This window comes from Melanostigma gelatinosum (assembly GCF_949748355.1).
Source record: "Melanostigma gelatinosum genome assembly, chromosome: 9".
NCBI lineage: Eukaryota > Metazoa > Chordata > Actinopteri > Perciformes > Zoarcidae > Melanostigma > Melanostigma gelatinosum.
The window spans coordinates 26,720,101-26,792,189 of NC_136642.1; the positions used below are offsets into that span (position 1 = coordinate 26,720,101).

The 72,089-nt window shown below is 43.0% G+C and overlaps 2 protein-coding genes across 3 annotated transcripts in view; both read right to left on the reverse strand.

The window, feature by feature from the left end:
- Positions 1–13,159: 13,159 nt before the first annotated feature.
- On the reverse strand, positions 13,160–40,079 carry sim1a (SIM bHLH transcription factor 1a; the record flags this gene model as incomplete). Its single annotated transcript, XM_079274757.1, has 11 exons — positions 13,160–13,740; positions 15,259–15,682; positions 16,551–16,713; positions 27,552–27,699; positions 28,372–28,478; positions 28,632–28,831; positions 29,917–30,002; positions 30,089–30,197; positions 32,008–32,097; positions 34,389–34,468; positions 39,905–40,079. The coding sequence occupies 11 exons, from the start codon at positions 40,077–40,079 to the stop codon at positions 13,160–13,162; spliced, it is 2,163 nt and encodes a 720-aa protein (XP_079130883.1).
- An 11,582-nt stretch (positions 40,080–51,661) lies between these two features.
- ascc3 (activating signal cointegrator 1 complex subunit 3) overlaps positions 51,662–72,089 on the reverse strand; it is a 246,923-nt gene continuing 226,495 nt past the window's right edge. Inside the window, exons 37-42 of one of the 2 annotated variants that reach the window (XM_079276288.1) lie at positions 64,240–64,464; positions 59,457–59,608; positions 58,093–58,243; positions 56,587–56,793; positions 53,596–53,771; positions 51,662–52,247 (exon numbers count right to left, since the gene is read on the reverse strand). In XM_079276288.1, the coding sequence (XP_079132414.1) occupies positions 52,100–52,247; positions 53,596–53,771; positions 56,587–56,793; positions 58,093–58,243; positions 59,457–59,608; positions 64,240–64,464 (1,059 nt within the window). In that variant the 3' untranslated portion in view covers positions 51,662–52,099. Of the gene's footprint in view, positions 52,248–53,595; positions 53,772–56,586; positions 56,794–58,092; positions 58,244–59,369; positions 59,609–64,239; positions 64,465–72,089 lie in introns of those variants that run through there. The other variant, XM_079276289.1, reaches the window with a different exon arrangement.

Sequence of the window (72,089 nt, forward strand, 5' to 3'; positions counted from 1 at the left end):
AGTCACTAATAGATCAGGGGTCACTAATAGATCAGGAGTCACGAATAGATCAGGAGTCACTAATAGATCAGGAGTCACTAATAGATCAGGGGTCACTAATAGATCAGGGGTCACGAATAGATCAGGAATCACTAATAGATCAGGAGTCACTAATAGATCAGGAGTCACGAATAGATCAGGAGTCACTAATAGATCAGGAGTCACTAATAGATCAGGGGTCACTAATAGATCAGGGGTCACGAATAGATCAGGAGTCACTAATAGATCAGGAGTCACTAATAGATCAGGGGTCACTAATAGATCAGGGGTCACGAATAGATCAGGAATCACTAATAGATCAGGAGTCACTAATAGATCAGGGGTCACTAATAGATCAGGGGTCACGAATAGATCAGGAGTCACTAATAGATCAGGGGTCACTAATAGATCAGGAGTCACGAATAGATCAGGAGTCACTAATAGATCAGGGGTCACGAATAGATCAGGAATCACTAATAGATCAGGAGTCACTAATAGATCAGGAGTCACGAATAGATCAGGAGTCACTAATAGATCAGGAGTCACTAATAGATCAGGGGTCACTAATAGATCAGGGGTCACTAATAGATCAGGGGTCACGAATAGATCAGGAATCACTAATAGATCAGGAGTCACTAATAGATCAGGAGTCACGAATAGATCAGGAGTCACTAATAGATCAGGAGTCACTAATAGATCAGGGGTCACTAATAGATCAGGGGTCACGAATAGATCAGGAGTCACTAATAGATCAGGAGTCACTAATAGATCAGGGGTCACTAATAGATCAGGGGTCACGAATAGATCAGGAATCACTAATAGATCAGGAGTCACTAATAGATCAGGAGTCACAAATAGATCAGGAGTCACTAATAGATCAGGAGTCACAAATAGATCAGGAGTCACTAATAGATCAGGAGTCACTAATAGATCAGGAGTCACTAATAGATCAGGGGGCACTAATAGATCAGGAGTCACTAATAGATCAGGGGGCACTAATAGATCAGGAGTCACTAATAGATCAGGAGTCACTAATATATCAGGGGTCACTAATATATCAGGGGTCACTAATAGATCAGGAGTCACTAATAGATCAGGAGTCACAAATAGATCAGGAGTCACTAATATATCAGGGGTCACGAATAGATCAGGGGTCACGAATAGATCAGGAGTCACGAATAGATCAGGAGTCACTAATAGATCAGGAGTCACTAATATATCAGGGCTCACGAATAGATCAGGAGTCACTAATAGATCAGGAGTCACTAATATATCAGGGGTCACTAATATATCAGGGGTCACTAATAGATCAGGAGTCACTAATAGATCAGGAGTCACAAATAGATCAGGAGTCACTAATAGATCAGGGGTCACGAATAGATCAGGGGTCACGAATAGATCAGGAGTCACGAATAGATCAGGAGTCACTAATAGATCAGGAGTCACTAATATATCAGGGGTCACAAATAGATCAGGAGTCACTAATAGATCAGGAGTCACTAATAGATCAGGAGTCACTAATATATCAGGGGTCACTAATATATCAGGGGTCACTAATAGATCAGGGGGCACTAATAGATCAGGAGTCACTAATAGATCAGGAGTCACTAATATATCAGGGGTCACTAATATATCAGGGGTCACTAATATATCAGGAGTCACTAATAGATCAGGAGTCACAAATAGATCAGGAGTCACTAATAGATCAGGGGTCACGAATAGATCAGGAGTCACGAATAGATCAGGAGTCACTAATAGATCAGGAGTCACTAATATATCAGGGGTCACGAATAGATCAGGAGTCACTAATAGATCAGGAGTCACTAATATATCAGGGGTCACGAATAGATCAGGAGTCACTAATAGATCAGGAGTCACTAATAGATCAGGGGTCACTAATAGATCAGGGGTCACGAATAGATCAGGAGTCACTAATAGATCAGGAGTCACTAATAGATCAGGGGTCACGAATAGATCAGGAGTCACTAATAGATCAGGGGTCACGAATAGATCAGGAGTCACGAATAGATCAGGAGTCACTAATAGATCAGGAGTCACTAATAGATCAGGGGTCACTAATAGATCAGGGGTCACGAATAGATCAGGAATCAATAATAGATCAGGAGTCACTAATAGATCAGGAGTCACGAATAGATCAGGAGTCACTAATAGATCAGGAGTCACTAATAGATCAGGGGTCACTAATAGATCAGGGGTCACGAATAGATCAGGAGTCACTAATAGATCAGGAGTCACTAATAGATCAGGGGTCACTAATAGATCAGGGGTCACGAATAGATCAGGAATCACTAATAGATCAGGAGTCACTAATAGATCAGGGGTCACTAATAGATCAGGGGTCACGAATAGATCAGGAGTCACTAATAGATCAGGGGTCACTAATAGATCAGGAGTCACGAATAGATCAGGAGTCACTAATAGATCAGGAGTCACTAATAGATCAGGGGTCACTAATAGATCAGGAGTCACGAATAGATCAGGAATCACTAATAGATCAGGAGTCACTAATAGATCAGGAGTCACGAATAGATCAGGAGTCACTAATAGATCAGGAGTCACTAATAGATCAGGGGTCACTAATAGATCAGGGGTCATGAATAGATCAGGAGTCACTAATAGATCAGGAGTCACTAATATATCAGGGGTCACTAATATATCAGGGGTCACTAATAGATCAGGAGTCACTAATAGATCAGGAGTCACAAATAGATCAGGAGTCACTAATAGATCAGGAGTCACTAATAGATCAGGAGTCACTAATAGATCAGGGGGCACTAATAGATCAGGAGTCACAAATAGATCAGGAGTCACTAATAGATCAGGGGTCACTAATAGATCAGGGGGCACTAATAGATCAGGAGTCACTAATAGATCAGTGGTCACTAATAGATCAGGGGTCACGAATAGATCAGGAATCACTAATAGATCAGGGGGCACTAATAGATCAGGAGTCACTAATAGATCAGGGGGCACTAATAGATCAGGAGTCACTAATATATCAGGGGTCACTAATAGATCAGGGGTCACGAATAGATTAGGAGTCACTAATAGATCAGGAGTCACTAATAGATCAGGGGGCACTAATAGATCAGGAGTCACTAATAGATCAGGAGTCACTAATATATCAGGGGTCACTAATATATCAGGGGTCACTAATAGATCAGGAGTCACTAATAGATCAGGAGTCACAAATAGATCAGGAGTCACTAATAGATCAGGGGTCACGAATAGATCAGGAGTCACGAATAGATCAGGAGTCACTAATAGATCAGGAGTCACTAATATACCAGGGGTCACGAATAGATCAGGGGTCACGAGTAGATCAGGAGTCACTAATAGATCAGGAGTCACTAATATATCAGGGGTCACGAATAGATCAGGAGTCACTAATAGATCAGGAGTCACTAATAGATCAGGAGTCACTAATAGATCAGGAGTCACTAATAGATCAGGAGTCACTAATAGATCAGGGGTCACTAATAGATCAGGGGTCACGAATAGATCAGGAATCACTAATAGATCAGGAGTCACTAATAGATCAGGAGTCACGAATAGATCAGGAGTCACTAATAGATCAGGAGTCACTAATAGATCAGGGGTCACTAATAGATCAGGGGTCACGAATAGATCAGGAGTCACTAATAGATCAGGAGTCACTAATAGATCAGGGGTCACTAATAGATCAGGGGTCACGAATAGATCAGGAGTCACTAATAGATCAGGAGTCACTAATAGATCAGGGGTCACTAATAGATCAGGGGTCACGAATAGATCAGGAGTCACTAATAGATCAGGGGTCACTAATAGATCAGGAGTCACGAATAGATCAGGAGTCACTAATAGATCAGGAGTCACTAATAGATCAGGGGTCACTAATAGATCAGGGGTCACGAATAGATCAGGAATCACTAATAGATCAGGAGTCACTAATAGATCAGGAGTCACGAATAGATCAGGAGTCACTAATAGATCAGGAGTCACTAATAGATCAGGGGTCACTAATAGATCAGGGGTCATGAATAGATCAGGAGTCACTAATAGATCAGGAGTCACTAATATATCAGGGGTCACTAATATATCAGGGGTCACTAATAGATCAGGAGTCACTAATAGATCAGGAGTCACAAATAGATCAGGAGTCACTAATAGATCAGGAGTCACTAATAGATCAGGAGTCACTAATAGATCAGGAGTCACTAATAGATCAGGGGGCACTAATAGATCAGGAGTCACAAATAGATCAGGAGTCACTAATAGATCAGGGGTCACTAATAGATCAGGGGGCACTAATAGATCAGGAGTCACTAATAGATCAGGAGTCACTAATAGATCAGGGGTCACTAATAGATCAGGGGTCACGAATAGATCAGGAGTCACTAATATATCAGGGGGCACTAATAGATCAGGGGGCACTAATAGATCAGGAGTCACTAATAGATCAGGAGTCACTAATAGATCAGGGGTCACTAATAGATCAAGAATCACTAATAGATCAGGAGTCACTAATAGATCAGGAGTCACTAATAGATCAGGAGTCACTAATAGATCAGGAGTCACTAATAGATCAGGGGTCACTAATATATCAGGGGTCATGAATAGATCAGGAGTCACTAATAGATCAGGAGTCACTAATAGATCAGGAGTCACTAATAGATCAGGGGTCACTAATATATCAGGGGTCACTAATAGATCAGGAGTCACTAATAGATCAGGAGTCACAAATAGATCAGGAGTCACTAATAGATCAGGAGTCACTAATAGATCAGGAGTCACTAATAGATCAGGGGTCACTAATAGATCAGGGGTCACTAATATATCAGGGGTCACTAATAGATCAGGGGGCACAAATAGATCAGGAGTCACTAATAGATCAGGGGGCACTAATAGGCGGACCGCGGTCCGGATCTAGACCCAGACGCTGTTGTATCTGGACCCTGGACCTACAACCGATAGATAGTTGAGAATTACTACATTTTGACGGAGAGCTTCTACTTCAACCTTCACGGCACTCGTTCAGCGATGCAGGAAACACAACGACCAATTACATGCGTTGTAAATCACGTCATTTGATGCTGCTCAGCCAATCAAATATGTGTATTCTGATAAACTTCCCAGAGAAGTTATTTCACATGAAGTTCTGCAAAAAGAGAAGAGGGGTCAGAGAGACCAGAGTCTTTCACCAAGAATGGACAGACTGCTATAGGTTCATTCTCCCCACTGGCAGTTTAAAACCAGGATGTCTCACATGTTCAGAGACCGTGATGATTATTAAAAGCAGTAATGTGAAGCGCCACTAAGAGACAAAGAACAACTCTTTAGAGCAAACGTACCCACTCATATCTGAAATGAAGTGACAGATAATAAACAACCTAAGAGTCCAATATGATCAGAATCCTAACACATGAATTCACTGACCAACAATGATGTTACCAGAGAGAATAGAGCTGAAACAAGTGGTTTAATAACCACAGACACACAAGATGAGGATGATATCATATCTAAAATGCAGTTCTTTATTTTAACTGTCACATTTTTCAAAGGTTTCTGTTTTGCAATTTATTCTTAAATGCAGCCCTTATTTTCTGGACCTTTGCATGAGGAAACTCTCTAAATGGAGCTCATTGAATTTAATTAAATACCCATGGCCTATATGATTGAGCTACTATGATTTAACAAAATTCTTATTCCATTTAATGGTATATTTTCTGTTGGATTGCTTATCTTTGAATTGTATTGCTTACCGTTTCATTTATGTTCATTGTATTATCTTTTAATCATATTCTATATGTAGATGTTCCTATTTTCACACTGAACTGCGACTGTACGCAATGTGCTCCAAAAAAAAAGTTTAAAAATGACGTCTGTAATTGTTTTATTCCATTGTGCCTCTGCTTTTGAAGGCTGCTTGAAAGCAGCGGGGATAAGGAGTTGGGATTCAGTTTGATTTTCTTTGTCCTGGTGATCGACACATCTGGGTGATGCCGTCAATTTGAATGTGTGTTAACATGTTGAATGTGTTTCCATTCACAGCCTCCACACCGACACACCATCTCCCAACTCTCTCTCCGCTGCTCTTGTAGCTGACCAGGTCTTCCAGCTCCACCATTATATTTGCATAGTGTGACTGGACTTGCATGCCAATCAGCTTGTTCTAACACCAGCAGTTGTTGCTAACGGCGTACGGCAAAAAGTTTCCGGTGCTTGAACACTGTGGTTCCGCATAACCCGTAAAATCTTCTTTTTGTGTTCGTGGTAAGAATCAATGAAGACAGTAACTCAGTTACCCAGTAAGCCAGTTACCCATTTACCCAGTAAGCCAGTTACCCAGTTACCCAGTAACCCAGTTACCCAGTTACCCAACTCTCCTGAGATGAGGTTAGACATTGACCTTGAATGGATCAACTAAAGATGAAATGAAAAATTATTTTTAACCCTTTTAAATCACATCGTCACTCATTTTGTGCAGATATTCTCTACTTCCTGGAAAACAATATATGGCATGTGCTCTTAAGCACCAATAACATCATGACCTCCATCCATCAATCAATCTGCAACCTTTAGCTACAAGGGAGGAGCGCGTGGAGCCCCAGTTCTACGGACGTTCTACGTCCACACACTTTATAGCAGACGAATAAAATACAAACTATTCGATTTATATCCCTTTTGTAACTGTACACCGCTCTAACATTCTGTTTCAATGAGGAACACTCAAAGCCAGTGGTGGGTCATCAGGGCCTGCAAGGCCTTGTCTGCTGGCCTAAACAGAATCACAAAGTTATATCTATTTTATAATTTAATCATTGTTCTTAAATACACATGTATTGTAATTTATACAAATATTTTTCCCATTATCTTATTTTCTCATTGCACAGCTCCTGTCTTCCTCAGTTTCTCTGCTTCCAGTGCAGCTTGTTTTAAGTAGAGCTTTTATCCAATCAGATTTCACCTCTGTGTCTCTAGGTAAGAAAAGAGGCAGAGGCCTGCAGACTCACAAGTGCATCTATGTGCACTTTAAGTGAATGGGGACGATATTGTTGATTGTCATAGTGTTCAACCAATCAGATCTTTAGTTTGACATGTTGGGCGTATTCTTTGACGTGTCAGAGCTGCTAGCTGGCCTACAAGTACGTCAGCATTACGGGCAGCTCAGTTTTCAGGAGCAGCTCTGCAGTGAGGTGCAGCGTGTGCTGTGATTGGTCAGTGGGCGAGACACAAGAGGACAGAGGACGGAGGACAGGAGGAAAAGAGTACAGGAGGACAAGAGGACAGGAGGACAGAGAACAGGAAGACAGGAGGACAAGTGGACAGAGGACAGGAGGACATAGAACAGGAGGACAGAAGGACATAGAACAGGAGGACAGAGGTCAAAGACAGAGGACAGGAGGACATGGGATAGGAGGACATAGAACAGGAGGACAGAGGACAGGAGGACAGAAGGACATAGAACAGGAGGACAGAGGACAAAGACAGAGGACAGGAGGAAAGGAGGACAGGAGGACAAGCGGACAGAGGACAGAGGATAGGAGGACATAGGACAGAGGACAGGAGGAAAGGACGACAGAGGACAGGAGGACAGAGGACAGGAGGACAGGAGGAAAGGAGGACAGGAGGATAGGAGGACATAGGACAGAGGACAAAGACAGAGGACAGGAGGAAAGGATGACAGAGGACAGGAGGAAAGGAGGACAGAGGACAGGAGGACAGGAGGACAGGAGGAAAGGTTGACAGAGGACAGGAGGACAGAGGACAGGAGGAAAGGACGACAGAGGACAGAAGGAAAGGACAACAGAGGACAGGAGGAAAGTAGAACAGGAGGACATGAGGAAAGGATGACAGAGGACAGGAGAACAGAGGACAGAAGGAAAGGAGAACAGGAGGACAGAGGACAGGAGGACAGAGGACATTATTTCTAAACTTCAGGAATATTATTTATTTCATAGACATGTTAGATTTGTTTTCAGTGAGATATTGTTGAGTTTATACTGACTTTACTGCTTGTGTTGCTGCTCGAGAAACACTTAGTTCTATCTAAAATATAAATAAATTATAATCCTGTTGTGAATGTAGTCATTTTACAAATATTATATTAAAACAATAATTTAGTATTGATAAAGAACTAAACATCTAAGGAGTATTGCTAGGACTAGTAGTGTCGATAAAATCCTAACGATACTCATCCCTAGTTACTATTAAGAGTAGAGTATCAATACCACCATACCGCACCGTAAAAGTCTTGCATTCAAATATTTATTACAAGTGAAGTGTGAAAGAGAGGCATTATCAGCACAATGTGTAATTAACACCTGTTATGGAGGGAATTCTAATTCTAATATAATGCTGGATAGTTTTATGAACAATGGAGCATCATATTTGAATTGTTTTATTTTGTGAGCCAAATCTGAATCTGCAAGTTATTTCTGGGTACAATATTTTCATATCTAAAGATCATAATAAATCTGTTTCTGACTGTGAGTAGTCAGACATGGTCTTTGTTTGTATGAGCGGTGCTTGTGAAAGCAACACAGAGAGGAATGGCATCTACAGAAAAGAGCCAATAACACGAGGCTGTCATAGCAATCATTCATCACATTGACATTCAAATTCTAAATTCATTCAAGTGTTGTGCATCTTTTTTTCTAATAGTTCTGCACAGTTGTATAATAGTACAATAATAGCATGATTATCACTAGATTCCAGTGGGGAAGTAAGATTGTTTCAGACTTGTGTGATCCAAACACTTCCTCCAGCCTACAGTGCTGTAAAGTCCAAAAGATGCAATCATTTCACAAATTCACAACAGCTTTTTATGTAACGACATATTCTGCTTCAATCAGTATTTGTTTAGTCTTTCAAATACGACATTTTCTCTGCTTTTTTAGGGCAATTACAACATCAAAAATGATGATGACAGACATTCAAAAACCTCAGTAGAACATAAAACTAAGACATGGCATTGGTACAGGCCACAGCTGGCCAGAACAAAAAGAATAAACACCTTGCTAAAGGCAGTCTGGTTGGGCCTGAGCTCATCCAGGCCTTCTCATTCCCATTATCATATTCTTTCTAAAGCTTTCACAAACGCATCGCAAATTCATTTTTCATACATGTTGATGTTAACATGTCACAATTTGAAAAAATGTCTTGCATCTAGTGAGCCAGCCTCAATCAGAGTCAGAATCAGAATCAGAATCAGAAACCGTTTATTGCCATTGTATGTTGAACACACAAGGAATTTGACATGACGGGAGATGCGTAACATTTAACAACAATCAACAACAATCAACAATGCAAAGTAGAAACAAATTAAATTTACAGAAAATATAAGATAAAGCAAAATATAAATAAAGTGATATATAAAATAAAGTAAAATATAAGATAATGTAAAATATAAATAAAGTGAAATATAAAATGTAAAACAAAGTGCACAAACGAACAGGTAACAGGACTATAAACCAGTGAGATGAAGTGTAGTGTGAAAGTGTCGAGTGTGATAGAAGGGATGTGCGGGGGAGTGACCGTTGGAAAATTGTCCTGGGGGTGACAGAGTCAGTGGGGGTCCCGGGCTCTGTTAATGAGCCCGACTGCAGACGGGAAGAAACTGTTTGTGTGGCGTGAGGTCTTGGTCCTGATGGACCTCAGCCTCCTACCAGATGGAAGGGGCACTAACAGATCATGTCCAGGGTGAGAGGGGTCAGCTACAATCCTTCTTGCTCACTTCAGGGTTCTTAAAGTGAACAAGTCCTGGAGGGACGGCAGATTGCAGCCAATCACCCTCTCAGCAGAGCGAATGATGCGCTGCAGTCTGCCCTTGTCCTTGGCAGTGGCTGCCAGACCGTGATGGAGGAGCAGAGGATGGACTCAATGATGGCTGTGTAGAAATGCACCATCATTGTCTTTGGCAGGTTGAATTTCTTCAGCTGCCTCAAGAAGTACATCCTCTGCTGAGCCTTCTTGGTGATGGAGCTGATGTTGAGCGGATTATAACAATGGAAAAACATCCCGAACATGCAGGAAGTGGGAAAGACGTTGGTGCATAAATGAGCTCAGCATCCTAAAACGATTGCTCTATATCGTCAGATGTATTGGAACATAACCATCCAAGCCTGTGTGCATGATGCATCATGCAAAATACTCTCATAGCTAAATGTAACCTGTGCAAATTTTAAACGGATGAGTTCTATAAAGATCCGTCCACCATAGAGTTAAATGAATAAATGGAGATATTAGCTACAGCCCAAAGCCGTGTTTTGTGTCAGGCTGTAGAGTGGCCATTTTAACACGGGGGTCTCTGGGTTTAGCAGCCATGAAATCAAATAGCACTTCAACGTTGGCTTCATCTGGTATCAATGCAAACAGTGAAGAGCCATCAGACCCCCATCAGACAGCCATGTCTGTTATTAAAGACTTTAATGTCCAAAGTGTTAGAGAAGGTAGTTGCTTCTCAACTTCAGGACCACCTCAAACACAACAACTTGTTTGAAAAATTTCAGTCAGGATTTCGTTCAGCCCACAGCACTGAAACAGCTTTGCTCAGGGTGACGAATGACCTGCTGATGACAGCCGATGCAGGATCATCCTCACTCCTCATCCTCCTTGACCTGACTGCTGCATTTGACACAGTGGATCACACGATCCTCCTACAGTGCCTCCATACCACCATTGGACTATCAGACTCTGCACTCAAGTGGTTTCAGTCCTACCTTTCAGGCAGAACTGAATATGTGTCACTGGGAAGATACAAGTCCAGACTGCTCCCTGTCTCCTGTGGTGTTCCGCAAGGGTCGGTCCTCGGCCCCATCCTCTTCATTATTTACATGCTCCCCCTCAGTCGTGTCATTAGCAGACATAGGATGTCTTTCCACTGTTATGCTGATGATACACAGCTCTACATCAAAACTGCCCCAAGCCCCTCTGCAGCCATGTCATGTCTCACCTCCTCTCTTGGGGAGATAAAGGCGTGGATGAGCAACAACTTTCTCCAGTTAAACAGTAGCAAAACCGAAGCCCTCCTTGTTGGCACTCCACACCAGGCTCAGTCATCCTCCATAACTCATCTCACCTTCGATGGTCAGGTCACCCCCCTCGCCTCCACAGTCACTAATCTGGGAGTTAGGTTTGACCCACACCTGTCCTTTAATGACCATATAAAACACCTGTGCAAAACCTCGTTTTATCATCTCAAAAACATCTCCAAACTCCGCCCCACTTTAACCCTGTCAGATGCAGAGAAGCTCGTCCACGCCTTTATATCCTCAAGACTGGACTACTGCAACTCACTATTCACTGGGATCACTGCCAAGAACCTCCAGAAGCTGCAATACATCCAAAACAGCGCTGCCAGGATCCTGATGAGAGTCCGGAAGTATGAGCACATAACACCCATTCTGACTGGCTCCCTGTCTCATTCCGGATTGACTACAAAGTCCTACTACTCACACATAAATGCATAAATGGACATGCACCTCCCTACCTACAAGACCTCATCACTCCCCAAATCTCCACCCGCACCCTCAGATCATCAAACAGCTCCTCCGGGTCCCCAGCACCAAGCTCCGCACCATGGGTGACCGGGCCTTTGGCTCGGTAGCTCCACGCCTATGGACCAGATCCCTGACCACCTAAGGGCAACACAGACACTGGTCTCTTTAAGACCGGCCTAAAAACCTTTTTATTCAGGAAAGCCTTTCTGACCTAAGTCACTGTCAGTTATTTCTTTTGTGTTTCTGTTCATTCACTGGTTTTTATTTTATTATAGTTTGGTTTTTTTTAAACTATGCTTTAACTATGTTTTAACGATGATTTTTACTATGGACTGGCTCTGTGGTTTTTTTAAATGAAAAGTGCGTTACAAATAAAATGCATTATTATTATTATTATAAAGACTTGCATTCAGAAAACATGACCCATCTCTGCAAAAGGATTTTATTTTGGTTTCAGTCAAAAACACACTCAACATACAAGCAGACTGGATTTGATTGCAGCTATATTTCAAAAGTCATAAAGAAACATTTAGTTAATAAATACATTTTGCCCATGTCCATAAATGTGGTGGTGTGATTTTCTTTTCTCATCATATTTACAGAACACCATAAATAACTTCACGAGATGGAGCACATTTTAGGCTTTGACAAAAGGAAAATAAGTAAATCCAAACTTATATGTATAAATATAGGTTCATCTGAGGAGGACACCAGGAGAAAACCTGAATCCTGTTGTTCAAACACGGCCACGTAACAATAATGAACAATGGCTTCAGGAGTCCGTCATAGTGAACACAATCAAGCTGCCTCACCGGCCTCCAGTGGGTTACATTGCATATGGTCTGTTGGTCTTCCTGCAGTCACTCAGATATGATCATGGAAACAATAGAACATGTCCTCAGATGATACTCAGGTTATGGTAGAAAATCAAAATGCTGCAGAATGTATATCAGGTGGTTCTAACGTCTTGCCAATCAAATACTGTATCAGATGTCAAAGCAGCAGACTTTCCTTGTCCCCGATTAAATATGTCCAACGGTATCATGCTTCTCACTGTACAATCATATTCATCATGTGGCAGTCATCAATGGGTCTGCGTCTGTCTTTACTGCAAGATACCAAACGTGAGAGAAAAGACACATCTAGAGAATGGCTTTGCATATTAGTCTGTGAACGCTAACAGGACTTTATTTCAGGGCCAAGCTGTGCTCCGCATTGTGAACCCAACCCTGTCGTCTCTCCTCCAACAAGGAGACCTCTTCACAACATCTCCATCTCTCACAGTGCAAAAGGTTACACACACTGGGAGGATGTGAGAGCTGTTTCCATCCTACTCATTCTTTCCCCCTTTTAACAGACAGCCCATTTGAGCTGAATCCACGTTGTGTTGCTGTGGTTTAGCTCTATAATGAAGCATCTATTTGAAGAAAGAGATCGGTCTGATGGAGAAACGGGCCAACAGGATCCACAATAAGGCTTAGTAGTGTAGTAACCAGCTCTGTGTGACTGCGTGTGTCAGACGAGTGTTAGCTGCCGTTGCTGATAATGACAGAGGTGCCTTTATGTCCCGGGGTCTGCTCTGCCGGGATGCGGAGGTGAGGGCTGACGTCGTAGAGGGTGGGGCCCGTGCTGGTGGAGGTTCAGTAGCCCCGGAGGCTCTCTGGGTCATAGAGGTTCTCCAGAGCGTAGCCCGTCAGGGAGTAGGCTTTATGCTTGTCCAAGTAGGGCCGCGGATGGGTGTGGGGGGGGTAGAGGGCCGAGGCGGGGGAAGCCGAGCACGGACCCGGCCGACCAAACGGGTGGTGCAATGGCAGAGAAAGGGGGGATGGGTCCGTCTGGAGGTAGTCTTTGGGCTTATGGTGGTGCTCAGGACTTGGACTGCTGAGTCTGGACAGGGAGGCTGGACTAGGAGCAGGGCTGATCACCTGACTCAAACCTCGACACACAACGGTCTGCAGCGGCTCCTGCGTATACTCAGGGGTGAAGCATTGTCCAAGGCCCTTGGGCAGCCCGTTGGCCGGCCCCAGCGGGCCCTTGCGCAGCTGAAATCGACTTTCTTCTTCCTTGATCATCTGCTGAGTGGCCCGGATTAGAGTCTCGATCTTGCTGGGTTCCTGCGGGCTACACCGGTACTGGTCAGCCTGGTACCGATCCCCCGAGTCACTGGCTGAGCCTCCATCTGGAGAGCTGACCACGCTGTCCTCGTCCCAGTGGCCCCGGCCTGCAGGAGGACACGATGCCAACAGTCAAAAGATTCCATACTTAAACGCTGTTTCAACATAAACATTATAGACTGGAGTTTCAAGTCCTGTTCAACTTTTGACCAATTTGTTGCTGCTTCTAAAAGGTTTACACTTGAATTGTAATTCCTGTTGGTTTTCAAGATTCGTTACCAAGTTGGTGGTGTACAATTTATTATTTTAGTACTAAATAACACTTCAGTAAATTTATATCTATTTGCTTATTTGTTACATGTTGTTGTAGATAAAAGAAGGATCCCAGTTATCGGATTAGTACTCGGTATCAGTCCTGAAAAAGTCGGATCAATGCGTCCCGAGTCACGATAGACTGTAACTCCCGGAGTCTCCCGGCAACCTCTCGTGGCAGTGAAGACTTGCTCCGTGTTAACTCAGAGGTACTTTTCTTCAGCTTACATGGTTAACACAAATACCAAAATGACAGTCTGGGTTTGAGCCTTCTGTGTGCGTGATGTGGGTCAGAAGCCGTGGCCCCAATCTCATTGAAAACTAGGGGTGTAACGGTTCACAAAATTCACGGTTCGGTACGTTTCGGTACAGTAGACAACTATAAATGCAGAGAAATGTACTTGATTTTAAAATATATTTATTCATTACAACTAACATCATAAAGTTATTCTTTGACTTTGAACAATGATGGCACTATACCTGAGTGACCCATCTTCTGCTTACCAACACATAAGCATAAAAAACAAAAACTGCTCCTTAATGTTATGTAGTGTTGTTACTTACATCTTGCTTACATCTTGTATTGTTACTTACATCTTGCAAAAGAGATTTTTAATCTCAATGGGACTACCTGGTTAAATAAAGGTTTAAAAAAAAATAAATAAAAATAAAAAACAATTTTATTTTTTTTTATTCAAATGTTTTGTTCGGTTCGGCACGCATGACGAACCGACCAAAACGTTTAAAACGAATAAAAAAAAACGAAAAAAAACGAACGGTTCAATACGAATACGCGTATCGTTACACCCCTATTGAAAACATTAACAGCTGTCGAGATACGGTAAATGATTGCAACTGCACTTTGTGTCATCAGCCCTTCTACCGTACGTCCTGGGCTCATAGGTGCGGAAGCTGGAAGTCACTGGACGTGTTGAGCAACTTAGGCTTGAGGTCTTGCAAACTGGATCAAATCTCTAGAAGATCGAGACTTCCATATTCAAAGGAAAAACACATGCTCTCAATTAAAGGAGTAGAAAAGATAGAGAGCAACACCGTGTCGCTTCAGGACTTTTCTGGTATCAACATATGAGGACATGACATGAGGCACAACAGCAGCACAGAATGCATTCAGACTGTTTACTGTATTGAGACGACAGACTTCACGGGAAGCACCTTTAATCTATCTCTCAGGGGCCCTGGATTAAAGACTATCAGCACAGAGTACTGGCTGCTGGCAGTTTCAGTCTAAAAGTGTCACGGCGTTCATACAGTTGGGTCTCTACAGGGGACACTGCCCAGGTCTTAGTCCTCACCATTGTAGCTGTGGACGGCTGTGATGTGCGGTGCACTGCTGTCACATCCCTCGTGGTTCTCCGAGGAGCTTTTGCTCAGCGGCAGGACGGACCGGGCGGTGCCCCACCACCTGTCCCTGCCAGGGGGAGGAGCTCCTAGGAAATAGCGGCCTGCCTCACATCGGCCCCGCTCACAGCTCTGACCTTGACCGTGTGCGTGGAGCTGTGCGTGGAGCTGTCCGTAGCCGTCGCTGGCGCTGTGATGATGCTCTTCGGACAAGCTGTAGCAGAGCGTGCGGGGGTCGGGGACCTGCCTGTACACACAGGAGGCCTCCAGGCCCTCGCTCTGCTCCAGCAGCTGAGGGGAGGCGGAGTCTGTGAGGGGGCTGCTGCCCCACGGACTGTCCTGGTCCGACTCTGAGCGCTCCGTCTGGAAACTAGGATACTGCACAGAGAAAAGTGTGTAGGGAGACAATAATATATATTATAGAAAGCCTCTATAACAAATAATCTGAGCACCTTCTCATCATTCATAGAATGAATGTATTCATTCAAGTATTATTAGGCTTCTTGTTTTAATGTTAGCATTCTTTCTACTTCCACTGGTTCCCTAGACAGAGCTAGTCATCCTACAACATCTTCCAAACCGGTTAGCTCTGCATACTTACTGGCTATCAAAAGTTCCCAGGACAAGGCCACACTCTGTGTCAAATTTGGGACAGTTGAGATAGCGGTTATCTCAACTAACTAAAACTAGTTGCACATAGTTTTCCTGTGAAATGAGGGTTTATTCCCAACATCACGAGTGCTCTCTACTGTGGTGCATTCAGGGTTGCTGTGGCAACAGGATCAGTAAGCTAGACATCCCTTTTCAGAGCTACATCCTCCAGTTCTTAGAACTGGAGGTGTTTCCAGGCTGTACAGGATAGAAAGCTCCAGAACCACCTCGACTGACTCCTTTCACTGTTGGAAGACCACACAGCTCATGAGGAGGAACCTCATGTGGGCTGCATTCTGTCATGACACAAATGAAGTGCTTTAGATAATCTGGCTAACCTGTCATACTTGTTCCCAGATCTCATCAATGTTATCATAACCGATAGAAATGACAGACAAAACTACAAAAACAACAGCCAAGTCTGTCATACAGGTACCTCACCTGAGGAACTTAAAATTGCCAAAACAAGGCATCATACCTGAATGAGTAAGCGCTACAACAGGAGATGCTACTGACATATGTAGTGCATCGTGGTGAGGCTTAATGACAGTGACAATGACAGTGACAATGACAGCTTAAGACATTCAATCCTCACCTGAGTGTATGGCGAGAGCCGAGCTTTGGTCTTGGGCCGGGAGACTCTGCTCTTGGGAGTTCTGCAGTTCTCCGTAAGGCTGGCGGTGCTGCTGCTGTAGGGGAAGGAGGCCTTGGACGAGGCCTGGTCCAGAGAAAGCTGCAGGCCTTTATACTCCGTCTCCCTAAAGACAAAAGCATAAGTCCATGCGGTGCATTCACAGTACTATTATTTATGTTTTTCATTTGCATGTCATAGATTTAATACGCTCCATAATTACACCAGGAGGGATCCCAGCTGCCTGGAAAGGCTGTTTATTAAAGAACACAAACAGCCCATGTGTACCTGCGTGTTTGGGTTTTCTCTTGGCGCAGAAACCATTAACATCTGTTTAGCAATTAGAGCCTCATCATGGTGCTGAGAGGGCAGTGGGTTTGTGTTCCTGTGTGTGTGGGAGTGGTGGGGGTGTGCTGAGGGGGCTGGAGCGGCTGTTGGGATGCTTGTTTTACCAGAAGGATTGCAGCAAGGCCTTCAACAAACACTCTACAGCGGGAGAGCTGTCCAATCAAATACACGGGGAGATTAAAGGCTATGTCTGGCTAAATCAGGCCCAGAGGAGAAGCTGGGATGTCTCACTCCGGGGAAATGAGAATTGATTTCCTGCTAAAGTGTTCTACAGATCTCACCACGTACGACCAGTTAATTTTGAGAACAGGTTTAGTTGAGACAAACTGTGACAAATGTTGGACCTTAGTGCTGCATTCGACACCATTGACCATCACATCCTGTTGCAGAGACTAGAACATTTGATTGGCATCAAAGGAACCACACTAAGCTGGTTCAAGTCCTATTTGTCAGATCCATCTCAGTTTGTAAACGATGACACATCGATGAACACCAACGATATTATGGGGGTGGGTCGCGGCTTGTCATTAAGGGGTGATGGTGGGTCCCGCAGCCAGACCAGTTGAGAACCACTGATATAGATCAAGCCAGATGAAATCAACCAGCTCGCTAAACTTCAAGCATGCCTTAAGGACATAAAAACCTGGATGACCTGCAACTTCCTGATGGTAAACTCAGACAAAAGTGAAGTTATTTTACTAGGCCCAGAACACCTCCGACATCAGTTAACTAATGATATCGTTCCTCTAGATCAGGGGTGTCAAACTCATTTTCACTCTGGGCCACATCAGCATCACGGTCGCCCTCAAAGGGCCGGTTGTAACTGTAAGACTGTATAACTAACTTCTCCCTAACATATTGTTAAATAACTCTCTCTGCATTTGATTATTGTTTATTTAAGTGTACAAATATTGTACATGCAGTTATAGAAATGAAAAATGATATTTAAACACATTTCTGTTATTATAACATAAATCATTTTAATTGAGGGTTAAGAAACCCACATGACTCTATCAAAGATCAAACTATTAAAGAAAATAACAAAGACAAATATCAAACACAAGTTCTGACATTAACTTTGTTCAAAGCTGTTTGTGTCACCTCTCTGCATCACTAATGTTCCTCCCTGTCGTCGTCCTGTGCATGGCAGCTTCATCCAAGAGCTGCTCACTGAGAGTCAGGTCTGATGAACATGATAGATGATGTATCCGTGTTGTCTGTGCTTTCATCAACAGTTCATTACAAACACAAGTACCTGCTCGTCTCTTAGCTAGCTGTGTTGTTAGATTGCTGCTAGTTCATCAACTCGGTCTGCGATGGTGTTTCTTCACAAACTGACATTTGTAAAAGTCTGTATCTGGTCGGAGCACTGCTCACATACCTTTAGCATGCACTGGGCTGTAGCTGTGTAAATATATTCTGCTGTGATTGCAGTCTGCCTTTTAATTCTTGGACAATTTGATGTTTTTCTTGGAGGCTAAATTTAGCTCCGTGTTTGGTGTCAAAATGCCGACGTGAATTGTATCCTTCATGACCGACACGCCTTTTTCTCCTTGAAGCACAAACATGTATTCACTTTCCCATCTTTCATTACATTTTCTTCCCTCTGAATCAATTTTTCTCTTCGTGGACATTTTGGGATTATTTGTCGATCTTTTTCAATCGTTGGAAAACCTCTTTTCGGGCTGTTGCCTCTCCTGTCCACCTGTTGTGATAGTTTTAATGTCGGTACACAGACAACATGCTATCTCATCATTTCAACTTTCTATCTCATAATTTCGACCATGGGGATACTTTTATTTTCAAGTCTAACTTTTAATTATTTTTACCAAAAAAAAAGAAAAGGTTTTTTTTATTATTTCTTTTTTTCTTTTTTTTCTTTTTCTTTTTCTTTTGCTGGCGGATTCGCGGGGCGGATTCGGCCCGAGGGCCTTGAGTTTGACACATGTGCTCTAGATGTCATTGCCCTGGCATCCAGCAGCACCGTAAAGAATCTTGGAGTTACCTTTGATCAGGATTTGTCTTTTAACTCTCAGATAAAACTAATTTCTAGGACTGCCTTTTTTCACCTACGTAATATTTCAAAAATCAGGCACATCCTATCTCAAAGCGATGCAGAGAAATTAGTTCATACATTTGTTACCTCTAGACTAGATTACTGCAATTCCTTATTTTCAGGCTGCTCTAATAAGTCTCTTAAATCTCTCCAGCTGATTCAGAATGCTGCAGCTTGTGTACTAACAAGAACTAAGAAAAGAGATCATATTACTCCTGTATGAGCTTCTCTGCACTGGCTCCCTGTAAAATCTAGAATAGAATTTAAAATCCTTTTACTTACCTACAAAGCCCGAATTGGTCAGGCTCCATCATATCTTAAAGAGCTTATAGTACCATACTGCCCTACTAGAGAGCTGCGATCCAGTGATTCAGGGTTACTTGTGGTTCCTAGAGTCTTAAAAAGTAGGATGGCAGCCAGATATAGTTCGGACTGGTTCAGGTTTATAGTTCGGGCTGGATCAGGTTTATAGTTAGGGCTGGCTCAGGTATATAGTTAGGACTGGCTCAGGTTTCTAGTTAGGACTGGTTCAGGTTTCTAGTTAGGGCTGGCTCAGGTTTATAGTTAGGGCTGGATCAGGTATATAGTTAGGACTGGTTCAGGTTTATAGTTAGGACTGGCTCAGGTTTATAGTTAGGACTGGCTCAGGTTTCTAGTTAGGGCTGGATCAGGTTTATAGTTAGGACTGGTTCAGGTTTCTAGTTAGGGCTGGTTCAGGTTTCTAGTTAGGGCTGGCTCAGGTATATAGTTCGGACTGGCTCAGGTATATAGTTCGGACTGGCTCAGGTTTATAGTTAGGGCTGGATCAGGTTTATAGTTCGGGCTGGTTCAGGTATATAGTTAGGACTGGCTCAGGTTTATAGTTAGGGCTGGTTCAGGTTTGTAGTTAGGACTGGTTCAGGTTTCTAGTGTAATGATAAAAAATCTGTCCCATTAATCTGATGGGCAGAGGCCTGATGTGCGCTTATGGCATCTGTTTGGCATCATCCCCTGACGGACTGAAAGTGACTAGACACAGAGCCATACAACACATGATGCAGATGGCTGCTCCTGTTCCACTTCATGTTTATCAGTGGTGGATTCCTGTGAAGGAAGCCACACGACTGGTTCAAGACGTTGACACTCGTGTCTCGCCTCATGCAGAATGCATGAATCCAGAACATCTCCACTGCACCTCCTATGTCTCTGAGGGTGCAGATGAATCCTATGAGGATACGTTTTTTGAAGGCATCAATGATGCGATTGTTTGTTCTACCTTGTTTTGGTCAACATACAAATCTGCTGTTTCTGTGTCTCTCTCTCCCACACAGAAAGAACTATTTCGAGTGGCAGACTCGTCTCCTCACATCTCGCTGTCCAAGGGTCGAACTGACCAATGGCGAGATCTGGGACCGTTCGTGGCACAATGTGAAGCGCTCACTGACTGGGAATCAACAAATGAGCCACTCGTGTTACGCTCAAAGTCGACTGGGTACCATCGTGGTTTTTGTGTTCTCCTGACGGCAGCTTCACGTTCTGTCTATGTTTTTTATGAACATAACAACAAAGCTAAAACGTTCGTCTCTAACGCTGTCTCTATTTCTCCCGCTCTTGCCTCTGTTCCACAGACAATCTGGGCGGCGCACAAATATGAAGTGGGTTTGATCAAGAACTGCCAACCGGTCGTCATTACTCCACGCTCTGACTTCCGACCCCACAAACACCAATATCCTCTGCGACAGGAGGCCATTGACGGTATTACACCAGTGTTTGAATCACTCCTGAAAGCAGGAGTGATCGTTCCATGTCCGGATTCGCCAGTACGAACACCAATTTTTCCTGTGAAAAAGATCAGAGACAAAGACAAACCCACTGAGTGCCGTTTTGTGCAGGATCTGAAAGCAGTAAATGCTTCAGTCCACGCACGCGCCTCGAATGTGCCTAATCCATATACTATTCTAGCTCAGATTCCACCTGATGCTAAATGGTTTTCTGTTGTTGACCTGTCAAATGCTTTTTTCAGTGTCCCAGTCGACAAAGATTCTCAATTTTGGTTCGCCTTTAACTTCAATGGGAAACCTTACACCTTCACACGGCTGTGTCAGGGGTATACAGAATCACCAACAATCTACAATGACGCTCTTAGGGAAAGTTTAGAAAGTCTAACTCTCTCACCAGGCTCTGCCCTACTTCAGTATGTCGACGACTGCCTTATCGCAGCTCCTACTCAGGCACAGTGTCAGAAGGATACATTAAAGCTGCTACAGCACCTAGCACAGGAAGGCCACAAGGCCAGTCTCTCAAAGTTAGTTTGTAACACAAAACGTGCATTTTCTTGGCCATGACATTTCAGGAAAAGGTAAGACTCTCTCCCCCAAAAGAATCGCTTCAATTATTTCGTTGCCTCAACCAAACACTAAAAAACAGATGATGTCCTTTCTAGGAATGTGTTCATACTGTCGGTCTTTCATACCTAACTACTCACAAATGGAACAGCCATTGTCATCTTTGATCCACAGTAAAAATCTCACAGCACATGACAAAATAATTTGGACAAAAGAAGGCCATGACGCTTTCACACAAATGAAATGTGCTTTGCAAACTCCTCCTACTCTAGGGTTGCCAGATCCGCATAAGCCGTTCACTCAAACAGTAGATGAAAGACAGAGCTGCATGACTTCCGTGTTGCTATAATCTCATGGCGACAAACTCAGACCAGTTGCGTATTTCTCCGCAAAACTCGATCCAGTCGCTGCTGGCCTGCCACAATGTTTGCGTGCTGTGGCCGCGTGCGAAAGAGCGCTCGCAGCATCACGTGACATTGTCGGTTACGCGCCGCTGACACTGCTCGTACCTCACTCAGTCTCTTTGATCCTCCTCGAACAAAAGTCCTCTCATCTCTCTGCAGCGTGATATTTGCGTTATCACACATGTCTCCTAGACATGCCGAACGTAACTGTCAAACGCTGTACTAACCTTAACCCTGCATCGTTACTTCCTATTCCTGGGGATGGTGAGGAGCACAACTGTTTGGCTGAGCTCCAAGCTCAGTGCACTCCTCGTCCTGACCTGTTGGACACTCCGCTGGCCAACAGCGAGATGGTAATGTATGTAGACGGATCAGCCTCTCGCGATCCTCAGACTGGTACTAATCTTGTGGGGTTTGCTGTTGTTTCTGACTCTGATGTGCTGTGTTCAGGTTCCCTACCATGTCACCTCTCAGCCCAGGCAGCTGAGCTCATTGCACTCACTAAAGCATGTAAACTCGCTAAAGGTAAGACCGTTACTATCCACACTGACTCTCGTTACGCCTTCGGCGTTGTGCACTTTTGGCGCTTTGTGGAAACATCGCAAATTCCTGAAGTCTGACGGTAAGCCTGTCCTTCATCACACTCTCATTGCTGAGCTGTTGGAGGCCATTCTTTTGCCTACAGCCATTGCAGTATGTAAGTGTGCAGCACACACTAATCAGACTGATGACGTACCAACAGGAAATGCACGAGCAGATGCGGCTGCCAAAGCTGCTGCTCTGTCCCCACTTCCTCTGCTCTCGCGTTTTCATGCGTGCAAGTTCCTTCTTCTCTTATAGCACTGCAAACTCTCTCCACTCCGGAAGAGCGACGGCTGTGGTCTAGTTCAGGTTGTACTTACACAGATGGACTTTGGGTGGGACCTGATGCTAAGCCATGTCTGCCTAAGCACTATTTCAATCATTATGCTAAGTTGACACATGGGTTAGACCACGTGTCAAAAGGAGGAATGTTGAGCGCATTAAATGAAACGTGGTTCACAAAGGGGTTCACCTCATATGCACAAAAATGTTGTTCTGCATGTGTAACCTGTTCTACTCACAATGTAGGCAGGCCTGTAGCGGTGTCCAGCCAAGCTGCACATCCGCCTCCAACACGGCCTTTTGAACACATTATGATGGACTTTGTTGAGCTCTCTCCATCTGAAGGTAAGAAACACTGTCTTGTGATGGTGGACATGTGGTCAAAGTGGGTTGAAGTTTTTCTATCAAGCAAACAGACCGCTGCAACAGTGGCAAAGGCATTGATTTCGGAAATCATTCCTCATTCCTACTAAAATATCAAGTGACAACGGTTCTCATTTTGTAAACCAGGCCATTACAGAACTAAGCGCCTATTTGGGTGTCGACTTAAGAACACACTGTGCTTACCATCCTGCCAGTGGTGGCGCTGTTGAACGAGAGAACGGTACCCTCAAAACAAAGTTAGCAAAATGTTGTGCTGACACTGGGTTACCATGGACAAAAGCCCTGCCTCTAGTGCTGATGTACATGCGTATGAGGAAACGAACACGCAGCAATCTGAGTCCTTTTGAGATATTGTTTGGTTTTCCTCCTCATGTAGGCACGGAAGCACCCACGGCACCGCTCCCATCCACCGCCTTATGCGAACATGAAATGTTAACATATTGTGCACAACTGTCCTCTGCTCTATCTAACATACGACAACAGGTGGCAGCTGCCCTCCCGAGGCGAGCGGAGGGACCGCTCCACAACCTGAAACCCGGTGACTTCGTAGTGGTGAAAGATTTCAGACGGAAGAACTGGAGAGCACAGCGCTGGTTGGGCCCGTTCCAGATCCTCCTCATCACCCACATGGCAGTAAAGGTAGCTGAGAGAGCCACTTGGGTCCACGCGTCACACTGCAAAAAGGTTCCAGACCCAGGAGAAGCTTCAGGTGAGCAAACACCTGCATCAAGTGTCAGCCAAAAGGCACCACCGAAAGAACCAACGCGGCAGGGACAAGCAGTGATTCACGGACGGGATCACAACGGGCAGTGGCCGACAGACACGTCGTGATCTGTGCTAACTGTCTACAACTCATCAATACCACGAGGGAAAAGAAAAGGACAACAACCCGCTACCCATCACAACCTCAACGTGTTCCTGAGAAGCAGGGCTCGTAACGGCCCTTTCATCATGAAGCATGATCTAGCTAGGAACAGACCTCTCAAGACAGATGCAGAATAATCCTCTGGGGTCTGTTGAGACAAAGGCAGTCCACCCTTTGTTCTCTAGTTAGTATTTTAACATTTTTTTATTATGTTAATTGTGGTTATGGTATAACCAAAAGAGTGGAGTGTAATGATAAAAAATGTTTTAACCTCCTCATCATATTTTCTGTGAGACATATTGCTGTTTAGAAAGTTCATTTGTACAGGCGTCTGGATGTCTGAACACATTGACCTATTTGGTCTGGTACAAGGGTCACTTTTCTATCTTAGTCGGGACAAACAGCCGACGTGTTCTTTCTCTATATCAGCTGCTTCTGGTTAGACTAAACATTTCTGCCGTAGTCTCCTGTGTTTTATCTGTTCCTCTCTGCCGGCCGGTATAAATATCTTGTTTTGATTCTGTGTCTTTAGAGCATATTCACAGTTCACTGCAATACGTGGTTGTGTTTTGTGTTCTCTGTTTGCAAACATTAAATTGACTTTTTGAAACTTTGATCATTCATCAAGACTCTGTTTTTATGGTAAACACTTTGGATAAAACCAACTTCACTCCTGAACTTGTCAAGGAAATATTCCACAACACTAGTTAGGGCTGGCTCAGGTTTATGGTTAGGGCTGGCTCAGGTTTGCCTTGGAAATATAATTTCCCAGAGCATCAGTTCTTCAAAATGCATGTTTAGTCCAACAACCAGTCCATTACCACGTCTTCAGTCCACCATCATACAGGACAGAGAAAAGCTGATAATCCTCACAGTGCACAAGCTTAAGTCAGACAATGTTCTGCATATCTGTTTGAAAAATTCCAATTGAGTGTTTATTTGTTTCAGCTCTAGCCTATTATGTATATGTACGAGTGCCCATTGGTTCATGCAAACATTGATTCAGAACCACACAGTGATGATACTGTGTGAGTGGATTCCATTGATTTAATAGAAAGAAATGGTTGCAATGTAAAGCATTGGTCCCCAACGTTTTTTATCATACACCCCTTGAAATGAAACGTTTAGAGGCCTGATGAGGTAAAATGACCAAGAAGAACAGATAAGAGAGAAGTCAAATGGTCTGTCTTATCCTGTTAATTATTTCGCGATTTCTTCTGTGACACGTTGAGGAGTCCCACCTCCGAGGCTGACCACTAGTGCTCTACATGACTTAATGTAAAAGATAGATAGATAGATAGATGTACACTTTATTCATCCCCAGGGGGAAGAGCAACACATAGAGCCCTATTCTCTTTCTTTGTCTGTCCTTTGTCCCACGTATCACGCAAAACAGAAAAGGAAGCATGCTGGCTCATTCCGTACAGTAGGGCTGCACAGTTGATCAAATGTTCATCGTAATTTTGGCTTCCTACAATAAAATGATCATGGTTGAGTGTTGTGTTTGAAATGCTCCTCTCAGAGAAAACTGCTGTATATCAAATCAAGCGCTTCCTAAACTAACAGCCGGGGGACAGGGGACATGGAGATGTTTGGGCTTCACTGTTGGGGAGCTGTCATGCTGCTGTGTGAGCAGAAGTCCAGAGTAGAAGACTAATATACTGTCGATAGCCAAAGGAAAATGCACTGAATTCAGGTGAAGAAGAACTTTATTTGAAGTCTTATTTTGATGCAAAGATGTGTCAATTAGCAGGAATGTAACGGGACATGAAAGGGAAAGCAGTGCTGTTTATTTCATTTTGGGTTTTGATGAAAGATCATTCTGGAAGATTGTTATTGTGATGCAAAGGGGTGGATAGCATGGAAGTGAAAGCAGTGCTCTGCTGATTTAAATGTGAAATGAATAATCGCAATACATGATCGTGATCTCAATATTGACCAAAATAATGGTGATTATCACCCTCAGCTACAGCACCCATCAATTAGATGGCCATAAACACAGAGCTGCTGTGGATGTGATGTAGGAGGGAGCTGCTCTTTATGGGCCGATTCATTCACACGCTCACTTGTACATCTGTGAAATATGCACATCAGGGGTAATAGAAAAATTAGATAATGGGCAGTAAACAGTATCCCTCAGTTATTAATAAGAGCGTAATGATTACAGTTTGATTTTATTGGAAGGGATTGAAAAGTAGCAGCTTGTGACGAAGATTTTAGAGGCGACCCAGTGCTGTCGGACTGTTTTCGATAAGCTTCAGTGCCTGCTTCAGTCTTAGATAAACTCCACCAGAGAGGCCTCCACAGGTAACAGCCAGCACATGAGCACACTTAGCAAACTAAGGGCTCAGCCACAGAGCAGCAATGTCAGAAGAAAGAGCGGGAGACTTCTGCTTCTCCTCAAATAAATCATCATCACCCTTCCTTTGTTTCAAACTCACAACAATAAAGAGTAAAAAACTGAATATGACTTCAAAACTTTCTTCATTGTCAGATTTTGCAAACATATATCATATCATACTTCCAATTAACCGCCCGTTAATTGCTTCACAGCAACTGTTTGCTTTAATCTCGAGGACCAACACTCATTGTCTTCTCAACGCTCACACTGACAGTATAAGAGAGAACTGAGCTCACCTCTGATCCACGTGTGCGGAGGACTCCCCAACATTCTCAGCTATTCTAGTGATAAACAACCGATAGTGAGTTTGTGTCAAAGACTTTTACATGTTTCCAGTTCCAACACTCAAACTTGACATAACTGGGATGTGTCTATACGCTGCTGTTAGGTCAAAAGGGCTGGATGGTCAGCAGTGGGCGTCTTCCATGCATCCATCACTTCTCTTTAATTTTTTCAAAAGGGGTCACACCCTGGACATGTTTCAGCCTTCATAACCATGCTGCCGTCACTGTACGGCCAAAGAAGACAACGTAAAACAACAAAAACAACAACTTGTTGGTGTGACTCTCGATACGTTCTGACTTCTCTACACTGTCGGTGACGTTCCAACCAAAGCCTGTTGGCTCCTCCTGAAGACTCATCTTAGAAAAGGACCCAGATATAATCTTTCTTTATTCTATAAGCTCACTCGTTTCCTAACACAGAGGACACTAGTTTAAAAGCAATGTTACTCAGACAGGAGGACAGAGTACACCTGTTGGGCACATTTGGTGCTCTGTCAAAATAAGAGCATTACCATGTGAGAAGTAACAGTGGCTCAGCTCATCAATGGAGATGGAGATTTGTTGGATTTGTTTGTATTGAATGATTTGACCAGAACATGTCATTAGTCTGCAATCAATCTGTAAAGGGGGGAGGGAGAACCTCCAAAGTAAATACCTAAAATACTAACAGCTGTGTTCACGTCCGTTCAGCCACTGGGCTTAGAAAACGAGAAGACTCCTCGGCTCTGATTGGTTGATTTTCTTCAGGTGTGGTGGATCCTTTCAAATGCCATGAGGACCAGTAAAAGGAGTCAGAGGAACATGATGAAAACAGACTGTCTCTCTCATGTTCTTCTGTCAGTGGATACAGGGACCGTTTGAACAAATCGGTTAAAAAAGTTATTCGTATTAAAGTTTCTAACTGTAGCTGTCGCTCACTAGATCGCCAACCGTATGTGAATATATCACTGCAAACAGTTGAGACAGCTCCTTGTGTCACACACTCTGTTAGTGACCGTGACGGTCAAGTTGTCAGACACAGAGACAGATACTCACGTGAGAACATAGTTGACACTGACGATGCAGTGAGGTCGAGATGAGCGGCTGTTGTGTACAATGGTTGCATAACTCTGAACCCAGACCCAGCCACCTGGCTTGGCCAAGAAACGGTAGTACTTAGTAGTGACCTGACCTTTGACCAGTACTAGAACAAGAGGGGAAAGGAATTACAGCAGAGGATTACTGGGGGCAAAACAAATGTATATCATAGCATTTACTAAATGACACATGTGAATGACTGAAATGGTTCTGTCAATAGGTGTAAGAACAGCTTCATATGAATGTATGTATCTATTGCCTAATGGTTTAAAGAATAATATGAGGTAATGTTGCATATGAACATCACATGACCTGGCCTAACACAAGATAACATCATATCACACAACTAGGAAATATGAAGTAACATCATATAGTGAACATAATACACTATCGAGTGCTGCAGGAATGGATCCTAAAACCAGCATGTTTGCCCTTCGTCTCAAACTCAACAGGCTGTTCTTAATAGGTCCTTGGTTCGAGACCTTCAATAAGGTCTGTGACCTGAACAGGTGGGAAATGTATACAATTCAAATGATAATCCTCCCACAGTTCCTCTTCCTGTTTCAGACAATTCCAATTGCTGCAGTAAAATGGAACCAGGAACCCGAACCCTAACCCTAACCCTAACCCAGGAACCATGCTAACTTCTGGGTTGGCCTGAAACAAACCATGTCATCCGTGTCGCACTCTATGACATTGTATCATGCTGTGTCTGCTCTGGAACAGTGTGTGTGTGTAGAGAGAGATTTTGTAGTAAGGTAAAACAAACCTAACTCACACAAGTGATGAGCACATCGCAGATGGAAGGAGTCACAGCTGTGGACGTGGTGATAGAGAGTCTTCTCAATGAGATCCTGAGGCTCGTAGCCCGTCAGCTCTGCAACCCTGAGCAACACACACACACACACACACACATTCACAGGGTTCACTAAGCCTTCCCACTTTTACACACACGAACCACACGCACAACATATGTAACACACAAACAAGCAGAAGAAATCTCAGCCAGACCACAGACCACTGTCACACAGAACGTACCGTGAGTCCAGGAAGATGAGCTTCATGTCCAGGCTGGCTCTGAACATGAACATGTTGCTGTGCAGTTTGATCTCCGTGACGGCACTGGGCGGCAGCGAGTGGCCGACAGCCACCAGCCCCACGTTCTGATAGCAGCCGTCAAACGGAGACATGTCCAGGCTGTACTGACGGATCTTCAGGTAGCCACTACAGTGGATCACCTGGACCAGGAGTTGACAGACGGATCAATCCATACAGCTTTACTGTTGCCCTTTAGCGTTTGATCTGCCACTATTAGTAATTCATCAATGAACATGAATGACTACCAAGTTCTGTTCCTGTTCTTCCTTTTTAAAAAGACATTCTCAGCCTTAGTTTTACTCCAGTAGGAAATAAGTTACGGGTTCTTTGTGTGAAGTATGTCACTCTGAACCAAACATACAACACATCCACAGCATTGTGAACCCAGACACTACTCTGCATCTTGTGTTCTGCTTCCCTGTGATGCTAGTTTGTCCCCTGGAGTGGAGAGGCCCATCTGTGTTTCAAAGGTTGTCATGTAGGAGAAAGAGGGACTCGATGAGTGTGTGGGCATTTTGTCATCTTTTTGAAAAAGGGAAATGGAAAATTGAACATGGCTTCAGAGTTCGATACATTTTTCTGCTTTAGTAACTCTAGGACCACTTCCCTGCACGTGAGCTTTAAACTATATCACACAGTCTGTATCAGCAGACAAACGGTTCAACCTTGAGGCCAACGTGGAGAATTCCTGCTCACATAAATGAAAAAGGTTTGAACATCTACAGTTCCATGACAAGTGAGAAAACTCCATGTGCTGCTGAGGATCATGTGAAACCATCAGAGGCTCTGGATCCAAGAAGAAGAAGAATCATCTCCTAGTGTCCATGAGCCCTGTCAACATGCTATGGATATTATGTCTCCAGAGGATGAACCCTCATGATGTTGGTGACTTAACCTTTCAACTTGTCAACGCCATTAGGTAAAATATTCCATTTTTATAGAAATAAATGACAATGAAATTTCAACAGGCTTGTTGCTCTGAAATTGACTTGTCACATGCATGCTCCCTAGAGGGTGATCCCTCTGCAGTCTGGAGACACTACTAGCACCACCTCCAGGACAACATGTGACACACAAGAAAGCATGTCATCTTAGCAGAAAAGTGCAATGAATCCTGTTTGCTGAGGATGACCTCGTTGTATGTTGGTCAATGGAATGGACTTGTATAGCTCTCTTCTAGTCTTCTGACCACTGAAATCACAAGACAGGTGCACAGCCCTCCTACCTTGTAGCCTCCACAGGTCAGACCAGCATTTCTTTTAGCAAGGACACATTTCATTCTCAGAAAGAAGGAGCGTTCCATCTCATACTCTGCAGAGTTAAAAGACACGCATGTCATTATGCTGCTTGATGGGTCCTTGTCATATGCAGAGCAACACGCCTGGGGGGTCGCTTACCGTGGATGAAGTGTGAGTGGTAAGGCTGGTGTGCTGTGAGGACGGCTGTCATTTCATCGTGGTCTGCTGGATGGATGTATTCATAAATGCTGTTTCCAGTCAGCTCTACCTGTTGAAATGAACATTCCCCTCAGAACTGTGACTCATCAACACACCAAGGCAAGGCAAGGCAAGGCAAGTTTATTTGTATAGCACATTTCAACAACAAGGTAATTCAAAGTGCTTCACATAAAACCATTAAAAGCATCAAAACAGAAGGCAAAAGAAAAGGAGATTTAAAAACAATTAAGAACATTCATTAAAACATTAAAAAACTGTAAGAAATAAAATGCAGTTGTAAAATGCAGAAATGCAGGAAATTGATTAATATATTAATTGAATGTGGTTCAATTAAAGGCAGCAGCAAACAGAAAAGTCTTCAATCTTGATTTAAATGAGCTGAGGGTCTCAGCAGACCTGCAGCTTTCTGGGACTTTGTTCCAGATATGTGGAGCAGAACAACTGAACGCTGCTTCTCCATGTTTAGTTCTGACTCTGGGAACAGAAAGTAGACCGGTCCCAGACGACCTGAGGGGTCGGGATGGTTCATAAGGTAGCAGCAGATCAGAGATGTATTTTGGCCCTGAACCATTCAGTGCTTTGTAAACCAACAGCAGGATTTTAAAGTAAATTCTTTGTTGGACAGGAAGCCAGTGCAAAGACATCAGAACTGGAGTGATGTGATCCACCCTCCTGGTCTTAGTGAGGACTCGAGCTGTAGCTTTCTGACGGACTTTTTACAGAGACCTGTAAACACACCGTTACAGTAGTCCAGTCTGCTGAAGATAAATGCGTGGACACGTTTTTCCAAATCCTGTTGAGACATAAGTCCTCTAATCCTTGATATATTCTTCAGGTGATAGTAGGCTGATTTTGTAATTGTCTTGATATGGCTGTTCAGGTTGAGGTCTGAATCCATAACTACACCTAGATTTCTGGCTTGGTTTGTGGGTTTTAACATCAGTGACTGAAGCTGAGCGGTGATTTTCAATTGTTCGTCCTTGGTACCAAAAACAATTACTTCTGTTTTATCTTTGTTTAATTGAAGAAAATTCTGGCACATCCAGTTGTTGATTTGTTCAATGCAGTTACCCAGCCCTTGTATGGGATTATAGTCCCCTGGTGACATAGTTATGTAGATTTGTGTGTCGTCTGCATAATTATGATAACACACTTTGTTGTTTTCCATAATCTGAGCTAGTGGAAGCATGTAGATGTTGAACAGAAGAGGCCCCATTATTGAACCTTGGGGAACACCACATGTAATTTTAGTCAGCTCTGATGTGTAATCAGCTACAGACACAAAGTATTCTGGGTCCTTCAAGTAGGATTCAAACCAGTTAAGTGCTGTGCCAGAGAGTCCCACCCAGATGTTTAGTCTTTCTAGGAGTATGGCATGGTCGACCGTGTCGAATGCAGCACTGAGATCCAGTCACACTAAGACTGAACTTCTGCCATTGTCTATGTTTAAGTGGATGTCGTTGAAAACCTTAACAAGAGCAGTTTCAGCACTGTAGTGCTGTCGAAAGCCTGACTGGAAAACATCAAAGCAGTTATTTATGACCAAGAAGTTGGTCAGCTGTTGGAAAACCGCTTTTTCAATTATTTTTCTTAAAAATGGGAGGTTTGATATTGGCCTATAATTTTTCATTGCTGCAGAGTCTAAACTAGCCTTCTTTAGGAGCGGTTTAATAACTGCAGTTTTTAGGGCTTGTGGGAAGACACCTGAGAGAAGGGATGTGTTTACAATTTGTAAAAGATCAGTGGTCATGCAGTTTGAAATATTTTTGAAAAAGTGTGTTGGTAGAATATCCAAGCAGCAGGAGGATGACTTCAGATGTTGTATAATGAGGACATCGCACACAGTTCGTCAAACCAACCTGCGACAGGCCCAGGTGGACCGATGCTGTTTCTGAAATGTACATTATTTTACCATCCGGAGCAACCACGAAGATGAAGCCATCTAATGTCTGAAAGAAACAGCAACAACAAATATGAATATATATTTAATATCAACAAAGGGCAGAAAATAATGATCCTTTAATAAAATCAATGTTATTGTGTTGAGTCCATTTCCATGGATAACGTGTATAAACTATCCTGTCTAATTCTTATGATTACATCATCAAACTGTCACAGCAGACTGATTGTTGTAACAACATCATGAAGAATGTTTGAAGACATGAAATGAACAAAAATAACAATGTAGCTCTGAAGGAACAGCTGAAGTACACAGTTCATAGCAGTTGATACGGTCAGCTCACACTAATGCTGCCTGCTACTACAGCCCTGCAGTACAACATGGACTTCCTCCACCTTAGCTAGGTGTAGCCTACCTAAACTACTAGCAGGTCAGAGGAAGACTATACTATGATCAGCATTTGTAATATTAACTGATAAATGGAGTCTCTGGAGAAATGAAGCGCTGATTTAAGCAGCAGCGTGTTCCCTAGCTGCTAGCTTGTAGCTCTAGCCCCCTCTTGTAGCTACCATGAAGAGAACTGGATGCAGTCATTGTGCATGAAGCAAAATACAAATCTTCAGCGTCCATGGGCCCATAGAGCATGCTCGAGTGTTTCCTTTCACCCCGCTTCCAAACCCTGGCTCCAGCCTCGGTCTCATTCACAGGAACACAGGAAGGAAAACAACTCTGGATTCAGCTTTTAGAACCCAATGATTTAAATAATATAATAATGTTCAAGTGTTCGTACTGGGAAGTTGACTCTCTTTAATAAAAATGGTCCACTAAGTTACAGATGTCTCTTTTCAATGTAAGTCTATGGGGGAAAGTCTTTCTGGGCTGGCGTCACGTGACAGACCTGGGACCTGTAATTCCACCGTTTGGCCACTGTGTAAAATCTGCTTCAAAGCCCGGTGCTCTTCCTGGGGCATTGGTAGCCACTTGTCCTTACTCTGTAGTGGTCTTTGGACTTTGGACTTTGGTCTTTGGACAGCACACAGTCATATTCATCAGCTGACCTACAACCCGAGATGACTATCCTGTAGACCTGTTTGAAAGCATGTAGCCTCGTGGTTTGGAACGTTTGACAGTCCTGTAGACCTGATGGCTTACATGTAGCTCAGTTTGGATCCCATCTATGTCTGTGTGACCAGAGCAAGCCAACCTGTGGTCTCTGTGGTTCTCTGTGGTCTCTGTGGCCAGCCTGCAGCCCTGTAGGCCTGTAGACCTGAAGCCTTGTAGCCCTGCAGCCCTGTAGCCCTGTAGGCTTGTAGGCCTGCAGTCCTGTAGCCCCGTAGCCCTGCAGCCCTGTAGGCCTGTAGCCCTGTAGGCTTGTAGCCCTGCAACCCTGTAGCCCCGTAGCCCTGCAGCCCTGTAGGCTTGTAGCCCTGCAGCCCTGTAGGCCTGTAGCCCTGTAGGCTTGTAGCCCTGCAGCCCTGTAGCCCCGTAGCCCTGCAGCCCTGTAGGCTTGTAGCCCTGCAGCCCTGTAGGCTTGGAGCCCTGCAGCCCTGTAGCCCTGCAGCCCTGTAGGCCTGTAGCCCTGTAGAATTGTAGCCCTGTAGCCCCGTAGCCCTGCAGCCCTGTAGGCTTGTAGCCTGCAGCCCTGTAGGCTTGTAGCCTGCAGCCCTGTAGGCTTGTAGGCCTGCAGCCCTGTAGGCTTGTAGCCCTGCAGTCCTGTAGCCCTGTAGCCCTGCAGCCCTGTAGGCTTGTAGCCCTGCAGTCCTGTAGGCCTGCATCCCTGTAGGCTTGTAGCCCTGCAGGCCTGTAGGCCTGCAGCCCTGTAGGCTTGGAGCCCTGCAGCCCTGTAGCCCTGCAGCCCTGTAGGCCTGTAGCCCTGTAGCCCCGTAGCCCTGCAGCCCTGCAGCCCTGTAGGCTTGTAGCCCTGCAGTCCTGCTCCACTGTGTTGCTGCTGATGTTCGAGCGGCTTTAGGACAGACTGAGGCTCTGTGCGTGACCAGGAATGTGTTCAGCTCATTTCACTCTTAGAGCACAAGAATGACGGCAGCAGGAGGCAGACGACACTAAACCACACTCACTCTCACACACACACACACACTCACACAACACACACACAACACCCCCCCCCCCCCCCCCCCACACACACACACACACACAGTCTAGCTATAATAATAATAAAAACATACATTTCTTGTCAGGGCAAATGTTACAAAGGGCTCAGCATGTTCTAATGCTTCTTCTACTGAACATTTCACTGTAAGTGACCAGAGCCCAGAGCCTACATCTTTTCTTCCAGTTGTTTTGAAAGTGCAGAGCTGAGAACAAGCAGTGTTCACTGTTCACCTGTAAGAGATGGGCGCCCAGTTCCTGGTTGACTCCATCCACAGAGCTGCGGCTCACATGACCCCAGGACCCCCCGAGGCCTGCAAACAAATCACATGCACGGGAAGACATCAAGACACTAGATGTGAGAGTTTACAATGAGGGGAAACAATGCAGAGAGGGTTAGCCTGTATGTCTGCTGTTAACAAGAGCAGTAGATTCATGATTAGTCCTTTTATTGTCAGGGCATTATCACTACAAAAGATGAGGCTTTAATTACAGAAAAACAAACACTGGTAAGACACTGATTTTACACACTGAGGCCCTTTTTCATTTATTATTTAGCACACAATTATTGAATATCATTTTAACACAGTTAACTGCATCATATGATCAAAAAGAGAAACATTGGGTCAATAACAAGAATAAAAGATTAACACAGTTTTTGTGTCAATTTAATACAAACATAAATCCTACAAACTGTATCTACTGTATAATGTAAATAAATAATAAACATGCATATATATGCATATCCATATGCTGTATACATTAAATGTATTTATTTGTACTATTTATATTGTTTGCAACTTACAAAAACACATATTTTGTATTTTTGTTGATGTTACTGGTCATTGGTGGTGTTTCTCTCTCTATATATAAATATGTAGACATACATATTTATATATATATATTAGGGGTGTAACGGTTCACAAAACTCACGGTTGGGTTCGGTACGATACAGTGGAGCCACGGTTCGGTACGTTTCGGTACAGTAGAAAACTATAAATGCCAGAGAAATGTACTTGATTTTAAAATATATTTATTCATTACAACTAACATCATGAAGTTATTCTTTGACTTTGAACAATGATGGAACTATACCTGAGTGACCCATCTTCTGGGGTGTCTTCTTAGCAACACATAAGCATCAAAAACAAAAACTGCTCCTTAATGTTATGTAGTATTGTTACTTACATCTTGCAAAAGAGATTTTTAATCTCAATGGGACGACCTGTTAAATAAAGGTTTTTAAATTTATATATATATATTTTTTATTCAAACGTATTCATGCATACCGAACCGTGAGCCTCGTACCAAACGGTTCAATACGAATACGCGTATTGTTACACCCCTAATATATATATATATATATATATATATATATATAATAGACATTATGTATATATGTATCCTGTCTTTATTTGTCCAGATTCGTTGCCCTTGTTATTTGTATTAAACAATAAAGCTCTTGTCCCGCGCAGCTAGCAGCTTATTATAAATACCTTGCCGCGTGTTTCACAGATGTGTACAGTAGAACCAGCACCAGTGTAAAGTCAGCCCGCTGTGTTGATGGGCAGCTCTAGAAATTAATCGAGTTATTGTAAATGTAGCATTAAAATATATGCGGGGAAATAAGCCGTGAGACGGCGCGAGGCACGGAGCCACGCAGACGGAGCGCACCGGAGCCGTTCACGTGCACATCCCGCCGACTCGCGCTTCATACGGGGCTCATATGGACTTCACGTCGGTATAAAGCGACCCGATGAGATGAGCCCATCAAGCAGCCACATGGAGGAACATGATGGCTCATAAGCCGGGCCTACATATAAAGACAGGGCCTAATAACGAGTGTATATGATGTCATCAGCTGGCTCTCACGCGCCCGTAATGCTTCAATTAGGCCTCCATAATAATTATAATAGACCAAATCATTATAATAATTATTAGTTGTTATTGAAAAAGTGCTGTGATTGTGAAAAAAACGAGTCAATGAATTCCCAACCGGAAGAAACGAAAACATACAATAAATACAAATGCCGTTCATATGCAGCTTATATTGGATTGGTTAAAAAAAACTCAAACGACAGAAAATGAAAAGCATGTTGCTGCAAATAACCAGCGACACAAATAACCAGCGGCACGCAGCACATGTAGCTATGTCTGGAGCGTGCTTCACAGCAGCGCTGTTATAGAGAATAGTGAGGCTACAGTGATATACATCTATACATCTATGATGTCCATACATCCATTATCACAGGCAGGAGGGTTCTGCTGCCTGTAAACCCAATAAAACGCGCGTGTGTTGATGACGTGAGGGACTTTTATTGTGAAGTTGGTTTGCAGGCTGCAGGAGTCAGCAGTCTGCACATATTCCTCTATTAATATACATCCACACAACATGTTACTCACTAATCATTTTCATTACGCCATTATCTCCATTATGTCATTTACCAACAAGCCTACCTCGAATGGTTATTATTGTGTTTTTAATCATTATTGTTGTTGTCATTATTGAGCATCGTTATTAGAAGTGTCCGCTTGTTATACGTGATTATACGCATGGACGCACAGTGAGGCGGGTACATTAAGAAGGAGAACGTTCAATTAAACACATTCTTTTTCATATCAATATCTACATATATAGATATCGATGTGAAAAATTATAGATATAGATCTATAGACATATACACACATACGAAATTCATTTGGAAGAAACGTGTTCAAATAACTAAATTATATAAATACATTTAGTAAATCGATCACAATTTGAGAGCATAAATAATTTGCACAATTAATTCAACATTGAAAAATCCGTTCAGGTCAGCAGTGGCATATAATTACAATCATTAAAGTTAACACATTGTAAAACATAATTCAAATGTAATGATAATAATTATATTGATCAAAATTAAAGCATTTGTGTTGATTGAAAATAAGTCTAAAGAGTAACAGTGAGGTGAGATTCTGACGTGTTGAGAACATGATGCAAACAAAAAGCTCCGCGTGGACGAAGTCCCGTCATAGAACAGCAGCCACACAGTCCCGTCCAACCGGAGGAACCGTGAGCTGGAGTTATGATTTGAGTTTTTGTATAAATGACTGTAATACACAGTACAAGCTCTCTGGAGGGATCCAGATGTGTGTGTGTGGGGCGTCATGTAATTTAACCCATGGACAACATGAGGTCAAGAATCACACTAGTGACCACTCTGAGTGTACTAACCCACCCCACCCCCCCCCCCCTCCCACTGCTTTAAACCAGCAGAAGGGTTTAACACAACCTGCTGCCTGTGAGCTACATGCTCCTTCAATAATTCTGAGAGCTTGTTGCCACTGTGAAGCAGCAGACATCTTCCTGAAGCTCTGCAGACACAGAACACATTCATGCAGACACTCTGTACCATGGATCTCGCTCTGCAGTACAGGAGAGAAGAAGAGTGGACCATCACAATGTCCTGACTAGGGAATCTGATCTGCCTGTGGCCCCCAGACCCCCAGACCCCAGCCATCAGTCCAATCCATCCGGATTCTACACCAAATATTTCAGCTCATGTTCCGGTCTGTTTTTGGAATCCTGCTGTGGTCCAATCATAAGAAGTCTCTTTCAACAAGCCTACATGGTGTTGTGTGCGTTACATGTGGAACCTGCAGTATTTCTATCTCACTTTCTCTCTTCACCCAGCCATGTAAATAATAATACTTTGATTTCAAGCTGATTGGAGATGATCAAATAACTGGATCCACCTGCCTCACAGTCCGTGTTGTGTGTATTTGCAGTAATATCTGGTTATATTTTTATAGTGGAGATATAAAAGAGATTGTCATGAATATAAAAGTATAATACAACTATCCAGCTGATCCTTCTTCCCTGTGTTTGTTACCTCTAAGTTGACTGTGGTAATATAATGAATCATGTCATCGTGTTCATCACAGATTTAGAGTAAGAACACAGGTGCTTGTCATGCGTCCTGGTTCCTTTGTCCTCTACTGTTACAAGGAGCTCCATATGTGGAGGATCACACGCGCATGCACTAATATCCGCGGCTCTGCAGCAGTCACGCAGGATGGAGCCTCATCTCATCTGCAAGCAGCGGCCGTCATGGGCCCCGGACGGGCGGACGGACGGAGGGACGGACACAGGAGACTTCTGCTGCTGCCTCCATAAATGAACTGACTCATGTATATATAATATATACTGTATTATGAGACAGATACTACTGCCACTCCAGGGAGAGATGTTTTAATACCACGCGATCAGGACAGATGTAATAAAAAAGACATTATTCAAAATGTTTCTATTTCCTTTAATAACGCTATTTCAGGGATTAAGCGCAGCCTCCCGACAGCTCTTATTCATGCACAGACTACTGTACCGCGGCTGTGTTTGATAGCTAAGTCACATTTAAACCGGAGAGAAACTTTTCATTTATTTAAACTGATGAAAAAAACTGTTAAGTTACAAATTACCATCTAAGAAATTACTTTTAGCCACTTATTAAAAAGGACAACGGGAAATAAAATGATTTAGTGTTCAAACCGAATTATTTAAAATAAAGAAAATACTGAAGAAAAAGCATGCAGATGCTACTATTACTATATAGCCTGTGATAATGAAATATCAACCATATGTATAGGAATAAGATCAGCAGCTTATTTTCACATTGATTCATATAATTGTATCTATAATTATATATACAATATGACACCGTAGTAATTATTATGTTCTTGTTTATATCATTTTGATCTTGTGCTTGTATTTCGATGAAGGCCAAAGGTTCTTCTTTTTGTTGCATTGTTAATAATGCTCATGAGTTATGCTCTGTATATAATAATGCTCATGAGTTATGCTCTGTATATAATAATGCTCATGAGTTATGCTCTGTATAGAATAATGCTCATGAGTTATGCTCTGTATATAATAATGCTCATGAGTTATGCTCTGTATAGAATAATGCTCATGAGTTATGCTCTGTATAGAATAATGCTCATGAGTTATGCTCTGTATAGAATAATGCTCATGAGTTATGCTCTGTATAGAATAATGCTCATGAGTTATGCTCTGTATATAATAATGCTCATGAGTTATGCTCTGTATAGAATAATGCTCATGAGTTATGCTCTGTATAGAATAATGCTCATGAGTTATGCTCTGTATAGAATAATGCTCATGAGTTATGCTCTGTATAGAATAATGCTCATGAGTTATGCTCTGTATAGAATAATGCTCATGAGTTATGCTCTGTATAGAATAATGCTCATGAGTTATGCTCTGTATAGAATAATGCTCATGAGTTATGCTCTGTATAGAATAATGCTCATGAGTTATGCTCTGTATAGAATAATGCTCATGAGTTATGCTCTGTATAGAATAATGCTCATGAGTTATGCTCTGTATAGAATAATGCTCATGAGTTATGCTCTGTATAGAATAATGCTCATGAGTTATGCTCTGTATAGAATAATGCTCATGAGTTATGCTCTGTATAGAATAATGCTCATGAGTTATGCTCTGTATAGAATAATGCTCATGAGTTATGCTCTGTATAGAATAATGCTCATGAGTTATGCTCTGTATAGAATAATGCTCATGAGTTATGCTCTGTATAGAATAATGCTCATGAGTTATGCTCTGTATAGAATAATGCTCATGAGTTATGCTCTGTATAGAATAATGCTCATGAGTTATGCTCTGTATAGAATAATGCTCATGAGTTATGCTCTGTATAGAATAATGCTCATGAGTTAGGCTCTCTCACCTTCAGGAAACACCACTCTCATCTTCAGGTAGCTCGTGGTCAGCCGGATGATGGACGCTTTGTCCAGCTGGGAGGTGATGGCGGACGGAAGCGGCAACAGTTTGGCCAGTTCATAAAACTCACTGTTCTCCTTCTCCCGCCGGGTCCGCGCGGCGTTCTTCGACTTCTCCTTCATGGTGTCGCCTCTGCTCGTCCACTGTCGGTCCCGCTGCGCTCACTCAGTGTCCAGGTGTCTCATATCCGTCTCCACGCATAGAACTAGATGTGTCCCTCTGGTCCACCTAAAATCCACAGCTGTCGGCGCGTGAACACACTCCCATATTTCCAGGTGTTCCAGTGGTTTGCGACGAGCGGGAGGCGGCTAATTCCTGGCTTTCTGAGGGTTCTTGTGGCGCTCTGGTCAGCCCACTGGGGGCCTCACCGCACACTTGGATCCATCACACCTGGTGTCGAGAGCCGCTGGGGTCATTGGGCCCTGGAGGAGGACACATGTGGGATAGAGACATTATCTGGGTGAGCCATCACTTGGTCCGTCTATAAAACACGATACTAAGTCACTACGTCCAACTACCAAGGACACTCGTTTGAGTCCCTCTACACAATGTGGTGGCGCTACTTTTAAAATTCACATTTGACTACATGCTACCTCCGCGCAGAAGGCCGACAGTTAGCTAAACTGACGCCCGTTGGGCTTCAAAGTGTCCCGGCAGAATGTCTCCATCCTGTGTGCTTCTCCGGACAGCAGAGCATCCAGAGCCTTCTCATTGCTGCGGGCTCGAAGACCCGCCCACTGCAGGCAACACTTCCCCTATTGGACGATGGGATACCCTATTGACCTGTCTATTGGCTAGCCCGTATAATGACGCCCCTCAGAAGGAACGGGGATTGGCTGGTGAAAACATTCACCTCTGGCACAAACTGGAATGAAAAATCCCCCAGAGTCCGTTCACTCAACGTATATATATATATATATATATATATATATATATATATATATATATATATATATATATATATATATATATATACACATATATATATACATATATATAGAGCTCAAAAAATATGTATTTTGAAAAATGTAAAGGCCATCAAAAAAAGTACATGTTTAGTAAAGATTGCTTGACAGCCATTTAACAATCTGTGGGGATTCTCTTTCACTTGGCACACATTGGCCTGACTAGAATTATATATTTTCATTTTCACAATGTGTCCAATATTATTACCGCTTCTCACATCCAACACAACGTTTACAATTGTTAACGGTGGCAAGCAGTGTATTTTAATATGTCGTTCAGAAATATCAATTTTACCAGCAGATTGAAACAATTTTCCACAAGAAAGTCACGACCTATATTGTGTGGATGATGTGCCACATTTGAAAGGAGTTATGGTTATTATATTCCTGTGGCGAGAGAGGCGTGCTAAACCTGCAGAAGATCCAGAACATGCGCAGTTCAGCGGTGCCGCTGGTGCTGATGTGTTATTTCTTCAGTGTGTGTACTACAGCACGTGCTCTGGGCCTAAAATCAAAGTGTTTGTTTTCCACTTTTTTGATGTTAAGCTTATTGTCTAAGACGTTGTTCATCTTAGCAGTTGGAGTTGGAAAATTATACATAATATATATATAGGTATATATAAATATATATTTCTATCTAAATATATATATATATATATATAGGTAGGCTATATATAAATATATATTTCTATCTATCTATATATAGGTATATACTGTATATATATATACAGTATGAAAATTTATATATATATATATATATATATATTAGGGGTGTAACTGTACGCGTATTCGTATTGAACCGTTTGGTACGAGGCTCACGGTTCGGTATGTATGACGAACCGATTACGTTTGAATAAAAATTAAAAAAAAACTTTTTTTAAAACCTTTATTTAACCAGGTAGTCCCATTGCAAGATGTAAGGAACAACACTACATAACATTAAGGAGCAGTTTTTGTTTTTGATGCTTATGTGTTGCTAAGAAGACACCCCAGAAGATGGGTCACTCAGGTATAGTTCCATCATTGTTCAAAGTCAAAGAATAACTTCATGATGTTAGTTGTAATGAATAAATATATTTTAAAATCAAGTACATTTCTCTGCATTTATAGTTTTCGACTGTACCGAAACGTACCGAACTGTGGCTCCACTGTATCGTACCCAACCCAACCGTGAATTTTGTGAACCGTTACGCCCCTAATATATATATATATATATATATATATATTTATGATGACTATGATGATGACTACGATGATGATGATGGCAGAGCGGGCACGTCGGCAGGACTCTCCCTCTCTCTCCCGGTTGTGTCAGGACCTGAGCGGCCTGGTCGGTAATTGGATCCAGCCTGCGGTGAGGAAATCATCCGGTGTGCTGTAGGCGCACGGAATGGTTTAACCTCTGCTTCAACTCCACATGTAGGACTGGTGATTAGACTGCGACTGTGGAAAATATGACGCTCCAAAATAGTCGTGACTGCTGATGATGAAGGACCAAGCCAGTCCAGATCACAACACGCGGCCCAACGTGGGCTTCAGCGCTATTCTCTCAATCTGATCGAAGCACTACAGAACCCGTACCCCGATACAGATCCTGGGGGGGTCAGACACAGTTTGTTAAACAACATCAGGGTGAAAGACTGTGGTTTGGTTAGATCTGTCTAACTCTAAAAGAAATCACATTTTAGAAATACCAAGGTCATAAATTCAGATGGTTCAGCCCACAGATTCATCTTTGACTGACCACTGAATGAAGAATGAAAACCTTCTGGGAATGAAAAACACAAAAAAAACATGACATTTCACAATTCATTATATTCGTTATGTTGTTTGTAAATGTTATCTCCAAACCTCCGAACATGCAATTTGAAGTCCTTCTCCACTGCCACAGAAGGCTGTGAGGATCCCTTCATTATAATGTTGGCTTTAAACGGTCAAACTTTAAACATATTTGGTTGCGCATAACACAGCAGTTCCCCTAAAAATCCAACATTTGTACCATATGTTTGTGATCACAGATTATCAACTCCTCCTCAGCTCAATAAACCTCCCAAACGTCATGAGTCGTACCAGCGGACCTCCTGTACATGCTGCTGCTGCTGCTGTCGGACTTGGATGGATCTTTGGAATCTTCTGTTCCTTGTTCCAGCTCTCCTCAGCTATCACTGGCTGTGCTGTTTAAGCCCGGTGAAGACAGTGACTCAGCCTTCCTCTGTAATTTAATACTGGTTATTGTGAGCGGCAACACAGGATCCTGGATTAGAGCCCACATTTTAAAGCAGATCGGACGTCAATGCGGTTATTTCTTCGAGTTGAATCCCTGTAACACTGCCATGGCTTACTGGAACACTTGAATAGAGCAAAGTCATTGTTAATGTTGTTGGTAATACCTGTGCTTCCCCTATTATGACAAGACAAAATGTCTGCTGTGAAAGAATATGAAGTAATGTGAACTTTCTTTGTGGTCATATGATGCAATCCATTGTACTCGGAAAAAAAGTGCAATGGAATGGTCAGATTAAGAAGGATCAAAATCCATGTAGCACAACCAGAGATACTCTCCTTTCTTCTTCCTTGACGAAACCGCCATTACCCACAATACACCTCCACCACTGAGAGTTTGGTTGATTCTTCAGGTGTGTTATGCTAGTGCTGGCTAATGTCAGGTGGAGCCACTCTCCCCGTCTGAAGGGGGACTCCATGCTTCCAGATCCTTCTCATTATGCAACTTGTAGTCTTCAGCCCCAAACCACGCTGACTCTAGAGACATCACCTGAGGACACAGCTCCCTCTGGAGACACCAAAGGCTTTACAGCACTTTTCTGTAAACACGCTTTGATGTTGAACGTTTGTGAAGTTTTCCTTTAATACCGATGCAGCCATGCGTGATTGTTGTCAAAATAAATACATCAAATGTTGAACATAATCCAAGTTATTACAGAATGGATGAACATGATCTGCTCCAGTGTTAACATGGTCGTGATCTATATTTTGATATTAACAATGTATAAAATGACAACGTGAAAATAATGTGACAGTGGTCGCTCGTAGCGATGAACTACAGAACCTATCATCTGGTTTAGCTGTCCGGCACACATTCACTGTTTGGATTCCCTCTCACCGCTCTCATGACGTCATTCTCAGATGTTCAGCTAAACCAATGTGCACTATCTGCTCAGCAGCACACAGCAGACAGACACAGCTGGTGAGCAGAGAGGAGCATTTAGAAGCTCAAGGGACAGATCTTCTTATCAGGAGTTGGTGGAGACCAAAACTAGAGCTAAAAAAGAGCTGGATGATGATGGTGATGATCTGCTCTACAGCAAGGCTTCTATCTGCACCTTCTGTAAGAAATTTGAGCAAAAAACTGTAGTTAGTAGATATAATAAAAGTGTTTAATAATTCATAATTAAGAATTCATAATTAGTCATAATCATAAGGGTTTGGGGAATGCATAATTAAGATAAACATAAAGTGTTGTAAGATTAGGAGCTAAAAGAAATGAAGCTTCTGCCAAGTTGCAGAAGTCTAGCTTATATACTGAAGGACTATCATAGAAGGGAGTAAGTCATAACTGACAGGATTTGAATGTGTTAGCTACTCAGGGAGAGAGAGATGTGAGATAGGCGTTTACAGAATGCGTAGGGAAATTGGCCAATAGCAATTGAGATAGACGGAAGGGGAGGAGTCGCGAACGAATTCGTGGGAGGTTTGAATTAAGTCTTTTTCTCTCTCGCGTGAAGGCTCTCAGACGACGGACGTGTTTTTTATACCTGAGAAGCTGAGTTGAGTTTTTTGCAAATGGGGTTTTATTGATTTAATATTTCATAGGAGTATGTACTCCAATGTTTAACTGTGATCGTACTTGCATCAGTGGAATTAAATTCCTTATAATTGTAAACCAGTCTTGGTAGATTTCTTATTGGAGCGTGTCGACTGCACAAAGCAGCCGGACACACGTGCTCCGGCGTTCTCTCTGTGGGGTGTGAGTTTCAGCCTCGACAAATTTGGCAACCACGAAGGGACACCCTTACCGGCCTCGCTGTGTGTGCTGAAGGCAGCGTTGGTCAAGCAGACATCCTGGGCCCATAATATCGGTAAGCAGAGCCGTTTCATGAACTCTGTGAGGTAGCTTCTAGGATCTTAGGGGAGGTCTGCATGGCTAAGCGTTGCTAACAGCTAGCTCTGCGGTGCCGATAAGGACGTTCCACGGAGAAGGCCGAATTCCGCTGAGGTAAGCTAGGTTTTACTGTCTGAAGTATGGTGAACTAAGGGACTAGTCCAGTGTATACAGAGGATCCTGAGAATAAAGAAATTAAAGGCAGACAGCGCTGTAATTAAATCACCACATTGGAATCAAACAGTTGTCTGTTTGGCGGACGGGCTTTGCTTATTCTGGGAGACTCCTCGGCTCAGCGTGAGCATTGCTAGGTCTGCAGATAACTAGTTTAAAAGCAGTTATGTAGCTTGGCGAACTGAAATATCGTGGCTTTCATGGGCTTCGGGGTGCAATCCATTGCGGGTTAGACCACGAATTTTGGGTCTCGTTGCATAAGCTGTGTAGAGAAGCTAGGCTAGCGGGAGTCAGCTTCTGAGGCTGCGGTTCACGGGTGATGAAACACAGATCCTGGAAGACTATCTCGCTTGCTTTGGCCGTGCATAGAGATCGTGTGGGTGATTCGGAAGAAGTAGAATAATGGGCTTTTGGGGGTACTAGGCGGACTGGGGGAGTGGTTGTGTAAACGCTGGTAGTGTATAACTCGCTTCATAACGTAACAATGAACTCGGGTCTGGAGGAGCTAATAGCCTGTTAAACCGGAGGATTTGAGGTTAAATAAAACCGGACAATAAGTCCAATAATACGTGTGACTAGTCTGTGTTTTAGCAGCGTGGAAATACGTTTAAAATGATGAATAACACGCGCTGTGAGGAGCTAACGCTAGCTACGTGTAGCGCCGGTTTTGCGGTACTCTGTATGTAAAATAAAAGTGCTTATAAAAGAAAATAACCAGTGGATTGTGAGAGGAGACAGAGGTCGTACCAGTGGAATTAAAGTGTGGGATTTTGGTGAAACTTGTGTGTGCGTATGCTTTATTAGAAGCTCCGTTTTTGTCGTTAGCATAGCTGTTAGCATATCCGTTAGCATAACATCAGGATAACTTCCTGTCGGCGAAAAGATAGTAGAAGAAGAACACAATGCCAGAAAAGCAACTCCATTACCTAGCGGTGAGGAGGAGTAACTGCTAGATAATAACAAACCTAGTGTTTAGAATCTGTGAATTTTTTAGAGATTCATTGTCTAAGAGCTGTAAGCTTACATCCTGACTTTAGTGTTAATTAAGCATTACAACTTTAGTTGTTGACTTGGTTCTAATACAGCATTTTAACAAAGATTAATGGTTTCAGTTGTGCTTCTTCAATTCTTGAACTTAATTGTGATTCGTTAGTAAATGAGATTCATTATTGTGCAGACCAGAGTGTAAGTGCAGTTCAACAGTTTGACTTGCATTGGTATTTCTGATTGAATATCTTTGAATACAGTTATTGATTTTTTGAAGTTGAATTTAATATTTAATTGATTAATTATTCATTGTTTTTTAATTTCATTTTACTTCCAATTTTAAACCTTTTGAATTCTGATTTGGAACTGGATTGTGATCTTGATTTTGATTCTGATTTAGATGTTGAGTTTCATTTAGGAATTCTAACTTCAATTTTGGATTCGAGATTCCTTCACATATCCAGTATTGACTAATTTTGGTACATTTACTGTTTTACATCGTTCCTAAGAATCAATTTTGACACGGACGGCGCAAACATATTTGAGAGATCGTTGACCTCTCATACACTACAGACGTATGCTAACATTTACTGCTGAACTTTGGGCAGTTTTGTGTTTGTTTTAGTCAAGGTGCGTGGTTGAGTGGATCCAGATCTGGGAAGTGGAGCAGTGGATCCCAGTTTTGGAGTCAACGATACACAATACAGCACAGAGGGTGAGTTGACTTTGATTCATGTGATGACAAGCGTGCACATTTAATACACACATTTGAATACTCCTAGGCTGCATAATGTTTACATTAAAGAAGCAGAGGAAGGAAGTAGGAGAACTGGTAAGAAAACTAAGATGTGAAGGAAGGAAGTAGGAGAACTGGTGGGAAGACTAAAATGTGAAGTAAGAGAAGTAGAACGCATCAGAAAAGATTTGCAACAGCAGATAGAGGAAAGACGAGCAGAAAGTAAAGAAGACGAGGAGATAAAGACAATGCAGCGGCGGCTGCTGAAACTTCAAGTAGCAGAGGTCGACAGAGAGCAAAATAGAAAATTTCAGGCCAAGAAACAGATGATAGCAGCAGAAGCCCAGCAGCAACAAAATCCAGCAGTACCAGCCCCCACGGTGGTGTACCATCAGCCTCCACCACGATGCAGAAGTGGTGCATCCAACAGAGGGAGAGGTAACGATAAAGGGGGGCATGAAGGTCTTGTAAGTAAAGGAGTGTGCTACGTATGTGGGAGAGAAGGTCATTGGGTGAGAGATTGCCCTTATAAAAGAGCAGGAGGACCGATCAGTGCAGCACCACAACATGCTCCGTTCCCACCACAACATCAGCAGTATCTACGACACTCACCTATGAAAATGTAACTCTCACTCTTATGTTCAAAGAAGGTACAACATCAACGGTCCAGTTCTACTTCTGAGAAGTAGTTTCCTGTCCCAAGTATGAACACACCTACGGTTGGATGACCAAAACCTTGTGCATCATAACTGACGAGTGTGGGCCCGCCACAACGACGGACGGACGGTTCCTGTCTGTGTATGGGAAGCTGTTATCATATTATGACTGATTGTGAAGACTGGGGATGGGCAACGATGAACACAGGCGGCGAGGGTTTAGGAGAAGACCCCAACCCAGGCCTTAAAGACCGACTAAAGATGTTAAATGCCCCAGCTTCTTATCACATGTGTAGATGTGTGGGTAGATGTAATCCTTTAAGACTTACCTTAACAGACCCAAAATTGACTGACGGAGGCCTTGACGTAGTACAGGGAAAGGCAACTACTGATAGTCCTGCCCCACAAGGGCTCATTAGGATTATTGTTAAGCCAGCCAAAACGATCATGGAGGATCAGGTTCGACATACGACTGACTCAGAGAATGAGGTACCGGGGTGGAAACTGGAATGGCAGATGGGAATTTATGGTGGGTACAATATACGGCTTCAAGTCAGAAGTACAGATTGTATTGTGTGTTCAGGACCTAGACCCCTAGCAACACCAGTTCCTTCAAGATTCAGACCCCTAAGTCCTGAATTTAGTTGTATTTTAACTCTGTTTACTGATGACACTTTGTCACAATGCTAGCGACTATCTATATAACAGTGTGTTAAGACAGACAGCATCTAGAGCTGATTTATGGTGGTGGTGTGGAGGAAGAACCATATATCCAATCCTGCCTAAAGATTGGACAGGTAGATGTGCGTTGGTGCAACTTATATTGTCATTCTATATCTTGCCTGTCAATGATGCAACTTATCATCTCTAACTCATCTCTCCACGCCCACATGCTAACAGAAGATCCAAAAGAGATGCCGGTGGCCCAAAGGGAGCTTTTGATGACCAAGTGTCCATAAGATGTCATAAGAGTGCCAAGGGGTGTGTCTAGCAACTTACAAGCCAGAAATCAAATAGCAGCAGATTTAGAATCTGTTTTCTCTTAGAGGGTGACGATTAATAAAAATGTCGATTGGATCAACTACATTTACTATAACCAACAGCGTTTTGTAAACTTCACCAGGGACGCCATATCAGGACTGCATGCACAGCTGACGAAGACTAGTTTAATGACCTTGCAGAACAGAATGGCATTAGATATGATTTAGCAGAGAAAGGTGGCGTTTGCCAGATGTTTGGGACTGCTTGCTGTACTTTCATTCCAAATAACACAGCTCCTGATGGGTCGGTGACCAGGGCTCTGGAGGGACTGACAGCACTCAGCCAAGAGCTAGCAGAGAACTCTGGTGTCACGAATCCATTCACCGACTGGTTGGAAAGTATGTTTGGCAAGTGGAAACATACATTTTTGTCAATCGTAATTACTCTGTGTGCTGTCGTCGTAGGCCTCCTAGTCGTCTGTGGATGGGGGTTCCCTTGCATCCGTGGACTTCTACAGGGGTTTACTGCTTCAACGATGAGCCAGACACCAGTCCAGGGCAACCAGTTATGTGTCGAGGATGAGGACGAATTGGAGCTTCTGATGGCCACAGTCTAGATGAGGCCACCAGAGGGACTTCACAAGCGGTTCCTGACCATCCTCTCTGAGATCCTGAAGGACCTGATGAAGGCCCAGATGGACTTCTAAAACATCCGGTGAGATATTGGAAATTTGAGAAATAGACGGATTGTTTTGGATGAGTATTTTGAGATTTTATTTTTTGTTTAATTGGGTTATAAGGGGATTTTAGGGTGTAAGGATTAAGAAATGTAATTTTGTCAAGTGTAAAAGAACAGTCAAGGCTTCTCAGTATGTGTTCTCTAGCCTACAGACTGTATCCTGATCCTGCCAGCCCCAAGACATGGAAGGCAGTGAGGTTACCTACCCGCCCCTCGCTTCAGTACAAATCCCATCGGCCTTCAGGGTTGACCGCGACCCTGACGAACCAGGGTACACCACCGTCGCTGCAGGCTTACCAGATTGCCGCTTAGAAATGGCAATAACCCAGGGCTGGATGGGGCCCTGGGAGCTTACTTCCTGGCGCCTGTTAATCGAGGATGTGTTCTGTGATCCAACCGTCCCAATACATGAGCTTGCCCGGTGCCAACAGAAGCTGGCGCACGAGGCATGAATCTTCTGTATAACATCACGGCTCTGGACGCCTTCGGCCACACCGGCGCCAGGACGAAGGAAAAAAGTAAGATCTTTACGATCACCCCCGAGGGGTGGCGCAGAGACGGTGTTATGCAAATACCGGGCTCTTGGGCGACTAGAGCGGCAACGCCCAGCTCACACAATGCGCGTAATACTTAATACGTAATACAGGCTCCTACTTATGTAGCTGATCTACTTCACCCATATTCACCCGCCCGCACTCTCAGGTCAAACGCTCTAGGTCTTCTGTCAGTCCCACGCACACGATTTAAGACCCGTGGTGACCGAGCCTATGAGGCAGTGGCCCCGAGGCTCTGGAATGCTCTGCCTGCAGCTCTACGCCTCGCAGATATTGTGAATACTTTTAAAAAACACCTCAAAACCCACCTTTTAGGCTGGCGTTTGAGAAAAAACCCATGTCCTAGACCTGCTCTTAAAATATGTTTTAAATTTTTATTGTTTATTTTTCTCTGTGTATGTAATTTATTGACCCTAGGGTCACATTGTGTTTTTTATGCTTTTAAATGTCTACTCTGTTAAGCACTTTGTGATGTTATGTCTGTGAAAAGCACTCTATAAATAAAATTCATTCATTCAAGTATCCGGTTGTTTAAAACCTTGAGTCCGACCTCTTGTGGGTGTCAGATCTAACCTGTGAGCATCATGATATTCATGAGATGGATCAGCAAAAAAAAATTTCATTCATTCATTCATTCATATTGGCAATTTTACAATTTATTCATTTAACAAACAGGAGCCTCAGTAGTGTGTGGAGGAACCAACCACATCCACAACAGCCTGGCTCCTCCTCCTCATGCTGCTCACACACTGCTGTGGGATGGCATCCCATTCTTCAAAAAGCATTTGTTGCAAGTCAGCCAACGTGGTTGAGTTGGTCACTCTGGCACGAACAGCTGATCCCACAAGTGTTCACTTGGGTTGAGGTCAGGACTGTTGGCAGGCCATTCCATCCTCTCTACTCCCACATTCTGGAGGTAGTCTCTGATAAACCGCTCTGTTTGGCATTGGCAGAGAAGATTTGGCAAATTGTTCATGGGCGCAACCCACATACTCTGCTGCTCATCCCACAAATGTGGCTCCATTTAAAAGGGAAATAAACAGGTATGACATTTATTGCCAAGAAGCATTGTTACAACAAAGATAATCTAACAAACACTCATTTTTTGTGCTATGTTTAGATATATACTTGTGTATTTTTTGCCAGATACATATTTCTTTTTTGTGGGATGCTTAGGTCTTCTTCTCCTCCTCAGCCAATGAAAGGGCAACACATGACTTGTATACACAGCTCTACAGAAGCCTGTTTCATATTGGATGTTGACAGGAATTGATTTTTGTAGTAAATCTTAGGGAGCCCAGTTTGTCCGGACAAACTTCAGTTGCATACAAAATGAAGTGAACGTTCCACTGGCACAAGCTCTGTCCTTGTTCAGGGCGGCCCCCTACAATAGATCAATAGATGTAGTCTCTGGGGGGGTGGAAGCAAGTAGACTGAAGCGGAACCTTCTCCACAAATTAGAAAGACACTTTGCAACTGTGAGCTGTCGGATCATCTGACAGCGTACGAAACCTTCAGCGGTAGAATCTCTGGGTAACGGGCTTCATGGAGCCGGACAGCCGGCTAACGACTTGCTGCGTGTGAACGTTCTCATGCTCTCTTTCTTGTATTCCTCACAGAACTACGGTCAGTTTTTGTGCATACAACCAAGTGGAACAACATCAAAGTCTACGAGCAGAGACGGTCTGAAAGTGTGAGCGTTTATTTCCATTTCGTACACTTCATGGTGTTGAGACTGCAAAGACACACAGAAGATGTCACCATGTAGAAACCACTCAGCCTTTAGACGTGATCGGATGAAGCACACGGAAGCCTTCACTCACTGAGACATGACTTTTAGAGAATTCTCAGGTCCTGGAGACTGGTTGTGTTTTGGCAAAAGAAAGCTTTATTTCACGACCATGTGAAGAGAGAGGGACAGCCTTTGAAGGAGACACCTTATCTATGGGACATAACTATTGCCGGAAGTCTGTGTTAAATCAATAACATGAAAACATAAAACCTTTTTCCTTTAAAGCATCACAAGATTCTTCTAGACCATTTCCCACTGATATTACATGATGAGAGAAAGCAATCGTAGGAGAGACATCAATTATTTCTTTTGACAACAGTAGCTTTAATTGATCAGAATGCAATGCAGAAAGTAAGAGTCACTGTCAACGTTAACCATGACCAACTAAGCACACGTAGAGGAGAGTGCTCCACCGATCAGTGACACAGGATGAGGAGGTTTAGTGTCGGGACCGGTCAGTCACTGAGTCGGACACCTCTGTGTTGACCTGAGCAGTGATGCTGGCCGGCGTTACATTCAGGTGGATGTCATACTGCTGGTCCAGGCCCAGATAGCTGTCACTCATCAGGTACAGTGTGTAGATACACCTGGAAGCACAAGGCACATGGATCGGTAGTTAGAAGATAAGCGTGGATACACAGGCTGGCAACCTGCACTTTCTGTTTGGTTCCATGTGAAACATTCTTTCTCTCTGTTCGGTTTGAAGACGAGTCTCTGTGTGATACTCTGGATTCTATATAAATCCCACTGGACTCAATCCTGCTGGCCAAAATACTCACTAAAGCACCAACGAGGGATGTTTGTTAAAGCTACAGGGGCCAGCTGTTTTAGGAAATGACAGAATTTGAAAGTATACATTTGTGAGCCCTTTATAAAGATGTAGATCTTTAGTAGGAACCACTGGGCTGAGAGCCACAGACAGGTAGAGAAAGTACTGAGAGATGGACTAACACAATGTCTCAGTCTTCATGGGATTCGGTCACTTCACACGGACTAGTTTCTATTTGAATGGAAGCAACCTTCTATGTGTATAATGTCATCCCCTGAGAAGTGAAACATCTCATCAAACGTCATGAGTTCTCTGACCAGTAAGGACCAGGTTACAACTCACATACATGTGAAAGTATTTGACTCTAAAACTATTTCTGCTACTAATCCAGAATGTCTGTCCTGATAATGATGCAGTTAAACTTTCTGAAGGGAAACTGGAGAACTGAGGTTTTTGCTTTCAATCGCTGTATAATGTTTATGTACCTGCAGGAGGGTAAAGATGTTAACAAGTAGATATCACCATGAAACGTCCCTAATGGATAACTTACATTGAGACAATTATTTTTTGTATTACATGTATCTTATTAAATATGTTCTAATTTGCATGCCTTTCCAGAACAGAGATCTGAACATTGGATAAAGCCAGGTTTTTATTTTGTTGACAAATGAAGAGTCAAAGGTTTTTACAGAGGGAATCTACGCTTTCTTTGTTTCATTAGTAATATAATGCTGCATAAATCAGGCTCGATGAACAAACCCCTCTGTACAAAGCTTCAGAATATAGAGAGGAATGAAACTGTAAGGTTTGGTGGGTGTAAGTATAGAAAAAAGATATTCGGAGGAAATAGTCTTTAAAACGATGTCAAATGTGTGGAATTCCAGACATTTTGAGGAAACTACAGGTGAAGAGGGTAAAAAAAATGTACTCATAGATATCACCATTAAACTTCACCAGTTGATTACTTACATTATGACAATTATTCCTTTTATTACAAGTTTCGTAAAATATTATGTTAAAATGTAAATGAGGCAAAGAAGTAAAATTTGGATTCTTCCCATTAGTGTGGAAGAAGACACATTAAGGAAGAAATCTCAAAATTGCATAACCAACGTTGTCTTTGTGTGTCATGTGTCCCCTTAAATCCTCCTAGTACAGCTGCTTACTTTCCAGTCCTCTCTGGTGTGAAGAAGGCCACCGACACGGCCGTGTGGTGGCGCACATATCCCACGCGTTTGATAGCCAGCAGCTCCCTGCGGTCCACCTCTCCCATGACCAGGAACCAGCCTTCATCCTTCGCCTTGGGGAACCTGGAAGCCTGGGCCTTACTGTCCTGCTTCCTCTGGAATAACAGACGCACTTTACAGACGCACTGTACAGACGCACTGTACAGACGCACTGTACAGACGCACTGCACAGACGCACTGTACAGACACACTGTACAGACGCACTGTACAGACACACTGCACAGACGCACTGTACAGACGCACTGTACAGACGCACTGTACAGGCGCAGACACACTGCACAGACACACTGCACAGACGCACTGTACAGACGCACTGTACAGACGCACTGTACAGACACACTATACAGACGCAGACACACTGTACAGACGCAGACACACTGTACAGACACACTGTACAGACGCACTGTACAGACACACTGTACAGACGCACTGTACAGACACACTGTACAGACACACTGTACAGACGCAGACACACTGTACAGACGCAGACACACTGTACAGACGCACTGTACAGACACACTGTACAGACACACTGTACAGACGCACTGTACAGACACACTGTACAGACGCACTGTACAGACACACTGTACAGACACACTGTACAGACGCAGACACACTGTACAGACGCACTGTACAGACACACTGTACAGACGCAGACACACTGTACAGACGCACTGTACAGACACACTGTACAGACGCACTGTACAGACGCAGACACACTGTACAGACACACTGTACAGACGCACTGTACAGACACACTGTACAGACACACTGTACAGACACACTGTACAGACGCAGACACACTGTACAGACGCACTGTACAGACACACTGTACAGACGCACTGTACAGACGCAGACACACTGCACAGACACTGTACAGACGCACTGCACAGACACACTATACAGACGCAGACACACTGTACAGACGCAGACACACTGCACAGACGCACTGCACAGACACACTGTACAGACGCAGACACACTGTACAGACGCAGACACACTGCACAGACACACTGTACAGACGCACTGTACAGACACACTGTACAGACGCAGACACACTGCACAGACACACTGTACAGACGCACTGCACAGACACACTATACAGACGCAGACACACTGTACAGACGCAGACACACTGCACAGACACACTGTACAGACGCACTGCACAGACACACTGTACAGACACACTGTACAGACGCAGACACACTGCACAGACACACTGTACAGACGCAGACACACTGCACAGACACACTGTACAGACGCACTGCACAGACACACTGTACAGACGCAGACACACTGCACAGACACACTGTACAGACGCACTGCACAGACACACTGTACAGACGCACTGCACAGACACACTGTATAGACACAGACACACTGTACAGACGCAGACACACTGTACAGACACACTGTACAGTGTGTCTGTACAGTGTGTCTGTGCAGTGCGTCTGTACAGTGTGTCTGTGTCTATACAGTGTGTCTGTGCAGTGCGTCTGTACAGTGTGTCTGTGTCTATACAGTGTGTCTGTGCAGTGCGTCTGTACAGTGTGTCTGTGCAGTGCGTCTGTACAGTGTGTCTGCGTCTGTACAGTGTGTCTGTACAGACGCAGACACACTGTACAGACGCAGACACACTGTACAGACACACTGTACAGTGTGTCTGTACAGTGTGTCTGTGCAGTGCGTCTGTACAGTGTGTCTGTGTCTATACAGTGTGTCTGTGCAGTGCGTCTGTACAGTGTGTCTGTGTCTATACAGTGTGTCTGTGCAGTGCGTCTGTACAGTGTGTCTGTGCAGTGCGTCTGTACAGTGTGTCTGTGTCTGTACAGTGTGTCTGTACAGACGCAGACACACTGCACAGACACACTGGGCCACAGAGGCAGACACGATAACCATAACAAGATCAAGTGAATTAACACAGTTAAAACTGTATGAAGCTCTGCTACACATAATAATACATCTGATTTATTACAGAAAGTGAGTTTGTGCTGTTTTGATCACCGTATCATAGTTGTTTAACCAACAGGCCACAGAATGAGTACATTCTCTTCCTTTGAATCAGTCTGCACATGAGACCAGTTTAAATGTCTTTCATATCCAGCTGATCCGAGAACAGTCTGCATCCCAGCACCAACCTGCAGCTAACTTTCTCAGGCCTGGAGAGATTTTCATAAAGCAGCACCTGAGCTTGTTGAAGCACAATACTAAAACACTTTAAGTGTCCTCAGCATCTGACGATCAGTATGTCTCTGTCAGACAGAGCTGCATCTGCAGCCAACATGCAAAGCAACCCGGACAAAGAATGCTGTACTACGAAGAGCCAAGAGATAAAAGAACTGATCATAGTGATTCCCATCATTCATTTGGTGGCAAATCTCGATGTCATAGATGAGCATATTTAAAACAAGAGTGTCCTCTTTCTGTATATCTAGTTATTGTAGAAAACATAAGAAGGAATAATAGAATAGAAGGTCTGAGAATAAAGTAGTTTCGATTTAAATCTTTCAATGTATACACATTATATCTATTTTCAAATTCAACTAAATACTTCTCTCACTGAATGAGTTCCAGAATGAAAGTGTAACTTCGGTGTTTCCACATGGCGGTGTGTCTAAGTGACTAATGGGCACAGCCACATTCCAGACAGGTCCTACCAGCTGCTAAACAGGCTGTAATGTAATCACTCAACTTCAATGTACGTCCACTGAAAGTGCCCCACAAGAACCCCCCAGAGAAATAACACGCTCTTCTTGACCTCGCTTCCTGTGTGTTATGGTCATGTGAGACAGCGCTGGAGAGGTGTGTGAGAGTTGGAAATGGTTGCGTGTAGCTTAACGTTATCTATTATCTTGTGTTCCTCTATGTTAACCTCTGTCTTGGCTCCTCACTGTCACTGGGCATACTGACCCTCTGCTGGCCCAGGTTGATGCGTCTCAGAGACACCTGCAGGACGTACTCCTGGTCCGCGTGGACATCCAGCCAGCTGCTGCCCTCCTTCGGGTTCGCTCCTGCTGCCGGCAGCGGACGCTCCGTCTGCTGCTGGCTCTGCTCCCACCAGCCCTTCACGCTCATGTGGACCTCCAGCACTGGGAGGTGACTCAGGAAGGACCAGGCCTGATGAGAGCGAGTGAAGACTGCCATTTATATCATATCTCATATCTATTATACTGTTCAACTTACCAGCCGATGTGTTACCATGGTCACCGCATCATCTTCCATAAACACATAGAGCTGTGGTGTCCAGTGATCGTCATGTATTTAACAGTAGTCCAGCTTATGTTAAAGTCACACTGTATCCTACTATATGGACCAATGAACTGTTATGCATTGTATAGAGTGGTTTCTACCATTGATTTTGTATTCATCTATTCCTTGTATGTGTAAACATACTCGGCTAAAAGCTGATTCTGCTTTCTGTTTTCTCTCTCGTCTCTCCTGTGAGCCATTTACTTGGTGTGTTATTGTAAATACATGTTGTTGTCAACATTGTTTGGTTTTGTGTACTTATTGTTATGGAAGTCTTGTATATATATATATATATATCTGCATAATAATAACAAATTGGTGTGATCGTGCTCAGAAATGAATATGGTGCCCTGAGGTGAATACACTGTCATATTATTATGCAACACTCATTTACATTATACATTATATATAATTTACATTATACATTATGTTCTTCTATCTGGACTTCTGGCAAGAAAATAACATTCATTATTATCATTAACATAATAGTGCCACTCTGGACATGAATAGCTCACAGGTGAAGATGATCGCTCTGTTCTTAAAATGTTCTCCTGACATGAAAGTGGTCAGAAAGACTCCAACACGCTGCTCCCTGGTCTTATGTGCATCTTAAGTGCTTTCATGGAGAGTTAACATTTGGCTCAAAAGCCCCCCCCCCCCCCATAAGACATTACACAGATAAAGGCACAGAGAAAGTGGCAGGAAAACGTGTGCGCGCGTGCGTGTATTGAGGGCTGGGCTGGTTCACCCGGCAAAAGCTATTCATGTGAGGATTACTCTCCCTGGGCAAGTCAGACAGGAACGCTGCTGCACATCTAATTATTTAATTAGAGAGGCCGCCACACTGTGGGGGGAGTAAGAGGTGGGGAAGAGAGAAGCAGGGACAGTGATTGGGTGAAGCCACAGGACCTGCCGCCGTGGCCGGACAGTCATTACTGCTGCAATTAGCACTTGAATTGGAGCTGTAAACCCCGTCTATGGAGCTCGTCACTGACAATGGTGTGTGTGTGAGACAGTCTGCCATCCACATGCGCTAAATGTGGAATTAGATCCATTTTGAAGATCATATTTAAGTCCTTGCAATCTTGCAGTTGTGTTGTTTCTGTTCTCCAAAGTACACATTCTGATGATGTTGTGCTCTTGGTGTGATAATATTTGGGATCTTACCTGGGCAATCTCACTTGATTGAAGCTCTTGACCGACGATAGCAGCGAAAACACTTTCCTTTCCATTGCACGCAGCAATCAGTTCGGGAAGTCCTTCGATTGGCAAGTAGAAGCCTCCCACGTTGCTCCTCCCCTTCCTGTTTGACCATTTCCTATGGAGTAAGAGAGGGAGACTTCACAAAAACCCTACGCCTGCTTCCTGTTGTCTCTCACCACAGGGACTTTGAGGCCTTCCTTTCTCATCCCTCTCTTTCCATTTCTATTAAGTTTGAACTAAATGATTCCACACTGTATGGTGTGATCTGAACATTAACTCACCAGGTCTATTATGTTGATGTTTATGCGTTTGAGAAACTTTTAATCAGAAAAACAATACGGAGTCCTGTTTGTTGTTACTGTTTTTCTGGGGACCCACTTTTAAAAAATGACAAACCACCAGAGCACCTCATCTATAAATGGTGAGAGCAAATTTGTGCGTAATGAATGTTCCTGACCATTTCCACATCACCTTACATTCAATGGAATAGGTCAACCAGCTATTTCTATATATATACATATATGTATATATATACATATATGTATATATATATACATATATATATATATATATATATATATATGTATATATATATACATATATGTATATATATATACATATATGTATATATATATATATATGTATATATATATACATATATATATATACATATATATATATATATATATACATATATATATATACATATATATATATATACATATATATATATATATACATATATATATATATACATATATGTATATGTATATATATACATATATATATATATATACATATATGTATATATATATATATACATATATATATATATACATATATGTATATGTATATGTATATACATATATATATATATATATATATATACATATATGTATATATATATATATATGTATATACATATATATACATATATGTACACACATGATAAATATTTGGAATGAGACCAAATCAATGCATTTGGGCAGAGTTAACAGACTGTACCGCAGCCTTTTATATCAGTTTCTATGTTAGAAGTACAATTATCAGAACCACACAAACATGCAGGCTCCCTCATGTGGCCCAAATGTGTACTACAGATATACATGTTCAATAAACCATAGAAGACATTTAGCATTGGACGAGCCTGATCATCTCTGTGACTGCTTTAGACGGCAGGTGAAGAAGCTGTTCAGACATTAATGGAACACGAGGAGACGTAACGTTCACTGACTGTCAGCACGGCTGCGAAACCAACGAGGGTAGGTCTACTGCCTGCCAATCATCGTACAGGCCTTCAGCTGCACCGGTGGTGAGGTGATGTGTACCTGAACAGATAGAGGTGTTGTTGTTCAACATGTGGTAGAGTCAGTAATGACGAGTCGTGCAGCCAGCGGCCCTGGACGATCATCTGCAACAGGTTGCAGATACTAATGGCCGTGATGAGCCAGCCTTCGTTGGCAGCTACGTCCAGCATTGCCTGAGGAGAACAAAGGACTTATCATGATAGACAATCATATTTTTGATGACATCTCAAGCTCAGTCACCGAGCAGGCTTTCAACTGACAGCAGGTTTTGTTACGTAAAGCTTCTCAACACATTTTGCTCTTTCACTCTCCGACTGTGACAATCATCTGAGTTCATGTGTTGCAATGCTGGAGAGACAGAGTGTAGCCAATGTGAGGCTAGCTGGTGGTCATGGATGATAAGGGACCAACCTGAGACCTAGTGTCAGTCCGTCACATTCACTGTATGTACACTGAAAACATCAATAAAAATATATACATTTGTTCAATAAAAACACCAGAAAGAAACCAGAAGACCAGAATCATATGAGTAAACGGTAGCAGCAGGACACCAGAAAAGTACCCACATCCATGAGCCATGCAATAGCACTGCCAGATACACAGCATGGAAAATCACAAGCACAAGTGTACACACACACACACACACACAGCTGTGGACAATGGCTTACAGACGTTAAGACAGGGTTCTAGCTTCAAACAGTACACACAACAAACCTACATAAACACACCTGAGATACAGTTTGAAGTTGTAGGAATGTTATTGTGTTCCTGACTCTGGTCAGCTGACCAGCTGCTAAGTACTCATCACTTACAGAGCACTTCACGGTCAGGCTCCGACTTATGTAGCTGATCTACTTCGCCCCTATTCACCCGCCCGCACTCTCAGGTCAAACGCTCTAGGTCTTCTGTCCCACGCACACGATGTAAGAGCCGTGGTGACCGAGCCTTTGAGGCAGTGGCCCCGAGGCTCTGGAATGCTCTGCCTGCAACTCTGCGCCTCGCAGATACTGTGAATACTTTTAAAAACCAGCTCAAAACCCACCTGTTTAGGCTGGCGTTTGAGTAAAAGGTAAACCCATGTCCTAGACCTGCTCTTAAAATATGTTTTACATTTTTATTTTATTTTATTTTATATTTTATTTTTATTTTTCTCTGTGTATGTAATGTATTGACCCTAGGGTCACATTGTGTTTTTTATGCTTTTAAATGTCTGCTCTGTTAAGCACTTTGTGATGTTATGTCTGTGAAAAGCACTCTGTAAATAAAATTCATTCATTCAAGTATCCGGTTGTTTAAAACCTTGAGTCCGACCTCTTGTGGGTGTCAGATCTAACCTGTGAGCATCATGATATTCATGAGATGGATCAGCAAGTTCAGCAACAAATCACCTGCTAATGATGAACATCCACTTCTTCTGCTTCATGTACAGCACAGCACCGTGCTCTCTGCTCATGTGCAGTACATAACTCAGATCTATGAGCTGTGTTTCCCTCATATTGATATCATTACATTCATTTCAACAAGTTCGTGTTTATGCTTCGGAACTTCTTTTACTGTTCTGATAAAACACTGTACTTCTGAATGTACAGTGGAACTTTTATGACACCAGGAGACTTAATCCATATTCGTATCAATGTGTTTAAGAGAGAACTAGTTCTACTGTGTGAACAATGCATTCCTCCACACGCGTCACCAGGTTAGCCAGTGTTTGTATGATTCTTGCTATGATCACAACCTGGGAAGGGATTCTCGTGAGTAAAACTTCTAATGACCATGGAAATGCTCCAAACAAATAGTGGGCAGCAGTTCACCTCTACGACTGGGTCCACACGATCTAAATGTACAATCATCAGTTATGAATGCAAAGGAACGGCAACTACTAACAAGCAGCAAGGCAAGAAAGGACAAATTCAATTAAACTGCCCAAATTCAAACCGCTAAACGTGTACGCTTTGATACTTTCTTTATTGGATTCAATCGAAAGTTGCAAAAAAACAGAAAACTATTCATATTTTCACTTCATCGCCAGGAAACTACAACGCCGGGAGGAGAGGAGTGGCAGCAGCCATTCAGTTAGCGGTTAACTGCAGCAACTCCAATTCAGCCAGCGCAAACCCCCGTCTGTGTCAGGGCTGCAAGAAAAGGTCTGCTGATCCGGTGGGGAGTGCCGGCTCTGGTCATTTCAGTAGATATCTCTACAACACAATACATGCTGTCAGCACGGTCACCTCTTCACATTCTGTTGATAATGTGAGTTAATTTTTTTAATGTTTTAAACTCAAACTCTGTCCAAATCTTACAGATATTATTACTACCAGTATCACAAATTAATAAGAAAACTAATCAAAATAGTCTCATAAAAATCACTATATATGTATCTGACAAACTAGAATAACATGTGTAGCCTACATACTTGCATTGAATACGAGCTGGGAGTCTGTCCCTGCTCACATTCGACCTCAAGCACCACACACAGAGGGTCACTTGGAGAGAAACCTTGGAGCCACACTATTGGTGTCCCTCAGGGTTCTGTTCTGGGTTCCCTTCTTATTTTCTCGTTCCATCAAGTCACTGCGCTCTGTTAACTCAAAGCCTGCACATGCCATCCGACCTCTGCAGCTCACCCTGAATGCAACGGTCCTCCATCTACACAAGTCCTCCGCTCTACACCGCTCCTCTGCCCCGTGGGCTGGCTCGGGGTGGCTGCTCCAGTGCGATTCTAAACACTGGTACTTGCCTACATTTGTGAATCCAGGTCAGAACATGGTCAAACCGTCCACCCAGCCCGTCCACTGCGCTCTGCTCCAGCCAATCAGCTTGCTGTTCCCTCACTACGACGGAGCAGCTACTGCTCTACCAAGTCTCAACTGTTTGCCGTGCTAGTCTCACAATGGTGGAATGAACTCCCCGTTGACATCAGGACAGCAGAAACAATACACATCTTCTATCAGAGACTGAGAACTAATTTGTTCAGACTAAACCTTGCCCCACAAAAAAACCCAAACTCATTCTTTCAACCTTGTTGTCTCGAAACAAGCACTCGAAGCAGTTCATGTACTTGCATGATTCTTGTAATGTTGTGTTGTATCCACATCTTGGAAGTTGCTTTGGATAAAAGTGTCAGCTAAATGAATATATTGTTATCACATTGGTCATTTGTTCAGTGGTGTATAAAGTACTCAAAAGCCATACTTGAGTAAAAGTAAAGATACCTTACTGGAAAACTACTCAAGTAAAAGTAAAAAGTCACCTATTAGAATACTACTTGAGTAAAAGTCTGAAAGTATCTGATATTTATTGTACTTAAGTACAAAAGTACTGAAGTATCAAAAGTAATTTTCTGATATTAAATGTACATCATAACCTGAACATTAAATGAACATCATAACCTGTTCATTGAAAGTAAAAGTACAAGTAAATGCTGTTAATAAAAAAGCAAAGGGTCAGAATTTTGAGAATTATGAAGTTTATTCTTTTAAGTGCTGTGGCACCATGACCAAGGACATGGAGCTATGTTGAACATAATTGGGTTGGCTGTGATCCATCCAGGAGCAACAATGTTCAACATAATATATTGTACATAAGTGTACTTTTGCATCTACTATGAACTTATCATCATAATTCTCCGAAAAGCAATATGACACTATGAAGGAGTTGTAACAGTGCGTTTATAAGTCTGCTCATTAGACTAGAGGATGTAGAGGCCAATGCATAATATTATGTTCAGCAAAACATATCCACTTGATGCATCAGGTCAGTGTTTAGAGAAAGGACGCCTGCCTTGTAAACTCCTGTGGGCCTGATTTGAACACAACAGACAAAGGTTTTGCTCAAGATGAATCTGCAATTGGGCGACTGCTACCATCATAACTCCATCTGATCATCCACAACATGACTCAAATATCAAAACATGATCAATGCTAAAGCAGCACCGAAAGTAACCCAGTCATTACTTGAAACTGAAACATGTCCTGTTCATCTTCAAAAGAAGTTGGTTTTCAAAATTGCGAGAATTCCGTCTCACTCTTCTTGGGCTGAAGACTAGTCCTGCGATGCTAAATAGCCTTTCACAGGCCGCTGAGGCAGGTAGAGGTGTGTTCAGCTTCACAGACAGCTTGCACACAGCTGCGAAGGATTCCCCGAATGCTGCGCTCTCGCGGCTCCTGTCAATCCGTGTATATAGCTACAGCTAACATTAGCCAACTAGTGCTGCACAACTGTCAACACTTCGTCAGCTCACTAACTCGCTAGCGATCCACTGGTGTTGGTCTTCGTCACCACCGTCGTTTGTTGCGGGAGTAGCAGGTGCTTCCATTTCTGCTTCCATCATGAAATCAGTCATCGTAGAGTGGAATTCTACTCAGGTAGTCGCCCGCTAGCTTATAGCATGTAGCATCACTGGGAATCAAAACACCGCAGCTTTGAGAGCACTTGTTTGCAATTGTGCATCAACGTGATTAACCAATGATTTAACTTGCTGCTCGGACCACTGATTCACCAAACCTGCTTGCAGTCTGTGTTCCACCACAGTCCCCGACGCTGCTCTCATGATTCATTTTGTTTCTAAAGATAGATTTGATTTTGTAGCGAGTAACGAAGGTTTCAGAGGAAATGTATCGGAGTAAAAGTATCAGTTTTCTTTGCAAAATGTAGTGAAGTAAAAGTAAAAGTAAACAGAAATATAAGTAGTAAAGTAAAGTACAGATATCCAAAAAAACTACTTAAGTACAGTAACGAAGTATTTCTACTTCGTTACTATACACCACTGCATTTGTTGCAGTATCAGCTGCCCAGTGAATCCTACCTGACAGATTCGGATGGTGTTGTCCAGTACCGTCTTGGTATCGGTGGTGTAGTCGCTGCAGGGCAGCGGGGCGTGGCTGAAGTGGGCCTGCAGCAGCAGATGGGTCTTGGTGTGGGCGCTGTCGTATGAGTGGGGGTTGACCTGCAGGGGGAGCTGCTGAGCCAGCTGACTGTTCAGCTGGTCCTCATTGTGTCTGACGGGCAGCTCGGCATACTCCTCTGCATCCTGCGGGACAGAGATCCAAAGTTAAACAGGAAGTCTAAAGCCTGTTGTGGAATTACAGGGTTAACACTCTTTTCTAGAGATCATTTTCAAGGATATTTCCAGTGATGATCCATGCTCCTCTCGGGATTTGAAAGAGGTTGAGGTTCTTGGTTATGCCATGTGCATCCAACCTGCATGTGCCACCATGTGACGTGACTTGGGGGTTGTGTTCACAGTGTTCCATAACATAACCGAGAGCAGCCGAATCAAAGCAGAGGTCAAATTTCATATATGTACCGAATGTAAATGACGATTGTAATGAAGTTGAAGTTTTTAAAACACTGGGGCCCATAAACTGCCATTTGAATGTTAATATTGTCAAAAAGAGTTGAGATCCCAGGAGAGCTGCCTTAAATGAGGAATATATGGTCTGCCTGTAAATTAGGTTAAAGGGACACAAAGTGTAAAATTAAGAGTTAAAAGGCAAGGCAAGGCAAGTTTATTTGTATAGCACATTTCAACACCAAGGTAATTCAAAGTGCTTCACATAAAACCATTAAAAGCATCAAAACACAGGGCAAAAGAAATGGAGATTTCAAAAACAATTAAAAAACAGTGTAAGAAATAAAATGCAGTAGTAAAATGCAGAAATGCAGGAAATTGATTAATATATTCATTGAACGTGGTTAAATTAAAGGCAGCAGCAAACAGAAAGGTATTCAATCTTGATTTAAATGAGCTGAGGGTCTCAGCAGACCTGCAGCTTTCTGGGACTTTGTTCCAGATATGTGGAGCAGAAAAACTGAAAGCTGCTTCTCCATGTTTAGTTCTGACTCTGGGAACAGAAAGTAGACCGGTCCCAGACGACCTGAGGGGTCGGGATGGTTCACAAGGTAGCAGCAGATCAGAGATGTATTTTGGCCCTGAACCATTCAGTGCTTTGTAAACCAACAGCAGGATTTTAAAGTCAATTCTTTGTTGGACAGGAAGCCAGTGCAAAGACCTCAGAACTGGAGTGATGTGGTCCACCCTCCTGGTCTTAGTGAGGACTCGAGCTGCAGCGTTCTGAATCAGCTGCAGCTTTCTGACGGATTTTTTACAGAGACCTGTAAACACACCGTTACAGTAGTCCAGTCTGCTGAAGATAAATGCATGGACAAGTTTTTCCAAATCCTGTTGAGACATAAGTCCTCTAATCCTTGATATATTCTTCAGGTGATAGTAGGCTGATTTTGTAATTGTCTTGATATGGCTGTTCAGGTTGAGGTCTGAATCCATAACTACACCTAGATTTCTGGCTTGGTTTGTGGGTTTTAACATCAGTGACTGAAGCTGAGCGGTGATTTTCAATTGTTCGTCCTTGGTACCAAAAACAATTACTTCTGTTTTATCTTTGTTTAATTGAAGAAAATTCTGGCACATCCAGTTGTTGATTTGTTCAATGCAGTTACCCAGCCCTTGTATGGGATTATAGTCCCCTGGTGACATAGTTATGTAGATTTGTGTGTCGTCTGCATAATTATGATAACACACTTTGTTGTTTTCCATAATCTGAGCTAGTGGAAGCATGTAGATGTTGAACAGAAGAGGCCCCAGTATTGAACCTTGGGGAACACCACATGTCATTTTAGTCAGCTCTGATGTGTAATCAGCTAGAGACACAAAGTATTCTCGGCCCTTCAAGTAGGATTCAAACCAGTTAAGTGCTGTGCCAGAGAGTCCCACCCAGATTTTTAGTCTTTCTGGGAGTATGGCATGGTCGACCGTGTCGAATGCAGCACTGAGATCTAGTAAGACTAAGACTGAACTTCTGCCATTGTCTATGTTTAAGTGGATGTCGTTGAAAACCTTAACAAGAGCAGTTTCAGTGCTGTGGTGCTGTCGAAAGCCTGACTGGAAAACATCAAAGCAGTTATTTACGGCCAAGAAGTCGGTCAGCTGTTGGAAAACCGCTTTTCAATTATTTTACTTAAAAATGGGAGGTTTGATATTGGCCTATAATTTTTCATCGTTGCGGAGTCTAAACTAGCTTTCTTTAGGAGTGGTTTAATAACTGCAGTTTTTAGGGTTTGTGGGAAAACACCTGAGAGAAGGGATGTGTTTACAATTTGTAAAAGATCAGTGGTCATACAGTTTGAAATATTTTTGAAAAAGTGTGTTGGTAGAATATCCAAGCAGCAGGAGGATGACTTCAGATGTTGTATGATGTCTTCTAGGCTTCTACGGTCGATTGAATGAAATTGTGTCATGATATTTGAATGGATGTTAGATCGGGACAACACATATCCTGTGGTTGATGTGGAGGCACTGACTGCTTGTCTAATTTTCTGAATTTTGGCCGTAAAAAAGGAGGCAAATTGATTGCATGCCCAGGTGGATTGGACTTCAGCAGCTACCGACACTGGAGGGTTTGTTAGCCTGTCGACGGTAGCAAATAAGGCGCGTGTATTGTTCTTGTTTTTCGTTATGATGTCAGAGAAGAATGACTGCCTTGCATTTCTAAGTTCCAAATTATAATTGCGAAGTCTCTCTTTATAGATGTCACAGTGAACCTGGAGATTAGTTTTTCGCCACCTGCGCTCAGCTTTCCGACACTCTCGTTTCTCTATTTTTTCTCTAAAAGATGAAATCTGATAATCATTTTAAAGCAAGCATGTATTACATAACAAATGTAAAGTGATTTTAACAAATGTCAACCTGATGATTAAAATAATAGGTGTGACTGAGTAGAGTGCAGTGTGTGTGTGTGTCGAAAGTGCGGAGAAAGAGGAAGTAAGCAGGGTGTTGGCTTCAAGGGATGGGGAAATAACGGCGGTTGAGTAGAGAAGACACAACGCATAATAATGATGAAGGATGAGATCAATAATCATTTTATAAGCAAGCGTGTACTAAATAAAGTGATTAACAACTGTAACTGTGATGAAGATAACTAATCTGTGTCAGAAAGTGTGTGTGGGAAAAGGGGAAGTGAAGAAGCAGAGACGTTAGGATTGCAAGACCAGGCTTATGGAAGGCAAGGTGATTTCCACACATCCACAGCAAAAGCACACACACATAATTATGATGAAGAATGGATCAGGTGCCGAGTGAGGAGAGGGGGGGGGGGGGGTCAAGATAACCCAACGGTATTATAAAAGAAGTGACTCGCAAACAGCCAGCGGGATAACGTCGTAGGAGCCACCCTAGTACTCCACCGGAGAAGAACCTGGACTTCGCTCGACAGACGCATCGGTGGACTTCGTCTCTGATCAAGAAAGAACCAAGAAAGAAGCAAGAAAGAAGCAAGAAAGAAGCAAGAAAGAAGCAAGAGAGAAGCAAGAGAGAAGGAAGAAGAAGACGGCCCTTCGTGAGCAAAGATTGAAAGACGGAGAATCACCTATCCCCCCTGCTCAACTTTAACAACTGGACAACGAAAGAACCACAGCTACCCTAGAGACTTTGTACTGAGCCTAGAGGATCGCTGAACGGACTTCGTTTGCCGCGCAGGAAGGAGCGAGGAGGGTCTGGCCAGACCCTCGCCCCTGACAACTCCAAAAAATAACTTTTCATCACACCTTTGAAATCCAGCTCCAACTGAGCCGACTCGGCACCAAAACAAATGAGTATAATCAGAGAATTGAAGGTATGGAATCATGTGTAGTATTATTATTTTATGTGAGCTGTAGCTTTGGCCCTGCTAAATATATTCTGCAATAAATATCTGATCTGCATTTAAAGTAAATTTCTCAAGTGCATTCATTTGCTTAAGTAGTAAAAGTTCCTCGTGACAGTAAAAAGTTTAATCTATTGTATGTCTAACAACTGAGTTCTGAATGGTTATCCTAATGTCCTCTCCACTGAACAATCCCTTACGGCATTGAAGATGTAATCCTAGCCGTTAAAACCAAACCTGGCAATTTACCAAGAGCACGGATCCAAAAGAGGAAGCTACCATAACTGACGCGACCGGTAGGAGCGCCCGGGGCCAGGGTGGCCCCTCGGCCGAGTGCGTGTTTACCGGAGGAAGCAGGGTAGACGTCAGGAGTAACGGTAGTTAGCAGAGCCAGGCGAGTTTCCTCGCAAGAACACCAGCTCGCCAATCTTTTAATAGAGAGCTGAGTCAGTAGGTAGCCCCGTATCGGGCCAGAGAATCCCAGGATCTAACAATATGATCCTGAACAAAACGTAACTCTCTCAGATGCCAGTGTTAACCACTCTGTTAGATAGCCTCGTAGTTCATTCTAAAGGGAAATCGGAGAATGTTGAAATCCTTTTCCAGGACAATCCAACATTTTACAGCTGCATTTGCCTCCCCACTCTTCTGGTTTGGAAAACCAACTGTTCCCCTTCCCACAGAGACCGCAGAGGAATCATTCTACCAGACCCGATGACCGAAAGATCCAGGACACCTGCTTTTAAAAATCTACCAAACTCTTTGAAGGGAGTTTCTGAGAATGCTCAACAGTGAATCATAAAGACTGCAGATGATGGAATTGATGATGATGGTCCATCCAACTCCTCTGTGCTGAGGCTGCGTGTTGTGCCTTGTTTGTGGTTGGGATACGGAGAGATGCACAGACACGCATGGGTCCTCTCCGCTAATTCACTTCAGTTCAACTTGGGCGAATGTAGCCCCATCAACATGCTGTGCTGGAGGCATTTGTCACAGCCTCCCCCCGGCCTGGACTGTTAAGGCTCCATCCATCACTGACTGAAGCCAGTGTTTCAAAAGCTAGGGCCTGAAAACAGACCTGAGCTGGGCGGGGGCTAGGATGAGGGATAGGAGTAGTGATCTATCTTTCAGTGCCATTGTGTCTGCATATGGATGTGCTGGAGATAGAGACTATAGATCTTTAAGCAGACATCATCACCGACTACTCCACACCCGCTCATAGTAGCGTTCACAGGAACAGAGGGGGAGAAAACAGAAAGAGGGGCGGGATACACAGCTGAGACAAACTGTGGGGGTCAGGTCCACAGATCAACTGCTACAAACACATTATTACAACTTTTACAAAATGATATGATAAAGAAAAGACACAGACTTTGTCAACTGGCTTGCTGTTCAAAGTAGTTAATTTACTGAACGCTGCCACTTGTGTTGTCTGCATCCTGCAATTTATCCAAAATATCACACATTGAATTGTTTTATGTTGGGTTTGATATTACAACGAGGCTCTTCTTTTGATAGTCGCACTCTGTTGAGAACACGACAATATCACTAGATCTGAGTCCAAGAGAGAAGAAGTCAGATGAGCTGACGAGATGTAAACCAGCAGTTCATCCAGATTATTAAACACTTCATTTGGAGGGAGAGCTGAGAATGAGTGCACCGGTAATTAATGTAATAATACCTAATCGCAACAGAAAGCTCATCTGCTTCCAGCCCCTAGATCCTAGCCAACATGTGATTCATTACGTCTGAATGTCTCGACCAACAGAGCCAATCAGAGGCAGGATCAACAACTTCCTGTGCCAGAGCCAGAAAAACAGCAAATATAAAATGGCCATAAAAAATGACAGTAAGAGTTGATGAGATGGAAGCAGCTGTACAGAAAGAACCATCTGTAAATCAGCTTATATCTTCACTTTACGTGGCAAATATTACGCTAAACCAAATTACAATTTAGTGACTGACTACAGCAAGTATGGGAGGTCAAAGTTCAAGCAGTAAGGGGGTTTGTAACTATGTCTACAAAGGGTAGTATGGGTAATAACAGCAATATTCCCATTTGTTTTCTCCTCGAAATCACTGAAAGGATTTGTTTCCAACATGTCTGATAATCTGGTGTTGTTAGCGTTATTAGTATTACAGATACATGTAGTAATGGCAGGATTCTATGGGATGCCTCTTAGCTCTCTCAGTTCTTTTCTACGAGTCACCATCATATCAGGTTTTCCTCATGGACCTGGTGTGTACATCTGTAGAAGACAACACGTTTGATGAACCTTGGGAAGCAGAGGACAAACACAGTAGGAAAGAAAACAGAGACAAAGACAGGCTGAGTGGCAGCGCAGTGCTCAGAGAGCAAAATAAGTGTGTGAGGAGGGGGTGGGGGTGGGAGGTGGTGTGGGTGTTGCTCATTAGTGGCCACACTGCAACAATCAGGGGGAACTGGAGGAGCATGCCAGTGCTTTGTAGCTAACAGAGGGGGAGTGGCAGGACGGCGGGGTGACTAGCCTATTGTATCGCAGCCTGTTGGGGAGGGAGGCGGCTAAGCATGGCATGCTTTGGTCTGCTTCCAACTACATGTGTGCAGAGGAGAGTGATGAGGACCCTCCCCACCATGTGTTAGCATCATTATTGAAATCAGGTTCAACCACTGAGCTCACTGACTGGACTTCCAGCTGAACTAACGCAGTCTTGAAATTCCTACAACAGGAAACATTCTATTTTTCCCATGTGCAATCCAAACATGAATCTATTAACTTGTATTGTGAGTGTATCAAAGCCGAATGTATCTTGTTCCTCTGGCCCATAGAGCTCCATTGCTGTCCAAAAACTATTAGCGCCGTCCAAAGCATGGGCTCAACTTGCTTCTGGTTCTATTTCACAGAGCAACCCCTCGAGGTAGGCGGGATGCTGAGCTGATGGTCACAGCGCCGCTGCGTGACCGTGTCTCCAGCGTGTTCTCTCACTGGATCCTTTCATCACCAACCAAACTGAGGAACGTCTGACCACAGCCTGGTTATGCTGGCTGTGATTTCTTTTCTCAATCATGTTAAAGATGAACTTATTATTAATAGAACTCTTGGAAAAGCTTTGAGTTGGTGAGTATGAATGTTATGGATGTGTAATGATGTATTTTCTGAGGATTGAAGTATAAATACAAATGTAGTATTTACTGTTGCAATACAGTAGCTACTGGGGATCTAAATAAGCAAGCAAGCAAACAAACCAGGAATTACCAAAGAAACCCAGTTCCTAGCGAGTCGAGTCAAGGCGTACCATGTAGTGGGAATGCAGCATTACTTGAGCATCAAATGTGTATGAACCTGATGAAAATAGTCCTAATGCACATTTTCCTCCTGTTTGAGTAATGTTTGCTAAAGACTACATTATTACTGAGCCTTGAGAAGATGCTACAGGAAGGTCCAGTGTTTCCTATGCTAAAGGAGCTAATGAAGGAAGCATTGAAGCACCTTTCCTTAGCATTCAAGATGTCTAACAGCTCTTATCATGGCGGCCTCTTAGAGACTTTATGTCATTTCACTCAGAACCTTCCTAAGCAAAGAGGACTATTGGACCTCAGCCCTGGGGACAGATGATCAAGGAATACATGTGGCATTCATTCCTTTCATATTCCTGCAGGACTTTGTTAGACAAATATAAGTTCCTGGAACAGATGATCTTTTGTTCCTTGGCCTAATTCTATACAAAATAATATTCAATTGCTTATTTAATTGTCTTTTTTAGATATCTTGCCCATCAGACATTACCTTCTTAACTAATTAATTATTAAGTGTCAGTCTCTTGAACAATGCACTTAAACCAAAAATATTACTTGATTTTCATTTACATGTTCCTGAAAGAAAATGTGATTTAAGGACTCAATGTTGGTCTAAAAAGAATTGATGAACTGCACTATGAATATATGAATAGTTACAGATATACAGTATATATATATATATATATATATATATATATATATATATATATATATATA